Raw genomic sequence first — 72,089 nt, 5'->3', positions numbered from 1 at the left:
TGAAAAAGAGCCTATTTAAAAGCAAGCTTTACATTGTAAAAGGTGCATGCAGTAAATAACACCCAGGCAACATCTCATGCCAAAGATCACAGTGCTCCAAATCTTTCTGTGGGTGACTCAGAACAGAAAGATAGTAGCAGGAGCTCATCTCGTAGTTTATACTGAAATACACAAAAATTTCTAGGCCAGTCCCAGGTTTGCTGAAGGCACATGGATAATGTAAGTAGGCTGAAGTCACCAACCTTGGCATGAGCCACTCACTGTACCTCAGAGAAGCTCGCTTCTTGCCTTTAGTTCTGCTGAGTGAATTCATGCCAGCTTAGAGCACCACTGTGAATACTGCTAATAGAGGAGCTCAGTGCAGTAAAAAAAAGTGTTACAGTAATCAGCAGACAGACAGATCAAGAGTCCAGACTTGTAAAATTCGTTTTCGCAATCTGAACATAACATGCATTCTAGCTTTGATTTATTCTGGCTGTGGTTTACTCTGGCATCAGTTTAAGTTGCCATACTAGAGTTCACCAGTCTGCAAAGCAGGCTTTTAAAATGCATCACAGTGATGCAGTGGGCCTTTTCAGGGTTTGTTAAGTTCTCAGCTGCTTGAAGAAAAGTTTGCTGTGTTAATTAAAAGTAGCATCCTCGTATACGTATTACTTGGGATATTTAAAGGGCCCACTCCTTCATGGATTTACTACCACCGCAGGATGGAAGAGAGAACAAAAACAGTTGCAATGACATTCTCAAATAATGAAAATCAGAGTTCAGGAATCTGGTGCCAAGAGCTGGGTGGAACTCATTCACATTCTCAGTCCAATTTTCAGCAGACAAATTGCATCTACTGCAACTGACATTAATGTGTGACATTTTGGCAATATCAAGATAGACAAAAGCTTGTGTGACTGTGGGAATTCTTCTGTATTTTTGCCAGAAAAAGAGATGTGTCAAGGTGAAGATAGTTCAGTAATTACTCACATATAACAGTGAAATAGTGAGAAATTGGTGGCACAGCCAGTAACTCAGTATATACCCCCATACAAAACATTTTCATCCACTGCTGCCTAAAAATATTCTTAGCAGTCTTAGGCTTAGGTCCTCTGAGAGTAGTTTCTTCATTCCTTTCCTATAACCAGAGCAAAAACAATATGGTGGGTGTAGTCATTACTCTGAATTTCCTGTCTTTAACCTTTGATTTCTCACGTATCTACACATGAATTTCTACACAGACTTGTATTTATATGTTTCTACATAGAATATGTAGAACTAGTCCAGAGCTAGAGATTAAGTGCAGTGTTTCTCCATTCTTGATATTCTCTATCCTGAAAGCTGTGAAAAGGGCAGCAGGAAGAGTTCCAATATAAATATAGTGTCAGAAAAACATGTTAGGATTTTAAATACATAACAACAACAACAAAAAAACCCGTGTATAGCAACCCCTGGAAAGACTGTCTTAGCACCAAAGGTAAGGAAATATCTACAGCTTTTATTCAGTCATACCACCAGTTTTTCAAGAAAAATTTCCAATATCCTTTCAGAGGAAATGCTGCTGCAGAAATATTAGAATGAATCATTGAACTGTAATTGTGGCATCATAACTAAAATCTGTGTAGACAGAATGGAGACATAGCTTAAATCCTGAGAGATTAAGTTAGCCGTGATTAATATCATCATACGAACAAGTATCTTTGGAAAGTAGCACAAGAAGCTATTGATATTCTGGATTAGTGTTAAGAATTAGAAAGTGAAGCCAGACTTTAACAGAGATAGGCTCCAATCTCTGCTCACTGAGATGTGGTGTGGAACTGATACAGACACTCCATTTGTCTTCACTAAGTGAAAGAGTACATGTCCTGGTGAGAATTCACTACTTATTGTAACAAGTTCACAGAATGATGGGGTTTTTTTATTCTTTGAGAGCTGATAATTTTCATAAACTTACCAGAATTAATTCTAAAGCCACGTAATTCTTAAAAGTGAAAGGGACAGATCACATAGCAAGGAAAGCAGAGTAAGACACAAAAGGAGAATCCTGAAAATTACTTGAATACAGTTCAGTGTACTCTAACAGAACAATTAAATGGAAGATAGAAAATAATAAAAAGGCTCACAGTAAGCACAACCTTCATTTTCTAGAAAGGAAAGTCAAATATTTAGTTTAATGAATATGCAATAATCACAGAATCACAGAATTGTAGGGGTTGGAAGGGACCTCCAGAGCTCATCGAGTCCAACCCCCTGCCAAAGCAGGTTCCCTACACCAGGTCGCACAGGTCGGCATCCAGGCAGGTCTTGAACATCTCCAGAGCAGGAGACTCCCCCACCTCCCTGGGCAGCCTGTTCCAGTGCTCCGTCACCTCACTGTAAAGAAGTTCTTGCGCACGTTTGTGCGGAACTTCCTATGCTGCAGTTTCCGGCCTTTTCCCCTTGTCCTGTCTCCACTCACCACTGAAAAGAGTCCGGCCTCGCCATTCTGCCCCCCACACCTTAGATATTTATAGACCTGGATCAGGTCCCCAATAGCATGTTTTTAGCCATAACAAAGACAAAGGTAAATCATAAATATCAGAAAAATGTAGCACTTTGATGAGGAAAAAGAAGAGCGTTTCATTGCAGACATTTACTATACCTGGACAAACCAGTTTCTTTGAGGCTCAGAATCTGGATAAGTTTTAGGTGCACCAGGGTTTTTTCTACATTGCTGCAGAGGGAGCAGAAGGGAGCCTTGTGCTAGGAGTAATGACATGAGAATACCAAGATGTTGGAACGGATCAGGAAATGAGAGAAGTCTTCCTGAACAATGATAAAACAGAAAAATATCTGTTGTCCTGTACTTTTTCAGCCTTCGAGCATATTAGAGATTGAACAGGAGAGGTTTTGTTCTACATTTTCCTAAACCTGATTGTCACGGAGTTGACCAGATCAATCTATGTCTGTGACAGGGGTGACAGGCCTCTGCGCTCCCCCCCCCACCCCAGTCCCACAAAAATGGGAAGGAAGGAAGGGAGGAAAAGAGCAGCGGCAACAATCTATGGAGGAAAACTTATTTTACTATAATATTGGAATACAAGATAACACAATATATACAATTTAATTGAAATTGAGATTAATAAATCAGACAAGATGAGAGAGAGAGAGAGAGAGAGTTCCCGGAACCGAGTCAAACCTGAAAGGCTTGGAACGGCTAGGAAAGCACCCTCCAGCACCCACTGCAAGGCAGCAAGAGAGCGCCCCCCCCACCCGGAAGGGCCAGATCCCGTGACTTCTGTGACGTACAGGGATAGGTACCTGGGATTGGGGCACTGACACTTTAATGCCCCATACACTACATGATGTTTTGATGTGGAATACTGAAACCCAGAAACAAAAAACAAAACAAAAACAAAAACATAGAACCATGACACTGGTTCAAAGTAACTTCTTTAAGTATTTAAAAATAAGACAGAGGTGTCTAACAATTCATAGACTGTTCTGTGCAGGCAATCTATTTTTCTCCATAGTGTTGGCTTCTAGTGGGGATTCTGCAATCAAATGTATAAGGTGGGTGTTTTCCCCATTTGATATAACAGATTCTTTATCATGCAGTCCATTCATTGGTGTTTGAATTTGAAGTAAGCAGTGAATGTCTGGCAGAACTGTATATTAATATGAAGTAGTACGAGGTTTTAAGACTTTGCAAAACTGAGGCAGAGGGAATGGGTGTTTAAAGAATCAGAACATAAACATTTCACGCATTACATCAAGTCTTTCAATTTAGAACTCGTGAACATCCACAGGAGTTGCTGAGCTAAAACTGGTATTAACTGAGCAAACAGAACTGCGTACAGACAGCAGATATAACACTGAGGTCTTGAGGCAAATTCAAATATAGAACCAGTAAGAAGCTCCACTTCTGAGAAATTATGATATGACCAGACAGACAAACATGACAATGGCACAAGATGAGACAGATAAAAAAATTATAAGTTATGAATAAAGGTAAGATTTTTTTTCCTGATTTTTTGTTTGAATGAGATATTAGGATATTTCACATAAGACTGGCATAGCCAAGACTGTATACTCTAGCATCTAATGTTGAAGAAATCAGACTGCAGAGCTCTAGTACAAACACAGGCACTACTGGTGAGTCAAAAAGTTTTAGGTATGGGCAGTATAGCTAGAAGGAAGACTAGGCTGAGAATAAATAGGATTTAATAGGACTTAGTAAGTTTTTCCATATACATTATTTTCCTTTAGCAATGAGATAAAGAAATAAAACACAGCTTTGACAATAAAGTGGGTGTCAGCCTCTTCCGCATATTTAGTGACAAGGATTAGAGGGAATGTCCTCAAGCTGCAACAGGGGAGATTCAGGTTGGACATTAGGAAAGGTTTCTTCTCTGAAAGAGTGGTCAGGCACTGGAATGGGCTGTGCATGGAGGTGGTGGAGTCACCGACCCTGGAGGTGTTCAAGAAACATTTAAATGTTGTACTGAGGGCATGGTTTAGTGGGAAATATTGGTGGTAGGTGGATGTTTGGACTGGGTGACCTTGGAGTCTTTTCAACCTTGTTGATTCTATGCGTGCTACTCTGTAAAAGGGTTAAACAAATTTCAGATACTGTTAAACAAAAAGTCTTACACTGATAACAAATAGGATTACTTTTTTTTAACCTTAAAAAAAAGCAGTGTTTCTAAAATAATTCTCTTACAGTGCTTTTGTGAGTTGTACTCTGAAAAAAATGGTCTTAACAAGCTCTCACTCATTCAAACAGCTTATTCTGAGCTTCATTGGCCACAAGGTTGAATCAATCTTCTAATTAAACGCTTGTTTTTATAATTCAGTGACAGATTTCTCAGTAACTGCTGGCAACCAGTTCCTTTCTAGTTTGCTACTTATACCTTGATCAGAGAGAGAATTGATCCACAGCTCCATCAAGACAGACTGTGCAAATCGGAATGACTTAAAGTTTAATTGTCCAGGGTCCAGTTCTTCACCTTGAGTGCTTGATGCTACTTCAACACCAGAAAACAGACACAAATGTAGATTTCCTAAGTATGTAGGATACATTCACAAAAAAAGCCTATTATTTTCCACTTACTTCATCAGATGTTCTGTCCTGAGCACAAATAATAAGAAAGCGTGTTACCAATAGCCCTTAAGAGGAGCCAGCCACTTCAAGAACAGCTACTTTCCTTTCATATCCTCCTGACAGTTACTAATGCAAGGGCCAATGGTACAAGAGGCATAACTGCTAATTCAATGTGGGTAAATTATTACCTACATTGAGGTGCATTTTAGCTTTCTTTATCTGAAAGAGAGGAAAAAACTGTGCAAATAACTACTTCTCTGGGACTGATTTATGAATGGAATATAAAGGGACATAAGGTGCAAGGTGTTCTGTTTAGAAAAGAACCACTTCAAAAAGTATTGTTTTGCTGCTATATAGATTGTTTAGATCCTTGCTTTGCCCACATCTTAAGTACAGAGTGCAGTTCCAGTCTCTGCATCACAAATACAAATTAAAAGAAAGATAAGAAAAGGAAAACTAAACAGTGCAGGAGTTTGGATTTCTAGGAGAGTCAACACGGATGTATGCACTGATATCTCTAAGAGAGCAACTGTGGTTGCTAAAAGCATACAACGACATAAACTGCAGGAAATTAAGAGGCTGGAGTGCTCTCTTTTTTCCACAGTCAGATAGAAAATACTGGACTACATGGACTGTTGGCCTGATCAAGCAGGGCATTTCTTATGTTATTAAGCATTTTGTTGCAGTTGAATTAAACATCAGTGATGATGAGACAGTAGTGTAGGTTTATCACACTTCTTAAAGTTTTGAGACACAATCAAAATATATAGCATTTAAAAATACACAAGAACCTTAAATTCTGTTTTTGGATTTTCTTCTTCCCGGGTCAAAGAATTTGGAAATTCAATACATCAAAAGTAGCTTTGATTATTTGAAGCTGCAAAATCATGTGTTAAAGCAAGTTTCGTACAGCTTTTGCACTGTAACAAGTGAAGATAGGCTAATTTTGTAATAATGTTTAAATTCATAACTGATTATTTATCACTGGTCCTCAGTGATCCTCATGTAGCAACTTTCAGAACTGAACTCTAGAATTCCTTTGAAAAAGTGGCTCTAGATTATACTGCTTCCAGTTTCCAGCAAAGTAAACATATACACTAAACTACCTAAAATAATGACAGCCAGGTACTACTGACAGTAGTTTAATATTTGCTGATGGTCCTTTGTACCATAAGGATTTCAATATTGTTTCCTAGATCATTTCCTACATCTACACTGCTCATGGCTTTTATAATCAATATAACAGTTCTTTGACAGTACAGGGGATTGTTTATTACTTCATCATATAAAAGGAATATATTCCCATCAGCATGAGACCTACTTGGCTTTTTAACTTTGCTAATTTTTTCAATTTCTCAATCCTATCTGTTTTTATGTATCTTTTTTTTAAATTTAGTCTAGCTCCTGGAATGGTGATTGATAAATTTCTTGTGAATTATTCGTCAAAACTAAGGGTGACTGCATCCATAAAGTCAGGTTCTTTTCTTCTTTGTGAGATCAACTTCAGCACAGCACTGAAAATCACACTATCAGCATCTGAAGATGCTGAATGTTATTGTAAGTTAAGAAGGTTCAGGAGCTACACAAGCATTTTGTTTATTTCAGAGTCTGGCAATTTCCATTCATGCTGTTTATGTCACCACATCTATTCTGGAATGAGACTTGTGAAAACAGAAGCTGTCTCCAAAACTGAGTATACTGTCTGATTTCTAGAATTGTGCATGCAGGAAATGAAAAACGCCTCTTCAAAACAGGACTGAAACAATACAGTTCTCACCTATACTTACTATCACCTATACTTACTATCGGAAGCTGCTCTCTTTCTGAATCTGGTGGTAAGGTGATGCTATCACAGCAGCTCATTTTGTGCACAAAGCACTTTAGTGATACAAATAGAAGTAGGTAGCAGGGAGAGAAAATTACACTAGAAGCAGATTGCCAGAGCAACATCAGGTGCCCTTGGGACCAATGAAGCATAAGTCTAACTTTATAAAGAGAGACAGCTAAACTATCACATTGCCTTCCCTCTTTGGTCAAACAGCACCACCACATACACTTCTGGTGTTTTCACAGCTGCCATAGATAAAGGGTAACTATCTAGCCCTCTTTTCCCACTCCTGCTAAAACAAAAGGGAAATAGCACAACAGTTGCTGATCACTGAATCATCAAAATGGATCTTTTTCCTTGCCAGCTATTAACTTGTTCTAAGAGCTGAGCAAGTCAGAATTTAGTATGAGTCAAGGGAAGGTTTCTGAGAAGTATTTGAGCCTACTTTCAGTTAAACACTTGCCAAAATATCTGTCTTGTAAATGCTGGTGTTAATCCTAGTGAAGGCAAACAATTTAAGTAGCATTGCTTAATTTTTTCAGATGTTTGAAGATTCTTTCACACTGAGACAACTTTTGAGACAGAAATCTGTAAATGTTAGTCCTATGTATACAAAAGATTTCAAATGACTCTTCTAGACTACCCTGTTTTACAGAAAATAGAGGGTAAAAGCTACATTCTTGTAATCAGAAATAACTCTATTTAGACAGCCACTAGATCATCCTCTAAGAGGATGAATAGTTAGAGTTTAGCCTTACTCATTTTATACTGAAATATTTTGGTCCACTTAACAGTGACTAGGCTGATTTGTTCAGAAATAGCATCATGTAGAGTACTATAAAGCTGCACCACAAAACAGACCAGGGTACCAAGGCACATTTATCCCTGCCCACAAAGTTATCATACAGGCTTTTCAAAAAAGGCAAGGTGACACAAGAAGAACAGAATAGCCATTAAATCATTACAGAGCAATTTCTATCCATGTCCCACATCACGAGGAGATATGAGACATTTCAGCCATACAGGCAAAGAACCAGGCAAACAGGAAATATAGTACACATATACATAAAATTCTGTATTTGTCCAGCTAGCTTATAAACTGGCTAACAACTCAAAAAAAAATTGGTCAGTAGAACTGTGGCAGTTCTATTTTTCTGTACTGTTGTGTTTTGTTTTCTTTTTCTAAACTTTTGTAGTTGAGAACAACTCCAGAAACTGTGGTTTAAAGTGAGTGACAGCTACAGCTGCTTGAGTGGCTGTGGATTTGGCATCCTGGCTGGCAATAAGTTATCCTGCTCCTGTTGTCCTATTCTCTACTGCACTGGGGCAAAGACAGGCCAAACAGTGCAATGAGTTGTTTGGAACTAGAGTGGATAAAGCAATTCAAACCCCAGAAGTATGAACCTGCTGTAGGCTTCAGAAAAAGCATCCATAAGGATGCACACCATCCCCTACTCTTTTTTCTTCCTTGTCAAACTGTTTCACCTCAGTCTTAACCTCTATTAAGTCTACTGGATGTTTGAATGTCTCTGCAACATCTGATTTTTCAGATAAGTTCACGTTTTGTAGTTAAAAAATTGCAGAAAAAACACAGGCAGCATATGAATGGAAGCTTTCTAAACAGTCATTACTCACACAAGCAGCTGCTATATGTAAAAATGCATCTCTGGTCCAGATTTCTTTATGACTCATACAACAGGGTTATATAATTTGTTGCCAATCTTAGAAATGAACTGTGACATTTTTTAAGAAGAGACCTATTTCCATCTTTACATAAAGAATTACTTAGAATGGAAGGCACACACACAAAAAAAAATCCTCTCAGAGCTAGTTCAGTCTAGTGCTTATGAAATACATAAATTGCATTTTAGAAATAATCCTGTCTGCTACATGGGCTCCAGACAGACTCAGAGAGCACAGTTCTCAAGACACTTAAAAGTTACCTCGACTGAAGCAAAGAAGGAAGCTAAAAGGAAACATGAAGATATATACAAAAGCCACCAAAAGTCCTTCCCAAGGACTGTATGTTTTCATTAGTGCATTGAAATGGCATTGTGGTTTTGTGAATATCTGCCCAGTCTGTGCCTTACAGACCAATGTCAGTGGTGGTAGTGGTGGTGCTGCTGCTTCTGGCTGCCTTACACATCCTATTGCTGAGGACTTTGTGCTTTTATGCTGCCTTCCCCAACATCACTGCTAGGAACAGAACTGTCTGTTCTCCACTAAATGATTTTCAGAGCATTCATAAATGATGCAATTGCATTGCTGCTTTTTAAAGGCAGTTCTCAGCTCTGTCTTGCTGGAAGGTAGAATAAAAGCTTAACACTTAATGAAGTATGTCCTGGTCTGTTTCTAGTCACATCTCTATTGCAACAAATCACTTTTAGGTCCATTCTACCATAGGTTGGGCCCCTTTCCAACTAGCAACACTGGATTCAAAGGGTGTTGGGTAAGCACACATTGAAATGCAGCAGAGAATAAGGCATAGCAAGATGGGGAGACCACAGAGTGAAACAGGCGAAGGTGAAAAGTACATTGCAATTAAATAACAATTAATAGCTTAAGTGCACATCTTTATGCTGTATTCTCAGTGCACAAATGTACTGCACATTAACCACTATGTTCAATACACGTTGTGAATTTACTTGCTTTGAAGGAAAGCTGAAATGCTGGCTAGAAAAAGAGAACCTTTTCAATACAAGTTCTGCTTCAATTTATCACAAGTTATCGATAACAATTTCCTGAGAGCTGTAGCATGTAGGATAGCAGGTACAACATAAAGGCCAGATCCAAATCTTGCTATGTGCTAAAAGGAAGGGACCTGGCCTAACACAGGATTTCCAAATTCCCACTTTGCTTTTTTTTTTTTTTTTTAAAAGAAAAACTGATTATTCTCCAGAACTTCTATGTTCTGTTTCTAGATAATGTGAAATGAACAACACACCCTAACTTCAGAATAAAACATAAGATTTCCCTGATCAAACACTTAAGAGAACTGCACAGCAATCAAATCCAAGTGCTCATTCTTAACTGCAGCTTCGTGCGCATCAGATTCAAAACACTGCTTCCTTCATGCCTTTTTCTTCTGGGAAGATCACACAATAACTTTTCTTCTTTCTTCTTCTGTTCACATCACTGATATTTCCATCTCAGAGGAAAACACTGGGCTTGTTTTGCACTGCTACCAAGGATTTTCCTCTCAAGGATATCAGCATTCCATGAGCATTAGCAAATCCAGCAACTGTCTCGATAGCACTGTAGTTCTGCATACATTTTTGCTCATTTTTAAAATCGGGGAAGCTAACCAACCAGAACAAGGCCACTAGCCTCTCACTGCACTGAAGAATTCTCAATTTTGAGTTTTACTTGTTCTCAGAGCTTTTAGCTAAGAAAAATACTTTAATGTATTGCCTCTCAAATTAGCCATGACTCCATAAAGCAAATAGTTTTAAACATTTTTAACATTTCCCACTGTAGGAATGTTTTAAAATAATGGGGAAAATATTCTCTTCCAATATAACCACACAGTGCTTTTCCAGTATGCAAGTACCCACTTCTACTACAGACAATAGCTTAAGTAAATGAATATTACAATAACCACAGTAGCTCATGCAGTTATTAAACTGTAATAGTAGAGAAGAACTGCTTCAATTTCACATTTTTTATATAATTTTCTCCAGTATTGGTTGCAGATCAGATGGAGTTCAAACCTGGAGTGAAAACAGATCTGCAAACACTAGAAAGACATCTTATACTGATAATTCATTTGGAGAATTTTCCTCAGGAGCAGTTCCATATTCTGTTATAACATCTTAATAGAAACGGATGTGCCAGACATCAAATATAATCTGCACACTTGCTGTAGGCAGTTCCATTTACAAGGCTCTGAGAAATTTATTACAAGACACCATTTGCTCTAAACTTTGCCTCAGTGTCACTGACTATATGGGGGAACAAGAAGTCTTGCTTTGTATATTTGACATGACTTTGGAGAAAAGAGTAAAGAAGAAATATCAGTGCAGAGATAGGAAAGCTTTTATTGGCATAGCACATAGAAAAATACAACCTGCCTCTTTGCTCTTGTCAGGAGACTGGAACAAGAGCTATTGCCAACCTCTGTACAGTCAATAAGTTTTCACTCTCTAGCAGCATGAACATGCATTTTTTCTTCTAAGAGTGTTGCAAGAATATCATGTGGATAAGGAACAGTGCAGAGTCCAAAGGGCTCCAGAAGAGAAAGTCATTGATATTGACAAGAACAACATACATTGAAAACATCTTTGAAAGGAAAAGGATTTTGCTTATTAGGGCAAAACGAAGGAATAGAACTGTTGTCAATTCCAGTTCCAGATCATGGAAGCACTCAGCATTGAACCAATTTTCAAATCCAGATGGGTTTATCTAACAAGAAATGTTGAGAAAGGAGGCCTAGGCTTAGCTGTCCACACATCTGAGCTTTTTATAAATGCAGGACCTCTTAAAAACTGTAATTCTTCTCTTGTATAAGATACAGTAAAATCTTTGATACAGTAAAGTAAAACATCAACTGGTTGGATTCTCAGCACAACATCAAACCCTCAGTATTGTGGTTTGGTTTTTGTTTTGCTTTTAATAGACTGTAAGAATTATAAAGAAATGGTTATGATGGACACTTAGCTATATAGTAACTTTGTAATTTCATACACTAGGGTCCATACAGCAGCAAGAACCCTTCAGTAATACCAGATAAGCACATATAAAGTCATATTCAGCAGAATCAATCTTGTGGTAGACTGCTAAGCCAGCCCGAAATATGACATAAGCATTTTTTATGAGTTGCCAAATGTATATTTCATATTCAAAGGCCAAAATTCTTCCAAAGGTTGCTTGACCAAGACAATAGGGCCACTATCTTAGCAGTGTCCTTTACCTGCAGCTTAACAATTCATCTTAACTTGAAGTTTAGTATTTCTGAAGACTAACATTTCTACAGGGAAATAAGTGTGATTCATAATAAAGAAACAAAAACAAATCACAGATTATATGTATGTGACTGCTCCAGGATGATAAAGATATAAAACATATGTTCTTAGATGTCTTATTCTTTTCAGAAATCTTTATGGAAATGACTGAATAGCCTAGGAATGGAAGCTTCATATTTATGATTACTGACATCTGGGTTTGTAAACTTAACAGTCTTCTTGCTTGTGCAATGTTCTCTATTCTTGCTTTAATGTCAACAGTCATTTTTCTTACTTATAAAGGGAAGAAACGGCTGTTCAGCACCTTTGGCCATTTATAACAGGAAGGAGTGATTTGTTAGAAAGCTTCAGATATCAGTCTGTAATCCACCTTTGGAGCATTCATGCAGTTCTTTACAGTTTCTAAAGCATACACATTCTGAAAGCTCAACAGTCCCGAGCACTGCTCTAACTTCATGCCATGAAAGGCTGTAACTTGGAAAAATCTTACTAACCCTGTTATATCCAAAAGAAAAGATGAAAGGAGGAAGCTACAGAGCATAAAAATCAGAACACTTACTCAAAAAAGCAAACTTTTTTGCCCTCACAGTTGAGACTGCATTCCTTTTATAAATGTTGGGTGTGACATTGAGTGTCCTAAGCTGTCCTGGGAAATACTGGCATTCCCTGATCTGCCTGCTCAGAGCCCTGACCAGCACCCAAAGGTGTTGCTGACTGAGATCAGAATACTTGAATGAAGTTTCTTCTCTGCTTGACACTACATTAAACAAGCAGGAGCCTGCCTGGTGTTCCCTATCTTCCTGCCTCTGCAGCATTTCTTGCCTTGGCTAATTTATCTATGGGAGAATAGGCTCCACAAATCAACACTTGATCTTCACATTCAGTTGGCCCTGAACAGACAACAGCACAGCAACAGCTCTATACTTCTGCAGAGCTTTTCAGCACTACAGCACATGAGAGAAGAGAAGTACAAAGACATCTCTTTACACTTCACAGAATTTTCTAGGTGGGGGTGGCAAGGTTCCATTTATGCTGGGGAGGAGAAAGATAAAAACCATTTCCAGTTTGGGATGCTCAAGGTATATAATACTCTTGAATGCAGACCGCTGACCATAATAATTTCCTACTGTTTCTTCACTCTTTAATGCTCTATAGACTTCAATACAAGAAAAAACAGTGACAAAGTAAACACAAAACCAATCTCACCCATATTAAAGTGAATTTACCTACAGATTCAGACATCTTTGTATGAATACCCCTTGCTGTCATCCACTCTGCCTTATTCCTGAGTGTACTTCTACAAACAAGCCTCCTGCTTGGATATGGAAGAGTATATGACTCCATTTACCTCACAACTGGCTGCACTGTCTTGCATGCTAATCATGCAGTATCAAAAACAGTGTAAAAAATTCACCATCAATTACCAAAGCGTTGAATTTTTTGCTCAATTTTCTGATCAGTTGCCTGTAAATTTTCTGAGCCACAGTCAAACAACTTCATCTGTTAGGGAGAAGAAAACAACATCATGAAATCCCTCACGTAATTCTCCCTCCTCCACAAGGCCAGGACCACAGGCATTCAGAATCAGAATAGGCCATCTACTTTCTGGCTTTCAAGACACACATCTAAACTTCCCCTCACCTCTTTAACAACCACCTCACTGATGACACTTGACTACTAGAGGCATCGTTACCTGGAACCTATAGAACAAGGCTGATCAAAATGAAACATCCCCTCTGCCCTGAAAAATAAACAGCAAAACCACACCTGCAGAGGATGGCACCATGCTATTTACCAAGTCTACTGGATTATAAGTAGGGAAAAAAGGATATGTACATGAAACAGTCTGGATCAAGTGGATAAATACTGTAGTTTCACTTCTCAGAAGAAATTACCATTGTTGGTAAAGACATTTAGGAGATAGAATGTTCAGGTCCCATTTAGAGTTCAAGGAACTTGTGTCACATTGAGGCCTGCAGAGTGTTTAATTCAGGCAGGTATTCCCTTCATACACATTTATGTATGTGTGTACATAATGCATGTATGTATTTGTTATGTTTGTATTTATCACTACCAATTTTCATTCTGAATGCTGATGTCTGACAACTAAAACAAGAACTGGAAATTGAAATTGTAAACAAATACTGCCTGTAAAGCTAGTTTGAACACTGACATTTTCTCTCTAAATCTACACTCCGCTTTTTATAAAACAAAGTTTGAACATTGAAGTGTTTACTTACTGTGTTTGTGACACTGGATGGAAACATAACCAATGATTTGGCAGTTTGCTCTAAAGCTAAATGCACTCTCTTTTATGAAAGGAAGAGACGATTATGCTGGAAGAAGCCTGATATTTATTCTGCTTTTAATTGATGTCTCCATTATTTGAACTCTCAAAAAGACCACAAAAGCAAACATAACAGTACATGTTTCTGACTTTTCTAATCTCCTCTTGTCTAAGCTGATTTATTGATTTCAGATGAAGGTTAGCCAGCATCAAACTCTTAACTGATTATATTAACTCCAAATTTGAGAAGTCATTTGGCATATTTGAAATCTGTGGTGTTTAGTGCCAGCTAAAGATCACTGAAGTCAATTAAGACAAAGCCCTACAGAGACTGCAGCCTAAATCCCAATACTAAGGTTCTCAAACTAGCCAGAATAGATTTACTTACCCAGTCTTGTGAAACAAATGTATCATTTGGTCTCCATAAAAAGTTATTTTTCTTTTCCTACACTTGCTGCTGCCTAGTTGCCTTCTGTCAACATCCTGGTACACTCTTAGTTAAGGCATTATATAGCAGTGTTGTTTAAATATATAAGCAGCATAATGTTCAGGCAAAAAAAAAAAAAAAAAAAAAATTGTTTCTCCTAAGAAAATAGGAGAAAAAATCATCTGTAATTTCAAGTTATTATTTTATTTCTGTCCGGAACTAGGCTGAGATTGAAAACTAATTTCCACAGCAACTTAATCTGATATAACAAAAAATCTTACATGCATTTCTGATATATTAGCAGCAGCAGATAGTGCTGGAAAATTATATGGGAGCTTCAAGATATACTTGTCATCTGATTTTGAAAGGCTAGGTCCTCCTTTTTAAAAAACATCTCACTAATAAATAATAGCAGAAGAATACAGAAAGAACAGAAGAGGACTGTAACAGGTAGTTATAAGTATTCGCTGTGACACACCAAGAGCACTTTGTTCCTGTGTGCTGTTTTCCAAAAGAAACACGAGAAGTGAGCTCGTCATCATTCACTGGTAATCCAAAAGTTTTGCTGATTTACCTTCTACAGTTTTTCATTTTGTTTATGGGCTTAAATTCCACATCCATTGGAGATTTTTTTTTCCCCCAGCAAAATCATAAGGACATCTATGGATCTCCAGTCCTACCTGACATCTGGTTACAGGGGAAAAAAAAAAAGTGTCTTGAGCATGCTCCAGGGTAAAATTTTTCAAGGCAACTCATAGAATTAGGAAATCGAAATCTCATCTGCTCATACTAAATACAGGTGAAATTGGAGGTCACATTTCTAACACTTAAAGGTTCCGATTTCAAGATTCCTCTCACTTTCCACTGCCCGCCCCAGACAATGTAAATGTATCACTGCAATTGGTGTCAGTTATTGGTGTCTCCTGCACATCCTAGAATGACTGTTTCTTGTATATGCCACATACGTTTCTTCCTTTAATTCTCACTAGCATATTTTGAACTGCTTTCCACAAATACATTTCAGAAGTGGTTTGGACAGGCTCTTTATGAGGGCTACATCAATAACTCTTCTATAGAATCATAGCCTAGGGAAGCTAGATCATAACAGATGTTGCTTGTGAAATTTTTGTCTTAAATTAGAGGCAGTCAACACTCAATGTCATAAATACTTGTTACTTACCAAACTGAGAGAACAATATATTATTAAGTACATATTTACCTTAAGGAAGCAGTAGATACCGTAAATTTAGATCCAACTCATTATAGTTTACTCATCTGGAAGCAACTGTTTCAAAACAGACAGCAATTTTTTTCTCCAAACACTATGATTTCAGGTTTTATAACAAGAATTTCCAGTACCTAAGTTGCTGTTCATTGTAATACAGCAGTACTACCTGTTTTTAAAATTCAATTATCATGCACTGTTGTATTTTCACCTGCTACTCACTCAAGGGACTATTAGTATCGGATACACCCTATGACTGGCTCCATGCCATCTCTTCTAGAACTTAATGCTGAAAAATGAAACAGTGGATTCTTCACAGCTTTAGTCTTCACCCTAACATTCATTCCAAACACAGAAGAAAAAGTTGCAAAGAGGCGGCTCCTTCCACTCTCTCTGTTAACTATGAACAGTTACTGCAGTATGGCTGTCCCTTTCTTTCTCTATAAAGACAGATTGTGACTAGTAACAAGCTTGATTCTGCTCCCTATCAAAAATAATTCAAAACATCTACCCTAACAGAAGAGATAAGCCTGAAAATACACAGCAAACCTTCCACCAGACTCCACCTTTCGTAAAAACGCAGCCGCATATCTCAGAACTTCAACCTTGCACTCTAGCCTGGACAAACCACAGTAACAGATGAGGAAACAAACTTCCAGTACTGAGAACCTGAAGAACAACAGGAAAAAAAGTCAGTACTGTATAGCACAGCTGGATTCAGGAACATCTGAATTTGGAGATACCTGAGGCATTACATAGCCAGACTTGGCTCTGTGAACACATAACAGATTGCTGCTTTGCTCACATGGGAAACTAAAATCAATATATAACTAGATGAATATTTTGGGAAAGAATAAAGAATGTACTAGCCAGAAATTGTTATGTAAGCTATGGAGATTCAAATATTTTTAACAGATAGAAAATTTTACAGTACAATTAAAACAACATCTCTGGAATGTAGGTCACTAGTGATGCTAGGCATGGAACTTCTACAAATTCAAGGGAAAATACAGCTTGACAGAAAGATGTTTCATCACAAAATTGAAATCAGTGAGACAGTTTATGTTAGAAAAATTAAGATGTAGTTCTTTGTACCACTGTTACTAACAGTGTAACTTCCAAAGAATTTTTCAAAACAATCTCCATCGGATCTCAACTATGCCACGCCACCACTGCTGCTTCCAAAGGGTTGATAAGATCAAATTAATCCAAGCTGCAACTTCACCAAGGCACAGGAATTTACAAGGTATCCTCAAGGTTCATTGTACATAAATTTACAAAGATGTGCAAAAGCTTTTCCAGAGCACAAAGAACTAAGGAAAGATAACTCATTAAACTGCATTGTTTCTGATGTGTGAATAAGTTAATGAAGTGAGTTTATGCTAAACAGAAGAATTAATCACTCTGGGAAAAGTTATTAGAACATTTTATTCAGAGCTATGATATACCCCCAGAACTCAGATGAGCCTCTGTGCCTAAACACCCCAGAGCAGGTGGAGATCTCATTTGATTGACTTAAGCTGCTATTAATTAGTCATCATAATAGTGTGAATGTTTCTAAAGTTTAACTAAATCAGTGTTGTATAGTCTTGAATAAAACAGATTAACTTGTAGGTTTCTACTTTTCCACTGTTAAACACTTTTAAATTGGCATTACTCACACCACAGGTTGGTTCACTCCATTTCTTCTTAGTGCCTTTTCTAGCCAAAGGTACCATTCCCACAGTTCGTTCTTAGAATGAGGGGAAAAGGCAATTACAGTCTTTATCAGCCTTAAAAAAAAAAAAAAAAAAAAAAAAAAAAACAGTTTCTCCCATTTCCAAAGGCTACCAGATGACTCTGGAACATGACAAGCTGTATCCATAGCCTACAGAAAATGGCCAAAGAATTCATACATCGAAAATAAAATTTGAAACCATGTTTTCCTTATTGAGATAAACAACAGTGTTCAACATCCTGCAGTCATAGCAGCAGCTTACCTAACAGTCTTCTTGTTAGTTACAGCTGTTACATTGCAAAAATTGAGGCTGTAAATGAGCACTGTCTCATATGTATAACATTCAGAGTACAATTCAGAAAATGAGAACTATTCTTCCTATACTTGATTGGTTCATTAGCAGTAAAGAAGCTCAACTCCCTAATGTATATCAGAGTCAGCAGATTCTTTGTCTAGACTTAGACAAGCCAGAGTAACATCTCCGTATGGAAATTAAGCCACATTTATCAACTGAGAGAAGCAAGGTGGCTGACTTCCTAGGCAACTGCCTGTGGCCTGAATGCACCCCTGTAGTCTTTATGCTCACTTAAGGTGGCTGGATTTGCTCAAATGTCCAAATTAGTCTGCTTACATGAAATCCTAAAGGCCAAGAAACCACAAAGACCAACATATACTGCTGTAAGTCTTACTCTCCATTTATATCCAGTCTTAAAAAAAAAAAAACAAGCTCACACACTCATTGAGGTGCAGTTATTAGCTACAACTGACAACAGCTTCAAGTTTCCTGCTTTTGCTTAATCCAGTTGTGCAAAACCCACACAGCCAAATGTTCACCTTTTCTAAATAAGCCAGTCATTCATCTGCCTTTCAATGAAAAAATTACCAGGAGATTCTCTTCCAGTGACTTAAAGAGCAAGAGAATTCCTGAAATCTTTAGAAACTTTTCACATCAGGAAACATACATGATTCATGGCATATTTTGTTTACCCATCACTCTTAAAGGAAGCTAAAGATAGAAACCTAGGCTTTAGAGTTTATCTGAAACAGAACTGCATGATGGATTTACATATGAGAGATCCACCTGAGAACTGAGCGTATTCAATATCTTAATATTCTACTCTGGACTTCAGGTGCTGTAAAAGTCATATCAGGCTCACTTTCTCTCAACCTCATTTTACTCATGGTCTCTGGTCACTCTGCTAATATTGACCTTTAGCTTGAATATTTGTTACTCTTCTGACATATCTGTAGGCAACAATCACATCTTGTCTCAGCCTTTATTTATCCAGCTTAAAAAAACCACATATTCTGATTGTTTTCTGATATGAGGCCTTCATGGCACAGATAACCTGAGTGATTCTTCTGTAAAACTGATGTTTGAACACACCTCTCATGAAAACTGACAGCCTAAGTCACAACAAGTATTCTCTGCAGCTCCCACAGAGTCCATAAAATTAACTACTTTTTTCCCCCTCTTTTATGTATATGGATGTTCCCAACTCTAACAGCCAGTTTTCAACAAATAGGACCTATGCTTCCTCCAACAGGCATCTCAGGTACTGAAATGACAATGATACAAGGAAACGAATACCAGACCTGTCATCCTGCCTTCTATTCTTGTTTTTACACACACCATTTTTGTGCTCTTCCTTATTTTCACTCTATCTCCTTATTTCTATTATTATATTAAGATAAAGCTGCTCCTCTCTTCTTGTTTCCCTATTATTCATCTCTGACCTCTTCTACTGTATCTTCTGGGTATTTCCAAAAAGCCTGTGTAAGCTGCAGACCAGGTAAATGCATGAGCAACAGACATAGAAATGCATGTGTTTTCAAGGAACAAGAAAAATAAAGTGGTGTTTTTTCACCACAGCCTCCATGCTTGCTTAATCGAGCAGAAGATTATTTCTAACACTATCAACAACCTGTCCAATGCCTCTAGGTTAAACATGACCTGTCTCATTATATTACATTATTTGCAAAATAATGTTGATTTTGTATTTTTAAATACAAATCGATAGAAAAATATAAACCAAATCAGAGCATTTGCTTAATTTCTGAATGTAGACAGCTTTTTGATAGGACAGAGGTCCTCCAAATATGCACTACACATTGTTAGACAAATTCACTTCTGTTGTATCAAGAGAGAAATACAAACATCCTCATCTTATTTATTTCCAGAACGATTACAGTTCATGAGCTGGAATAAATTACTTGTAATATCCTTGCTATGATTCCAGACCTGCAAATAATCACCCAACTCCTAGCAAAAAAATCTATGCCTGTCATTTATGAGGACATTTATCACGGAATTCTGAGCTGCAAAAGTCAGAAAAAGAAGTTTTTTATAGGTCAGCCCTAAGATTTTGGTGGTTGTGTCTCAAGCTCTTTTCCCATTATTCCAAGTGTTTCTGAACTTATTAGATGAAAGATTTACAACCATCATCTCCCCCTATTTTGAACAGTCTGTGGAAGCAATCTAGAAAAAACACCAGATAAAAACAGTTTTTAAAGTAAAAAAAATCATTTCTTAACCTAAGATACCATGTGTTAAAAAAATCGAGCCACTGTCTTTCCAGAGGCTTACTCTATAACTAAATTTGACCCTCCTGTCAAGTCTTCATTAGCTGTAACAAAGTAGTCCAACTCCTCATTACCTGTAATAAGCACTAGGTCAAGCCTCACAGGCATATAGGGAAATTAACCGTTTGTTTAACGAGTAATATTTCATCCAACCAAAAACGTTGAACCCAATTTTTATTTTTTTTTAAGAAAGCACTTTATAAAAATGCAAACGAAAATGAAAACAGTAAATCTTAGTCACTCACTTCTTTTCCAAAGCACAAAAGCTGTAATTTTAAGTCCCCTCCCCAGTTTGTGAAAGTAGCTCATTGTTTTGCATATTGTAACACAGTTGCTGCTAAATCCTAGAGGTATATTCCACTTACTGAGCTTATAAAACCTCATCTGAGGCTGCAGCTGAACCGGCAGTATCAACAACCTTCAATCATTCACACTTCTGTTCCTGCCACCAATTTCCTAATTCTTCTTAATTAAAGCCTGCTATTCAGCATTTCACCACACATGACCACCTACAGTCCCTCATTAAAGTATTTCCCATATTTCCCTTTTTTCTTTGATCTAGGGACTTTTGTACTCTAAGGCTTTTACAATATTACTGCTGCAAGCTTTGGAAACAGCAAGTTGGAAGCTTCCTTCTTCTGTAGTGACATCCATGACAAAGAATGTGACAGTTCAAATGTGAAAATTCCTTCACGTGGTATTTCCCCAATGTTTAATCCCATAGAAACTCCAATCTCAACATCTGCGGTACTTTTTCAATTACAGACACCTTGTGACTTTGTGCTAACTCTGGTCCTGAAACAGAGTTAGGGGTACAAGCCCTGAAAAACTGTTCCTTTCATAGATATACTCCTTTTCTACTTCCAACTCAGAAGTGTGAAGATTGCCTTAAACACATCAAGTCAGTTTCCTCCAAGTTACTAGGCAGTAGTTCAGGGCCAACAAGCTGATGACAAAAAGTGTGCAGCATGAGCCCTCATGAGAACATGGCTGGCTCTCTCTAGTACCTGGTTATCCCACCTTAGTTTGCCACAAAAAATCAAGGGGAAAAAAAAATACAAGCAACCATGTATCAGGAAAGATGGGTGAGTTTTTTTTCTGTTGCCTTTTTTTTTTTAAGCTCAGAAGGGCATCAGTGAAACAGCAGCCAGTTTTTTTTTTTTTATTTGAAGACTACAGGAAGAAAAGTGCAGAGTATGGTATATGGATGACATCTACCAAAAAATTAAGAGCTGAAAATGTAGAAATATGCTCTTAAATTTTGACACAGTGTTTTCCCTCCTAAGTAAAACTCATATTGAGTCCTATTATATGCCTTAGTTATTTCCAGCAGACTGGAAAATGAAGTCTAAAGCCCAACAGAAAGCTCTTCTCCCAATTTCAGAAGAATCAAGAGGTAAGAATGACAGGGCTTTGGAGATGTTGCTCAAATTTTGCAATAAAATTATGAAAAAATAAAATATTATAAAGACTGAAGATCTTTTGAAAACGAGATCTCGTGAAATTTGAATACTTTTATTAGTGTAACTAGGATCTCATAAGTGATTCCATGTGACAGTTCCTCATGAACTTACCTCTCTTGACTGGGATAAAAGGTGAAATGCACTGTAAGAATCCATAACCACAGACCATTGCAGATGCAGTCCTGACAGAAAATTCAGCCTAGTAAGGAGAATAGAACAAAAATTATTATTAAAGACAGCTCTCGAGAAATTATACAACATTATTTGGAATCAGAGTGCTTCAGACTACTAATAAAAAACAGAAAATTTTCCAGTTGGGGAATTTTTAATGTTTCAGTGGAATACCATCAAGTTTCTATAGAAAGATATTTTTAAAAAACTTACAAAGCTTCTAATAATGCAGATCAAATGTTTCAATAGCTCTATTTATGTTTACCACTCTAAACATTCATAAAAATCAAGTTACAACTTCTCATTTGTCACAGCATACTCTATGAGCTGTGTTAGATGTCAGTTAGTTATGAGCTGAGTTAGATGAAGTTCATGGCTCCCAGATTAGGAGCTCACCTATACAGAGATGGAACAAAGAAGGGTCTTTATCAAGCTCTCTTCATATTTTAACATTCTTTCAAGTTCACAGGAACATGTGCTCATGGGATGGCAGAAAAACCATTTTCTCTTTCCTCTTAAGCTACTGAGGGAATTGGTAAGAAAAAAATGGACTTGAGACCTCAAAATAAGCATTTTGCATCTTCATCTCTTATGCTGCATTTAATGCAATCACTGGTAGCATTTTCAAGTACTCTTAAGTAAATGTAACAGTTCTAATTAAGCCAAATATATTTACTTTTGCTTGTGTGACACCTTTGGCCAAGCTGCACATGATCCCTTGTCAAGTTTTGAGTCAATACTTAGGGCTCATACTTATGTATGTATACTGTAGGTTGCTATGTGTCTTATCTGTGTTTTTTGAGACACTTGATTTTCAGTGAGTTATTTCAACTCCCACTGATCTGTTTACTAGTTTCAAAAAGATACCATGTGAAATACCAATGCAGAAACTAAACTCACCCCCCTACTTTTGTTTCAGCTCACCCTAACTACTGCCCCCCCAACACCACATCTCTTACTTCTCCAGGCCTCCTTCCACCCAGCCTCCTCCTCAACTATCAACACTTTTCCTAAGCTTTGCACTACATTTCTGCTTTACTTGTGTCTCCCGCAGCAGCTCATCTTGTCATGAGTTTTTTTTTCCTACAGTTACAAAATAACTGCTTCAGAATGCATGCTGCTTGGTTGTGTTTTTTTTTTTTTTAACTGCACTTTATACTGATATGCTGCACAAAAACATACTACTATTAACATATACTACACTAAAACTAATAACCCTTTGTTTCGTTTACAACAAATGTGAGTATAAAACTGGTCACTAAAAAAGAGTATAGGAAATGACTATCACCGTATCTACAGTAGAAAGAAAAAAACAGAAAGTATGATTATGTCAAAGGAGTAAAAACCAGATACTTTGTACTACATAATTCAGAAAACATCACAAGAAACAGCAGGCCCACAGAGGGTCACTTGAAACCAAGAAACATATGACCCACTTACAAGAAAATGAAAGGCAAAATCTAGAGATACAAACTCACCCTGCCTGCCTGTGGCACTCTGTAAAGCACACGTGCAGGAAGTGTTTTCCAACATAAGAACGTACCACGTGTCAGTCATTAAGATAAAAGTCCTTAAAGGGTAAATAGTGCACATTACTACCTAAGGTAAAATGATCAATTTGGAAGTAAGTGGCAAAAGATGAATTTTTACAAAGAAGTAGAAATACATATTGAAGAAAAAAGCTTGCACTCATTGTTCAGGCAGTGCTACATTCACGCTGTAAAAGAATGTAACTCCTGCCAGACACTCGCTGGCTTTCAGACTCTTAGGCTCGCAAAACATTACTTCAGAAAGCAGTTTTGTATGTGACATTAAGAATCCTGCTGGGGCATTACTTCTATCACACGGGACCACAGTGTTTCTAACCCCGAGTAACTCACTGTACTCACTTCACAAAAAGCCCTGGGAAGTTTCTGACTGCCTTTTTGACAGGAACCGTCCATATGGCAGCCGAGGTTACGAGCCCCAAGACAAGAAAGGAGCAGAACAAGAAAGCCCAGCTGTGCACCCTGCTGGCAGTGCCGCAGCCGCCTGCACTTCGAGCGCTTGCAGATATGCCCATCTCTCCTCGTTTTCTGGTGCTGCACAGCCCCCCCTCCCTTCCGAAGCAGGGGGCATCAGAGCAACCACAAATAGCTCCCAGAGGAGCAATCCTATTAGAAAGCCGAAAACAGAAAGTTCTCGAAAGAGCTCACAGCACAGAGACACAGGGTGGCTGCAGAAAACACAAAGCACCGCATCGGCTCAGCACCACAGGTTATATTACCTCAGAAACACCCCTAACGGCCCCCGCGCCCCTCTTATATAAGGAATGGCGGTGACGTCACACTCCTCCAGCCAATAAAAACCTCTGTTTACCCTAAAACTCATTGCATATTTATGCGGAAGCTCTTTCCATGCCCTGTGCTGCCGTAGCAGCTCGGCGCGAAGGGCGGAGCAAGCGGCCCTGCCACGCCCCGGTTGCGCGGCCGTCTCCAGCCGCAGGAAGCCGCGGGGCCGCGGTGCGTCTTCGTACGGAGCCTGCCCGGAGCCGGCGGGGCGTGGGGCGGAAGCGCCCGGTACCGCTCCCTGCCGCCCGGGTGTAGGCGACGAGGATGAGCCAGAGAGACACCCTGGTGCATCTCTTCGCCGGCGGGTAGGTGAAGCCGCCCCCCCGCGCCGGGGGAGCGAGCAGGGCGTCTGCGGCAGCCTCGGCACCGGGCCCGGCGGCGGAGCGGGCCGCTCGCTCCGTCCCCGCGTGGCTGCGTCGAGCCGCGTCGCGCCGGGTTGGGGCGCGGAGCCCGCCGTGAGGGCACTGAGGCGAGGCGCCCAGGCCGCGTTGAGGCCCGTCCGGCGCGCAGCTTCCCTCCCGCTGCCCTCGGGCCCTTCCGGGCCTCCCCGGGCCGGGGCTGCGCGGCCGGGCCCCGATGGGACACCGGCACAGCCGGCCCTCGCGCTGCGGCGATGAGGTGCGTGCAGGCCGGGCCGTCCGGGGGTTGGGCTGCAGCGAGATCGGCGCCGGCTGCACGTGAGCCCTGGCGGAGCTGCGGCGAGGCTGCACTCGCAGACTGCCCGCTTCCTCCAGAAGTTTCTTCTTCGTTCGGTATTTCCTTGGAGAAATAAATTGAACTTTCCGTGCGTGGGGCTGTCCCGGTGTCAGTGAGGTTACCTGAAGGTACCCGTCTTCCCAGCAGTCTACAGACAGGCTGGTAACTTCAGGATCAAGCATTGCTTGCTTGTGTTTCAACTGCTTTTAGATGAGCCTTTTAGATGAGGGGCTCCGTGTCAACTTGTAGCCTACAGCATCTGTGCACGAAGATAAAAGAAATTGGAGAGAAGAGCACAGTTAAAGGTAAACACGTGGTCCTTGTAGCCCTGCTCGGGTTGGGGTTAACTCTCAGGTAACTGTAGGTGTGTTATAAAGCTTTGTAGTGCCCAGTTACAGTGCCTGTGTTTCCTTCAGGGGTGGACTGGGATCAGTACCTGTCTTAAAAGAAAAAAGGAGAGTCTGTTTCCTGTAGCAATAGGCATGTATTTGGGCAGTGAGTGTGGCTGTATGGAAGTAGGGGAAGAGAACAAAGAACATAATGTGTGTCTGAGTGAGCTTGAAGCTTGGGTTTCCATTTGTGTTACTCCTTTACAAAATGGTGCCTGTGACTGGAGTGTTTGAGGTGGAAGACTGCACTGTTTTTTGTGAGCAGATCTGGGTAACTTGGCTATGTGTGAGCACACACACCTTCCTGGCTTCCAGTATTATACAGTTTAGTACTTACGCAGGTTCTCTCCCCCTGCAACTTCTGGCTGAGAGGAGGGGGGTTATACGTTAACAGACCTGAAATGTGGTGCTCTGTATTTTTCTTCAGAATTCACATCCTCATAAACATACAAAAAACCAGTAGCTTGAACTACTTTCTGCAAAAGGCAGATTAGTAAGGAACAGTGCATGATGACTGAGGCAGCGTTCCAACCTGTAATCTTAAGACTGAAGTGAAGATTGCTGAGCTCAGCGAAGTTGTTCTTTTTTTTTACGGAAAGTCTGATCTGCAGGTAGCTGGCAGCCAGTTGGGTCAAGGGTAATATTGTGAGGGAAAGGCTGACTTTTCTTCATGTGGCAGCCACATGTTTTCTGTAATCACAGGTCAGCAAAACAGCGTATATTTGGTCACATTTAGCAGCAGGAAAGTTATTTGGGTCATCACATGACTTCTTTCTAGTGTGGTAGACTATAGATCTCTTGAACTATCTGTAGTCTTCAGTGAAACTTAAAAATGAAGGAAATTTTGTTTTCTTTTAGTTTTCGCTAGGAATTGTTTGAAAACAACATGATTGTCTCAATCTGCTGACTATTTTGCTAAAAAACCCAAAAAATTTTGTTAAACACCAAGTCTTTAATTCCCATTTTCTTTGGGAGTAAGTGATGACATTGCTGTTTCTGTAATGTAGGTGGGGCTATTCTGGGATTTTTCTGTAGCTGCCTAACTTGTTTCATGCGAATTCAACACCAGCTGTCAAACTGCACTACTTCTGGGGAATTACCAGTTCATACAGGAAGTTGAAGCTTCATTTCTAATAATCCCTCCTCCATCCTTCTTTTCCCCTGTCTCTGCGTCCTTATTGCTTTCCAAAATGCTTGAGCAATGTTACTGTTAGTTTCATTTCTGAGAATGCCATCTGTTTCTGCTTCATAACTACATACCTACTGTAAAGATGACCAGTATTTTCCAAATAGTACTTCTATGTCTAAAAATAATTCAGTACTCATTTTGAGGATCAGTTCTAGCAGCATCAATAAATTGAAGTGGTGAAATTTTATTCCATCAGAACATGGGAACTTGCCCAGGGCCTTCTTTCCTCAGCAAAAGGCAGGACCATCTGGGGTTGGAGATGGATGGCTGCTTTTCTGAGTTCAGGGCTGGACAGTCATAGGTTTACTTCTGAAATTTCTTTATTTCTGTTGCTTCTTCAGAAAATTGGGCAGTTTTCTGATTTATTTTGTGATTAATTATAGGGAGGAGTCTCTATTTGTCTTGATAAAATTTTAGATTGAATCACTCGAGTTCTTACCGAATCTTTGCAGTGTAGAAACAGTCAAAATTTAAATAATATATTTAAGATAAAGTCTAAGTAGTTTAGAAAAATCAGGTACTACACAGGTGAAATAACTTTTTTTCAGTTCAAGAAGATAGTAACTGAGCAGGTAGAGTGGTGATAAGGATTTCTCCTGCCTTTCAGAAGTAGTCAGCTGAGCTGTAATGGAGTTACCAGGCCACCCAGTAACCTTTTTCCTTGAAGTATTTTCACTCCTGGCCTGACCCTGAATGTCTTTCAGAACAGTTCTTCCTGTTGTAAGGCACAGGGCAAGGTTAGTAACTTCCTGCCCTGACTTGAGCTTATTTTTGTGTTCAGATACTTTTCTGTGGGGTGGGTAAAGGGGGGGTAAGCAATTTCTACCTAAAGGTAGCTTGGGTTTTGCTCCCTGAGGTGACGGAATTGCATAAAAATGGCTGTTTCAAAAATTGTGAAGCTGATGTGTTTCTCACATTTTCCTGTAAGTTGATTGATGTTTTCAGCTGTTCTTTACTTGATATGGAAGTCATGTTATATTTATCTGCCCTGGCTCCTAATTGAATCTGCACTTTGTGTTAGTGTTTGTTTTGGATAATGGAAGCCAGTGATGCTTTTCCATTTGTTATTTTTTCCAATTTTCATTTGTAGGTTTCGGTATGTCAGCACATTAGGGGAACTTCATTATTACGCTCAATTAGAAACAGCAATTTGATTATTACTTTTAGTTAATGGATGTTAACTTAAAACTCACTTTTTAAACCTTGGCAAAAAGTATTAGCAGTGAATAAAGGAGCTGGGGCTTCTAGCCGGCAGTGCTCCTAGCCAGTACAGTAAGGCTAAAGATAGAAAGGTAAATAATGTACAAGTTTAGCAGAATAATAGCAGGAGAGTCATGACACCCATGTGCTAATGAGGTGCATTCTTGTTGTTTCTGAAAACTGTACTTAGTTAAAGCCTTAAATTGTCTTGAAGGTGGGATATGTGAGCTTAATATCTGGATCTGTACGTTATCTGTGGATACGAAAATCAGCTACAACTGTGCTGTAAGGCAGGGCTGTGAAAATGCTGATACTGCTGAATTTATTCTAAGTGAGAAAGACATCAGGAGCTCTGTCTGTAGGTGGCTTGTTTGTTTTCAACAGTTTTGCACTCACTTTCCTTACTGTGTCATCTGTCAGTCAGTACTTGTCTGGAACTTTCATTTTCATACAGGAAAGAGAAGCAGCTGGTAAAATAAGTGAATGAATGTAGGTGCAAGATAACAGGGTCAGGGGTTATCTTGGAGTCTGAGGCTGTGGTTACAAACACTGTGAAAGGTGAATTTGAGGTCAGGCCTACCTGGCTGCATCTTGTTTGTATAGAATACATAATTATCTAAAAGAATAGAAGTTTGGGATTCTTAAATAGGTGTAGTTATAAGTATAGATGAGCTGAAAGGCAATGGGAATGTTTGTAGGAGCATTTGTAGTCAGTCTAGTATCTGAAGTGTTGAGATCCTCATCTGTAACAGACCTGTCTCTGCTTTTACTGCAGGGTTTAAAGCAACAGCAGAAGGTATGCAACAGTTCTGGACAAGGTGGTGATTCCTAAACAGATATCCTCAACCAGGTGACAAAAAGGTCACCTGTCCAGCTGTCTCTGGAAATAAAACCTGGGATTTGAATGCGGAATGGGATTAGATTTTGAAGCATGTGCACATTTATTTCTTTGCGTATTCCCACAAATAATACAGGCAGATTTGGAATGAAGGACTGAGTCTGTGTCCGGGTCAGCAAATGCCTTGCTTTGCAGCCAGGAGAAGAATAAATCTGATTATTTTCTAAGTGTTGAGAAATGTTTTTTTCTGAACTCTGCAACTCCCTGACTTGTGTTAAGCTACAAATTGGGAAGGAAAAGAAAAGAAGCCCCTAGAAAGCTGGAGCTCACGGCTGTCTGCTTTTGGAGTGCCAGTCTGGAGCTCAAAGCAGTAGCCATCTCTGTATTCCTGGGACTGTGTTAAGTTAACAAGGCCAGAAGCATATTTCTACATAAAATACTGCAATGGCAGAACAGGAGGCATGTTTCTGAATAGTCAGTTATTTTTTTACAGGTCACATTGTTACTGAATTGTCACTTGATTTAACTACAAGCTGTTTATTTTAAGTGGCAATCTGAGATCTTGAAAACTGGGAGAGAGATTTTGAATCCAGACTATCAATAACTAGTGGAAGATGTGCAAGATGTGACCAAGTTCTGCTAAGACATCTTAAACTGCTTAATGAAAAAAACCAACACATCAGTAAGAGGTAGTGCCGAGAGCTGATTATTTGAAATCATGACCTGAATGGCAGGTAAAGGGTGCCCAGCTCTTAAAAGGAGGCAAGTGTTTGGCTGCTTCTCTTACAGTGTGTGTAAATTTGAACAGGCTGCCAGCTGCCCTTACAGCAGGCGGTTATCACGGAGCATCACTTGCTGTAAGCACACTTGGACAAGGAACAAGCACTGTGAAGTTTTGTGTCTGTCCCATTCCCTAGCTGTCTGTTATTCCATTGCTGAGGGAAGTCTAACCAGTGCTCTTGCAGCCAGGCACCGATCCCTTGTGGCGATCTGGAGTGGTGCAAGGGAGCGTGCAAAATGCAGCCTCCCGGATGGTGTTAATCTTCAACTTCAGAAAAATTTTCCCGTGTGGAGTAGTGGTGGAGCTGGCAGCATTAAAGGCTCCAAATGCCGAGCCCTGTTGATCAATGGTGCCGACTTCTCACCTGCTCATTTCTTCCCCATTCCATAGTGTTTATGTCATTACATACTGTGCACTTTCTTGCTGTTGCTTGAAAGTAAGTCCTCATGTAACCTGCGCAAATCAAATGCAGAAAGATCTTAAGTGGAAGCAGATACTGAGGGATCAGAAACAGGGGGGTTGCAAGAAATGAAAAAAACCTTGAAGCTAGCTTCCTACATTGCCTGCACATGCTCATGGCCATGCAGCACTTGCTGCTGTTGAGTTGCATGAAATACGGCAGCTTGTTGTCTGTCTTGAAGATGGGCTGTTGCTGTAATTGTTCCGGCAAGCTGTCTTGAGTCTAGTCTGTGTCTTATTTTAAAAATGTATTTGTAGCTTAATGTTAGAAGAGTAGGCAAGTAAAATGCTCGCTCAGAGATGCACTCTGAAAGCTGTATCAGTATTACTGCTTCTGTACAGTGCACTGGGAAACTGGCTACCATCTTCGTGTGCTGATGCTTTATTTCAAGCTGACAAACTTTTATTCTCTCAATTCAAATGTGTAAGAGGGTAAATTTCAATTTAATGTTGGAGTTAGAGCTGGGAAAAGGTGCTTCCAGGCTCTAGCAATAGGCTATCTCTAGATTGCTAATTTAAACAGCATTAGTTGAGCATACTGAATGCTATTGTTAGGTACTCAGTTCAGTTCTTACAAACAGATTAGCATGTTAGGATGCAGTGCTGTACTGCCATTTCTTTTATTATTTACAGCAGAAAACAGCTATACATGATGGACTCTAAAAGTGATACTTGACAGACTCTTCACAGAGATCTAGGAAATCTTGAGTTCTGGGTATTACTGCTAATTTGTACTGAATTCTCCTTTCATTTTGGAAGACTTTAATAGCATTTAAAAAATGCTATTAAATAAACCTTGAGGCTTTTAAAAAAACTTCCAATGGAATAGAATGTTTTTCTCAGTGCTTGCCAAGATCAATTACCAGTTCTACTTCTTGCTTGAGAGAAAAGAGTGCTGAGCCCTTCGAATGTAATACAGATTACATTTGTGTGGTTGCTAGTAGTGGTGTTGGTAGCATTGAGCAGTTTAAATTGGTTGGTTTTGGGGGTAGGTGCATAAAATGTCCTGGTTATTTTAAGAATGCTGTTTGGTGAAGTTGAGAGAATGCTGGTCTCTGAAAAGGTTCAAGCCAAGCTCTTTTTTTTGTAACAGTTGTGTCAAAGAATTCGGAGTTATCTTTGGAATGAGAATTTGTGGGTTTGATATTCTTCTCTCAGAGGTTGTATATTGTCATGGTTAAACAGGAATGTACATATTAATAATTAGCTTATGAGCAAGCACCTGAGAAATCCTCTGAACAAAGCTGCTGAACAGCAGCGTGTTCTTGGCTGTACTCTGCTGTAGCAGAAAGGGGAGAACTTTGCTAGTGTAAGTCACGCACATTTGTTTGGCTTTCTTACAGAAACGAGGGGCAGACTTTTATCTTCCCAGATTCAGCTCTACAGCATTCAGTACTTGGGATCCAGTGTCTCATGCTGTGTAATGGGCAGAGCTCAAAAAATACTCAGTGAAGCATTACTTTGATGGTACCATGCACAAAATGCAAAGGGAGATTGTTGGTTCTAATTTAATAAATTGCCACAGTACAGTTTTTACTAGCTTTCCTAAGAGCGATGAGCATAGCTCTGTGTGCGCGCTGCACAAATTATGCTCTACTCTTAAGGATTTTTGGCATCTCCTTTGTGACCAGGAACTCATTGAACATTCAAAAAAAAAAGTTAACATTTACTACAGGCAGTTAAACATTTGAAATGCTGAGCGACTTTCCAGAATGGATTTAAAAGCATGTGCTGAAGACAGTGCACCTTCACCACGTGGGGAAACTTTCTATTTGCCTGTTAAAATTTTCACTAAATGTCAATAGTTTGCTTGTCTTCAAGGACAAGTCATTACACCATTATCATGCATATACTGTTATTTCTTCACTGTTTGCTGTTCATCTCTGCTCGGTGTAACATTACTGTGTTCTTTGTTCTCTTTGCAGTTTAGAAAATAGTGACCTCGTTTCTCTTTGCAGGTGTGGAGGTACTGTTGGTGCAATACTGACATGTCCACTGGAAGTTGTGAAAACACGGTTGCAGTCTTCTTCTGTGACTCTGTACATCTCTGAAGTTCATCTCAACACTGTGAATGGTGCTAGTGTGAATCGAGTAACTAGAGTTTCTCCTGGACCTCTCCATTGTTTGAAGTGAGTGTACATGTTTCTAGCTATTTGATTTGGTTTTAGGGCCAGAGGTGGAGGTGTGCTAGACAAATGGATAAATCTGTGTAAAAGATGGACTTCTGTGTCTGTCATCTCACTTTTACATTTCCTGTATTTTGCTATTTAACTATAAATTTCACATTCTAGCTTTCCAAGTGTCTTTCATTTTTGAGTCTGTACCTTGAATTATTCAGAGCATGTGTATCTTGTGGAATTCACAACCCCAGCCTACATCCCCAAAACCCACTGGGAGCACTCTTAACACTTAAAATTAGAACAGTTTAGTTGCAAGGGACCTAAAAAGATCACCCAGTCCAATTGTCTGACCACTTCAAGGCTAAACAAAAGTTGAAGTATGTTATTGAAGGCACTTAAACACTGACGGGCATGGAACATCAGTCACCTCTCTAGGAAGCCTCTTCCAATGTTTGGCCATCCTCACAGTGAAGTTTCTCCTACATCCAGTCTGATCTTACCGTGTCACAGCTCTTAATCACTCCCAGTGCATTCTCAGCATCAGAGCATGGTGCCTCTCTGCTTCCCCTGCTCAGGGAGTTGCAGAGAGCAGTGAGGTCACCTTTAGGCCTCCTTGCCTCTAGACTGGACAACCCCAGACTCTTCTCACAGGATGCACCTTCCAGCCCTGTTACCAGCTTTGTTGCTCTCCTCTGGATGTTTTCAATTCTTAACCTCCTTTTCATACTGTGGAGCCCGGATCTGTACACAGTATTCAAGGCAAAGCCTCTCCAATGCTTGTGGTGAGAGAATTGCATCTTTTTAATGCATTGTAATGTATTGAATGCATTCTTTTGGTGTATTTAATGCACTCCAAAACGTAGCTTGCCCTCTTGGCTGTCAGGGCTTATGTAGAGCCTGCTGTCAGCCATCAGCCCCAGATCCTTTCTGCTGGTCTGCTCTCCAGTCACTTGTTTACCAGTTTATAGCTGTTTCTGGCATTGCTCTTCCCGGGTGCAGAAGCCCGCGTTCTCCTCTGTTTAATTTCATACTACTGATTGTCCAACTCTCCAGTCTATGTGGATCCCTTACAGAGAAGTCCAGTTAGGTGCTGGATTTGTTAATACAAGATTTTAACTTGGTTTGTGTCCAGATCATGAATGTTGGTGAAAACAGAGACTAGAAGCCACTTTGGTGTTTTCTAGTAGACACGTGCCTAGTGACATTTCTTAGAGCTAGTAAGAGTTAAGTATGTTCTGATTTTGCTGTGGCCTGGGGCATTTTAATTGCATGGCACCTCTTTGAACAGAGAGGAAAACTCACTGAGAGCAGACTTGCAGAGAACAGTTTGAGGGTCCTGATGGAGGAAAAAAAAAAAAAGGGCTTGACATGAACCAGCAGTGTGTGCTTGCAACCCAGAAAGCCAACAGCATCCTGGGCTGCATCAAAGGAGAGGTGACCAACAGAATGAGGGACATGATTGTCCCCGTCTGTTCTGCCCTCATGAGGTCCCCTCTGGTGTACTGTGTCCAGGCTTGGGGCCCAGTGTAAGGAAGGTGAAAAGCTGTTGGAGTGGGTCCAGGGGATGGCCATAAGGATGACCAGGGGCTGGAGTGCTTCTCCTGGGAAGACAGGCTGAGAGAGCTGGGTTTTTTTCAGCTTGGAGAAAAGGCCCCAGGAAGACCTCCTTGCAACCTTCCAGTACTTCAGGGTAGCTAACAGGAGAGAGGGAAACTTTTTACATGGTTTGATAGTGACAGGACAAGGGGGAATGGTTTTAAACTAAAAGCAGGGAGATTTAGGAAGAAATTGTTTACTTGGCAAGAGGTGAGGCCTGGGAACAAGTTGCCCAAAACAGTGGTGGATGCCCCATCCCTGACAGTGTTCAAGGCCAGGTTGGATAGGCTCTTGGGCAGCCTAATCTGGTAGTCAGCAACCCTGTCCACGGCAGGGTGCTTGGAAAGAAATGATCCTTAAGGTCCCTTCCAATCCAAGTCATTTAATGATTCTATGACTGCATTTCTTCCCCTTCTCGTGAGTGCTTATTTCGTGAAGTAGCAGCAGAAGAGGTCTCTGTCCACAGTCCTACTGCTAGTCTGATCACAGGTAGAGTTCACTTTGGGGGACTCAGCTAGCCAGTCATGGGAAGGTAGCTTTAGAATTTGGGTATAAGAGGATAGTTCTCATCCAGGAAGGGTCTGTTATTGCTCCTTGCATTAGAAAGACTTAGTTAAACTTCAGACCGGCTACTGCTATCCAGAATAATTTGGTGAAATAATTTGTAGGCAGTCTCTTTTGGCAATTGCTGTGTAAGATTTAGGGTTTATCTGGTTAGAAGATGGTGCTTAAATAGAGCTTGTACCCAAATAGCTGCTTGCACGGAAAATTTGTTTTAATGTTTTCAGACTTGCAGGGTCAGGATTTGGTTGTCTTTTCTCATACTAACTTGAGTGCAGTGCTCCAAGTCTTGTGCATGAGCTTACAGTCCTCGTCTGAAAGTAGGATGAATTGTGCAAGTGAAGTCAGAATTTCAGTTTAACTGACTGTTGTGGAATCATTTCACCTAAACAGTCAACAGTGGTGAGATATCAGAGGCATCTGTGCCAGGAAAATAAACTCAGATGAGCCAGTGCAGGTGACTGTATTCTCTGGCAACAGAAGTGAATTCTCTTATTCCTAAATATCCGTTGGGTGTATATCATATTGCTGATGCCTTTTGTGTCTAACTTCGCTGAGTTTAAACCAGAGGTCTTGATGATAGAAATCTGATCAGCCTTGCATTGCAAATTACTCACATGATATTTGCAGGTCAACTGGGGCTGAATGAAACATTACTGCTGCTCTCCCAGTCGCAGATTTGCCATTTACTGCTTTTGATAAACAGTACAGACTTTGAGATCTGATACTTAATTCAAAAAGTTTGTCATTTTCAGAGTAGACTGTAACTCCTCCAGCTGATGCCTGTGAATGCAGAAGAGCATCAGTAACTGTCGCCTTTGTAGTCTTGCCTGCTTCCTCAAGTCAAAGGAAATTCTTCTGTGACTTCTGTTATTTGTTGCTTTGAGAAGTCTTGGGATGCTGTAGATCCAGAAGAAAAAAAATGGGAGACTTATAAGTTTTGCAAAAGCACTGAGGTTTCTGCTGCTTTATACACATTCATATATGTGCATGCCTACATATAATATGTGCAGTGCTTTATGTTGTAGGTGATTAATGTTAAAGTATGAGTGCTTTGGGAACACAGGTTGCATGTTCAGTTCAGTTTTGCTATAATCTGATACTGTGACTGTGCTGAACTCTGTGCTAAGAATTTTTCCGATAGTTCCTTCTGTGTAAGTATTAGAATGGTTTCGGGATGGCAGATATGCTGAAGTAAAGAGGATTTCTGAAGCACTTTTGGATGTATTCAGTACACTGATTCTGTGAAGTGACTCAGTGACCTCAGTAACTATTATGGATATGAAGCTAAATTATTGCTGGGCACATTATATGCCAGCATTCCTGATAGTCACGATGACTTCTTTATATTGATACAACAGTTCAGAACCACTATTTTATTTTGATTACTGAGAATAAACTTATTAAACTTTTGGTTTGATTTGATGGCAGAGCTGTTGTGAAATACACAATTTCCACTTCAGGAAATCAGAATGATTCCGGAATCTCTTTCTATGCTACAGATAGCTTTCATCTATCAGTTAGGTTTCACTGAAATTGATTTGTGGATATCCTCTGTACCAAAAAATCTTGCTGCAGTTTTCAGCTTGGTCTCTCTTTAAGAAACCACAGTTAGGTGGGATGGGTATTCCAAGTGTTTCTGTTAGTAATTCCTCCTCTGAGATCTATCAACTGACTTTCTGTATTCCCTGTTTCTCTGCAAGTCTTACAAAGACAGGAGGTCACATGGAGTTCTGCCATCCAAGCAATCTTTCCAGAATTATATTTATAGTGAATCTGGTTCCTATGAGATTAGGACAGTACAAGAGGCTTCTTGCTTGTGAGAGGAGGTGAGAATTGTCTTCAGTAGTGATTTGAGAAGACCCACCAGCTCCATGGCTGGCAACATTGCTTGGGTTGGGACACGCAGGCAGTGGTTCAGAACTGTTCAACTGTTGCTGTTGGATGGAGGATTGAAAGCCTCCAAGCCTCAAGGAAGGGCCACTTCTCATATTGGATGTTTCCATTTCCTTTTATTACAGGGGACATCAAAGTCAAAATAATCTCTATCTTGTAGAAAGAGTAAAGCAAAGAATGCGTTTTTGGTTGAAAACTTAGTAACTGAGTACCTTCTGTCTTAAGTGATTACTAATAATTTTTTACCCAGTCAATAGAAAGAAGATGTTGAGTACCTCAGTCACAGAAAGAGCTGTATTGTGGTGCAGAAGTGACACAGGCACCTGCAGCTTTGTGAACTTGCATACCAGTGTAGGAAGAAGCCCTGTAGGGAAACATGAAGGACTGGAGGGGTGAGGGAGTGTGTACTGCTAGAGGTCACATGTATTGTAGCTTGAATCTCGCAACAAAGGTCTCACAGATCAAAATCATGAAAATGGGACAGACGGGGTTCTCTAACATGTTGATGTGGGCCCTGCATGGGAACAGAGAAGGCAGTGCTTCTTATCTGAAAGTCTGCTTCCCTCGACAGATGACAGGTGACTTACTGTACTTGATCTTGTAGAATCAAACCAGGGCAGTACATGCAAAATCATACTGAGGTTTCTGTCTTTATGAGAAGGGTAAGTGGGAGCTTGTAAAATATATGCTTGGCTGGGCATGATTTTTGCAACAGAGTGAACACTCTCAGGAGGCTTACAGCTGTTCCTGTAACTGAATCTTTATAACTCCCTTCCTCCGTGCTCTGCCCTTTTTACCCCCAAAAGTTCTCAAAATCTGAGAGCTAAGGAGTATGAAAGGAATATAGGACAGAATCTCTCTAAAGCCATTTCTCCCTAATGCCATCTAAAAGAGCCTACAGAAATGTGACCACTTCAGTGCTCATTATTTTCTCACTAATAAAAGAACACTTAAGCATATTAACAATGAGTAGCATCATAGGTAGAATCTGATCTTTGAGAAAAGTCTGTGTAGACTTCTGCCTTCAGTTCTTTGGTTTTTATGGTACGTTAAGCAATAATGAAATGTTATGCTGATTCTGGGAAATGTGGTCATCACTGCATTGTCAAAGCTATACACAAAGATCAAAGCTTAAAATGATGATGCCATGTTGACTCTGGTCAATGCATTCATTAAATTTGATATGAATATTAAAATATTGTTGCTTTTGTTTTCTAGGATGATCTTGCAAAAGGAAGGTCCTCGTTCTCTGTTTAGAGGGCTGGGTCCTAACTTAGTAGGCGTTGCTCCTTCCAGGTAAATACAGATATTCAAAGTGGAATAATTTCAGTGAAATTTTGGTTGCTGTGTATTTTTCAAGAGATTGAGGGCTTATTTCCAGTGAGTTATTGCAGTCTAAATACTTACTAGTAATTATCCTTTTGTTCCTGGGATAGATGGTATCTGAAAATACTGAACAACTCACGCTTTGCTGCTCCAGACCCACATTCCTGCACCGGGTGTCTCAGCATTTCCTAATGCCTTGTTCTGTATGCTATTCCTTACTCTTGAGTTTCTACCAGTTAAAAAGGAATATGTTTAAGGAGTTGCATTTGTAAACAGAAGTTTGTACCTTATGCATAGAGTTAGCCTTCAGTTAATCCATCATTTGGAAAGTAATTGTATGACCATAGGCAAAACACTTGCTCTTTTTTCTACATGAATTCTGGTGAAGCACAGACTGCTGGCCTTCTAAAATGTGAATAAAGATAAGAATGAGTATGGTGAAACTTAACACCCGTCACAGATTAAGCAGATGCAGCAGCAGGCTGAACTCCAAAGGGCAGAAGGGCAGTTTCAGAGAATAAAGCAGGTCAGAATGTAAACCTGGTCTAAGTGGCAGTGGTATTACTGCTGTCAGTTATTCTGCATTGGTTGAAATGCTACCCTAGTAGCTACCCTACTATTAGTGTCAGGCAGTGTGAGGTGTAGATTATGCCCAAGTTTGTATTGATCCTTGCATACAAGTATTAGCCACAGTTCATTGAAAACCGGAATAATCTAAGGAGGAATATGTAAGCAAAGATTTGTAAGACTATTACGGTTGCTTAATCCCGAGTGAAGCTGGTCTTCTTTTGGCCCATTTTCATTCTTTTCTATTCTGTTTTTAAGATGAAATATTTTTTGCATCAGGAATATATAGTCATAATGATTTTATTCTTCCCTTGACTTTGTACCGTGCTTCTGTTGTTTTCTTTTTATCTGAACAGAAGATATTATTTCCCATCTCCTGCACACTGATTTTGGGAAGTATCTTAACTATTGTGGTTCAGTTTCCTTGCTTGCTTTTGGAAAATGTTATTAAGCTGGGTTTTCTATTCATCATTGCTTTGTCTTCTATTTGAATCAGATGAGGTGGTGTTTTGTAGATTCTCTGTATGAATAAGAGAAAAGCATCATCCAGCAGTTGGAATACTTTAATTTCGGCTGATTTTTTTGAAATATTTTGAATAGTTTAGGTATTTTCTGGTCACTAACTTAGCACTGGTGTTCGGAGAAGCTGAAGTGATTGTAGCTTTGTATTCTTGATACCTATGGGATACCAATATGTAATATGTAATGTTGCAGCATTCTGAATGTAATTTCTTCAAAAATGAAAGGAAGATCTTGTCTCTTAATCTGCTGTCATTGGGCAGTTAGCATCTGAAGACTTTGCCAAATACAATATTATGTGTATCTCTGAACTAGGAACCACTAACAAAAAATATAGATAGCAGGTGAGGGAAAACGAAAGTGAGAGAAGGCTAGAATAATTAATTTCCCCATTTGTAATCTAGATAGTTTCTGTGCTGAAGAGTGGACTTGATGATAGTCTAGCTGGATCTGAATGTTCAGCACTGTGGCTGTCTCTGGTTCCAACAGATGCCTTTCCTAGGAAGTTCTCTCACCTCCTGTCCCTTTAATCTCCCCTGTTGTGTTCTGTGTTCATCTGTAACAAAACAGTGTGTAGTTGTAGCTTCCTTCTTTAGAACCTGCAGCTTCATTCTCTCTATGCTACTAAAACCATGGGGATGCACACCATGTGTGGACTGCAGTCTTGTGCTTGCAGTTCTCACTTTTTCCTTCTACAAAATAATTTTTACATCTTATTTATTGAACTATAAAGGCTCACTGATCTCTTCATTATTGTTTAGGGCTAGTAATTTCTTGGACAATTTAGCATTTGCTGCTTTTTTTTCCTCCCTTAATCAGCTTTTGTTTTCTTTTTGCAAGAGACTTAAAAGATCCATTACAACAGTCATTATTACGTAGCATCAAATTCCATTTTGAAGTGACTACCCTCAATGAGGAATAGCCTCAATTGCTAAGAACTTACTAGGGAATTTCTTTTCAATAATTTCTGTTTGCATCTAGCTAGCTTGCTTTCTTCGGTGTTCATGCTAAAATGTCCTCTTGGTGTAATGCCTTATAAACAGGCACATCCCTGTTCCCCTCCAGACTGTTTTCATCCACTACTTCATTTCAATTAAGCACTAAGTGGATTTAACAGCAGCTCTTTGTTTAAATAAGCTGTAGAGAAGCATGTTTTATAACATATCCAGTATACTTAACTGGGTCCAGATTCCATTTTAGAAATTACATCCATTAGCAAACACTTTATCATTTCTTGTAATAAAGAAAAACTTGTTTGCACAGCTAATGAGGTTGATGTTCTGTTCGAGAAAACTTGTATTACTTTTTCCTTTTGTAAAGATGCTTGAAAAAACCTGAGTTACAAATTCAAATGTAAGTTTTTTTATGTACTTAAAATCAGCTTTATGGCCTTGATGAATGAAAACAAGTATTCTTATGACTGCATTGACATGATTTTTTGTCTAGCTTTGTTTTGATACCAGCTTGCAGATTTGAATGTAGCACAAGTGCTTTCTGTATAATGTATTGAGGAAAAAAGCAAAGTGCCCATTCTAAATACGAGGCTAGAGAAAGAAAGCTCAGATCCCATGTTTACAGCTGCTGAAGCATTTTAAATATAAATATTTATAACCTGAAGTTATTAAATCTGCTCTGTTTGGTTTTTAAAATAAACAACCAAACAAAAAGCCCTATTCTTCTCAGATTGTAATGCTGAAAACAGTTATGTCATTAGAACAAAGTTGGGCTGTTACAGAAATACTGAGCAGTATACCTTCAGGTCTGTTATTTTGCTTTCCTGGCTGTAGATTTCTTACTGTCACACAAGCCACTGCTGCATTTTCAATTATGCATCCTTCCCCTCAGTGTTCTCATTTTGTCATTCCTAAAATAGTCCCATTGCTTTGCAGGAATTATTCCTTGAGCAGTTTTTCCTTACTGCCTGTAAGGGCATCAACACATAAAACAGCATAACTCACATCTTGTTCTACTTTTAGAGCGATATATTTTGCTGCTTACTCAAACTGCAAGGAAAAGTTGAACAATATTTTCAATCCAGATTCTACCCAGGTACACATGATTTCAGCTGGTGTGGCAGGTAAGGATCTGTAACTTTATAGCTTCTTCATTCTACAGTCCTAGTGACAAATGAGAGTTGGTTGTAAATGTGTGGGGGAAAAAAAGCAGAAAATGTTTGGTGGCTGAATGACTTTTGGTAGCTGTTACCTGTTTTGGCCCCTTGTTATAAAAGGCACTTGGAGAAATATGCACAAGAGACATTGCACTTAGTGTTAATGAAAATCTTTAAACTGTGTGAATAATCTTTACAAGGAAAACTTGCATGTCTGCTTCCTCACCTGTAAATTGTGACACAACTGAATGCTTTAAATACAGTAGTTATCTGTTCTGCAAACTATAAACAGCACTGCGTGCATTGAACTTTGGCTAAATAATTCTTAATCTATTTTTTATGCTCATGTTTTCTGTTGCAGCTTTATATGTCTGACCTATTTTTGTCTTTCTGAAATATGCCTACAGATTTGTATAACTATATGTAACAGTTGTCCATCTTCCCTCCCCCAAACATCCTTTGCTCAAACACTGATCTATGTGAAGTTTATTCAACCACTACAGTGCCATAGTAGAGCAGACTTCCATCATATTCATATATTTTCTCTGAAAATGAATTCCTTTAATCTACCATGTAACTTCAGTGCATTTTAGCAATTGGCAGTGCTTCTTGCTACTTAACTTACATGTTTTGTGCTTTGGGATTGTTAATGAGGAATTAAAGGTTCTGATAACAGACTTCACCTGAAAAAATCGAGCTCACAATTTGCCTGTTGTTGCCTGTGTTTTCTGTACAGAAACAAATTTTAAGAAGTTTTTCTGCATGGGTCATAGATAGTCAAGGATGAATTCTGCAGTATTATTATATATAGGCTTTTGAATTTTCTAATTCATGCCAAATTTCACAGTCAATAGGCTGCCCAGGATGTTGACAAAAAGATGATCAGAATGGCTTCTGTTTAATACTTGCTAATGATCTACTACAAAGAAATTGTTATATACAGTAGTAAATTCAAGTGACGTTAGCTTGTTAGTTAAATAATACGCTAATGCTTAGCTCCATCATATGAGAAGTGTAGTGGCAGTATTTAACCTTCTAAGTTACAGACATGAGGACAGCCGTTTATATTAAACAGGCAAAATAGGGTTCTCAAATGATAGAGTATTTCTTCCCACCTACCAGTATGTGTTTTATTTGTAGGTGAGTAGCATGAAGCGGGAGGAGTTTCATGAAAAGTTGATCCTCATCAGCTAATCACTTCAGAAATCCTAATTATATGATTATTTTTTCTTGTCTTCAGCTGTTTGTTAAGAGAATAAAGCAAAAATTGAATTCTAAAGGGGGAAAATGTATGGATGCTAGGGAGGGAGGAAAAGTTTATTCTCAGTTGAAGATCATACTGTAAAACTCATGCATTACTACAAACAATGAGGAATTGATTTGCTGTACCTTTGAACTTACTGTCCTCTATCCATAATGGAAAGAACTTTTGTGGAGTTGTGGTGTAATGACTTTCCCAAGGACTTGAGACACAGATTTTCAAGCAGTTCTGTATGTGCCTGTTGACTTGCTTCCCTTTCAGAAGATTGTGTTTTGCACTTGCACTTAAGACTGCTGCTAAATGTAGGCTGAGGTAAATGTATTTTAGCCCAAACTTCCATTTGCTTTTTTTTGCAGTCACTTTATTATTGAATATTTATGTGGCTGTTATCTTTCTCACACTTACCTAGTTCTGCAGTTGTTCTTAAATTATATACCTAATGAAACTGAATGCCCAGTTCAGGTTCATGCTGCAGGTCACATTTCTTTTGTAAATTTTAAGCATTCTTTGGAAGACCTGCAGAAGAAGGTTCTTTTACAAAGAATTTCTTTGCACTCAGTACAACTGCTATTTTGATAAATGTGTGAAGGACTGTACTTATAAACAGTGTGTTAACTGGGTTTTTTTTTTGGGAACATGCTAACCTTGTTTTTGTAATTCTGATATATTTCAGACAATGCACTTAAAGCACCTGTTAAGTTTTACCAGCAAGGTTTGTATTGCTATGTGATGCAAATCATCTCAAGGAAATGGCAAAAGAACAGGGGCAAAATCAAATGAGACCTCCTAACTGCTTGACTTAAAGAGGTTAACAGAAGTTTGCTGTAATATGCTCGGGAACCTAAAATTGCAGAATTGTCAAGCTGGATAAACACTACAACTAGCAAAAATAATCAGCATTAATTTTTCTTTTGCAGCTGCCATTGGTTTCAGTAAGGAAATGAGTGCCTCAGTCTTAATTAAGAGGTTTTTGATGCGTAATGAGTATGAGGTGGTGTTTGCACTTACAAAACTTTTCTTATAGGTTGAAAAATACAGTGATGCAAACATGCAGTTTTTTAAAAAAATCTGTAAGTTATCCATAGCTTTATTTCATTAATATGTTATATCAAAGCACTGTAAGCAGTGAACTTCACTAAAGTTGAAATACTGTTTACTTGTGTTGATGTTAATATGTAAATATCCCACACTAGACTGACGTTATTGCAAAGCAGATTACTTCATACACATGGCATTTTTGGAAGCAAGAAACTGAGGTACAGTATTTTAGACCTCCTTGGTTTTAGGCTTGATTCTTCCTTCCCAAGATGAAGCATAGATTGTTGGTTTTACTTACACTTCAGTATATTTGCTTTTTTTCTGAGGAGGATGAATTATGCTACATATCAGTAACTGATGCCTTATGCAATTAGAAAATGGTTTTCTTTTCCTGTGTGCTAGCTTCTACAATATAATTTGCATCACCTTCATCTCTAAAATACCAATGTATCCCCACAAAGTATTAGATTACTTTTTGCTTACCACCTGACGTATTACATGATTCTTACTGAAAGCTCAGACAGTGAGTGGAGCTGCAGCATACATACAAGAATGAGTGTTTGCTGTATGAAGATAGTTTCTCTGTACATTCCAAAGTTAGGCTAAATTTTCAGATTCACTGTGAATTCTGCCTTCTCATTTCACTTGCTCAGCATCTTTTATCCCAGCAGAGAACAAAAACTTAAGAACTGAATGGGATACTTGATTCCTGTATGGCTTTCTGATTTGCTTTTTAATGATTAATAGCATCATTCAGGCAATATTGTTGCAAATCTACTTCAAAACTACTTTGCCTGAAGTACTATTGCTGTTCTTTTTGTAACTCTACTAGCAAACAAACCCAATCAATGCTAGTGTAGATATATTTTTTTTTGTTTGGGACTGCTTTCTTTCTTAGTGTAGATAAAATGTAAGTTTTTGGTGTACACAGTTAACTAAATGCCAAGTAAATTGTGTATTTAAGTCGCTGATTATTGACACTAGAAACTTTGATTTCATAAGGCATCCACCTTTTTCAGTCCTGAGGCAGGCCTACTTTTTTTTTTGAGTGAGATATTTGGAAGGGTGTGGGAAAGGAGGAGGGTTCACTTAGCCATCTCGTACATAGGTAAGTATATGGAGATGTAAAATTGAACTGCTGCAAATGAGCAGAAATTTCAGTACTCAGTGCATTTTATGCAACTATTTTATTATCTGTGGCCTGTTCTGATTATTTTTCTTTCTTTTTTTCCTAAACTTTTACCTGAAAAAGTTAGAATCTCAAAATAATTCACAAACCCTTCCAATGGGATTCGATTTGTACACATGTGTCTGATGAGGTCACTGCTTGTTGTTATGATACAGAAAAGCCTGTGTCTATTTTAGGCATTTACTGTACATTTCTCCCGTGAAAAGAGTGAGATCGTGTCATCTCATGCTCCCCACCCGCAGGTCACTTCCTGCAGAAATATGGACTAACTTAAACCTCGTGAGTACTGAACTGAGCGTCTCTTGCAGCCTCTAGTGTAAGAACCACACGTTGGGTTTGTAATATCTATTAAATAAACAAATTAAGGGGAATTCACTTTCATTACCTTGAATACACATTGTGTGCATTGTGCAAAGACAACACTTCTCCTGAACTCTGTTGAATTAATTTTTTCTGTGCGGTTCAGGGAAAGGTGGAAAATACCTTTCACTGATAGCTGCTACTTTTACTTAGCTCTGTTGGCTAATTCAGTGTCCCTTACTGGGTTAAACAAGGCTTTTTTATTTTTCGAGTGTCCCAGAGCTGCCTTTAAAATGCTGCAGCTGATATTTGTTGTCACATTATTTTGAAGGCCTCCTTTTTTCTTTTCCTTTTTAATATGTCTACAGTGTCTCTTCTGTCTTTCTGTTTTCTCTTTCGGTTTGCTTTTATTTTACTATTTTGGATTTCTGATTCAGCATTCCATATTCACGTGCGTCTGTATCAATTACATTGGCTTATAGATTTAAAAATATATATAACTTCTGAAATATGATGCATAAGTAGGAATACCTGGGATCTTACCTGTCATTAGCTGGATAGCTCAAAAAGTCGATTGAGATAGTGTTTTCAATTTGAGACTTGGATAGGAATTCGCAGAACTAAAACGTAGAAGTACAGGAGTTTCTGGTACTGCCAGATTGATCTGCGTTTGTAATGCAATCTTAATCTCTTGAGGATATACCATGTTGATAAAGTTAAAGTGCTTTACTGTACGTCAACATTGAATACTTCTTAAGCATCCAAAAAAAAAAAAAAAAAAAAAAAAAAAAGGAAAAAATGAGAGCTGCTTAGCAGTTGCTGGGAATCCTTCACCTTCATTTTTTAAGTGATACTTATGATATAGGCTTTCTGTATATGTAAAGAAAAGCTTATCTTATCAAAGATCCCGAAATTCTGGATATTTATATTTTGGAGCCTCTTCCTTGAGGGCAGCATCACTTAACTCTTTATTTTTCTTCTACTGGTTGTATTTTTACTACGTTACTTCTAAGAATTGAGTTTTGTGGTTGTTTCATGTTGAAACCTGAGTTGCTGAAGGCTCTTTGATTTGAAAGCTTTGATAGAGCTCTCGTGCTGCTTGGGCTTGTGGCAGCCCTGGGGATAAAACAGCTTTTGCTAGAAGTCCGAGCCTACAGTTAGCAGTGCTGTTCTTAAATAATGTATACAGCAACCCAAGGAAAGCATGTTTGGACAGAGTTGGCTGTGTCCTGTGCCAGCTACCATTCACTGGCAGTTTCCAGGATACTCCTTTCAGCCTGCCTTGAAGAATGAAGCTGCTGCTCTGGGCAAATGCTGTCACTCAGATATTGCCTCTGATCTCATCTTTGTTTCCTGTTACAAATAAAGCATCTTTAGAGACCGGGGCTGAATAGGAAAGAGAAAGTACTGAGCTAATAGTACTGCAAAACACAGTTTAACATTAATGAAATTCCAGAGAGTGTACCTGAGATAAATAGGAATGCAGAAATATTTTGGTCTTGTTCAACTTATTAAACATCTCAAATTAAGAAGGGATTTTGGAATGGATCTTAGCTTTAAGAGAAGCCTTTTCCTGGAATACGTGTGTGGTAGGGGACGTTAGTTATTTTTCCCACCTTATTTCAAAGAGTCTGTTTCAGTCATTTTCATTTCTAGTATCCAACAGGAACTGTACCTGTGGAAGAACTCTGATTTGAGATAGGAACATGAAAATACAAAGTGTACATTTAGTTCAGTTTGGGGTCAAGTGCTGCTGGAATCAGCGGAATTCCTATGCCATAATGTGGCAGACAGGTCAGAAAGGCTGGTTGAACTGCAGAATGTTTTTTTGCAGATGTTATGTTTTTAAGTCATCCAGTGCTGTTAGATAGGTCCCTGAGGGCTTGAAGTTTTCACATAATTATTTGAAGTGCATGAAATGCAGGTATAAAACACTTCTGGCTTGTTAGGATTTCATCCTATGAAAGGTTATATGTTATCTTGACAGAGAAAAACTAAGTAGTGTGTCAAAAAAGCATCAGCCAAAAGCCTGTATGATCTATGCAGTGAGTTCACAGGAAGTTTAGTTTTAGTTTAGTCAATTTAAAAATATATTTAATCACTGAAATTGCTGAGGTTCTTGCTGTTTTGGCACAGAAATGTAACTCAATTTTAGTAGCTTCTAAACCCCATAGTTTGTCCTTAAAACTGTAACTGAAATTCCTAATTGATCTATTGAAGAGTTTGGGGGGCAGGAGCAGAACAAACCTTAAAAACAGTTAAGATCCCTTGGCATTTCTCGGAGTATTGCAGTAATTTGTGTGCAGTGTAAACATAGATTGTGATTAAACAGAAGTAACTGGTATGCAAGCAGTTCTACTAAATATATATAATTATGTAAGCTGTTAACGATCTCCATAAACAAGCCTATTGATACCCTGTTACTTGTATAAGCATTTTGTACCAGGTATGCACTGAACAAGATAACTCTTTGTTGCTTTCCCACAACCCCAGTCCATTCCCTTGCAGAAGGGCAGCATGTCTTTGTAGTGATATGCAAGTGATGTGTGCCACTTAGCAAGCAGCCGTCTAAATTTATCATCTCTTGCCTGGCCATGTTCCAGTCCTTCCCTTTTCCTTCTCTCTTCCGCAGACATGTCACCTCATTAATGGTGCACGTGTGGTATTACAACTCTAGATGGTTTGTTTGTTTTTTTTCAGAGCTGCCTTTCCCTTTGCTCTTTTTCTCTCCACGGTTGCGCAGAAGTAAGAGTGCTTCTTACTTCTTTTGTTTTTTTTTTTCCTTTTCTCTCTCTTTTTTTTTATTTTGTCTTTTTTCTTTTTTTTTCTTTAGTGGACTGAAAATCAAAGCTTTAACCCGTAGCCCTGATGCAAGCCCAAATAGTCGCTGTCTGTCTGGATAGTTAGAAGTCATACTATTTACTTTAACAACTTAAACACTCATATGCTTGTAAAAGTATTTCTGGCAATCAACAATCTGCTTTGAATGCAAAATGCAAAATAAGACATTAGCTCTTAAATTTAACTTCTCATAGTTCACTATAAAAGGTCTCTTAACTTACAGTAATACATGCCTTTTAACTGCACTGAACATACTATTCATTCAGTTTGCATGCTTTTAAACTCGGATTGTATTTCAGACAGCAAGTTAAATTGACACAATGCTTTATATCAAATTGCTGTTGCTGTATCTGCAGTGTGTTCTTACTAAAATGTTTTCCAAGTTAATTGGCTAATATTAGACTACCTTTGATGTTCTAAGGTGTCAAAGAAGGGTTGGTATAATTACATAGGCATAGAAGTATACACAGTTGGGCTTATTTTACATGGGGAATCTCTTGCTAAGAGTAAATTTTAAAATCATTATGTAAAATTTTAAAAAAGCCAGATGTTTTTTGGCTTTATGGATTCATAAAATATCAGTGAAAGGTTACAATGGGTACTTCCCGAAAATCAGTATAGTCCGAGTTTTTGCATCCGACCTTACCATGTGTGTTTCAAACAGCTGCAGCTGCTTTTATGATACGGTCACATCTAACTCTTCCATTTTTAAATATTAGGTTTTACTGCGATCACAATGACCAATCCCATTTGGCTAGTAAAGACACGACTGCAGCTTGATGCAAGGTGAGAATCTACAAATTGGAACTGGAAATATTTCTGTTGTGATAATACTGTGCTTAGATGCTGGGGATCTTTTCTGCTATTCAGAATGGGTTGACTCTTTCAATATCCACAATTTTGAATTGGAAAGTTGGCGCTGATCAAGTTACAATTACGAGTTACACGATCATTTTTCTCTATTAGTCTGTTCTGTGCTGTGCTTGAGGCACTTCAGTAAACTGGCCAGCCAATTAGGAATGAATTATGAGGTAATCAATCTGATTAAAATATTATTCTTCCAGCCTCATGCTTACGTTTTCCTTCAGTAACACGTTTTCTTTCTGCTGAGGCTTCTCTCAAAAGTCCCACTGATCCTGTTAAGAAAATATTTGGGGCTTTGAAGCGATGTTGAGGCTCTCACATCACAACAACTAGCGCACAAGAAAGTTGTGGCTTGGGATATTGTTGGAGCTGAAGACGTAGATCCGGCTGCTTTCCTTGCCAGTTGTTCTTCAACTCTGCTTTCCCATCCCATCAGCAAATCAGAGCCAGCAGCATTACCTGCTGTGAAATATTTGCCACCTTGCTCAGCCAAGTTCAGATTCACATTTGCGTATACTTGTGCCCACTCTTTCTTAAAGTTGGGCTTGGTACTTTGCTGCTGTCTGGTACTGCAGTTTCAGACCATCAGGGTTTAAATACTGCCATCTAGTGATGTATCATTTTATTTTCATACATCTGTCTTGGACAGTATCCATATGATTCATAATAATGTCTTAGAAGGTTGTTTGCTGTTCTGTTCTGTGCAAGTTGCTCATTCAGGAGACCTCTGCTGGTGGAATTTGTATGCTGCAAGTGCGTGCACTGCGTGCTGCACTGAAGCATGTGTTATGTATCATCATAAGGACTTTGCAGAGTTGTGTACAATCATAAATCTTTCCATGTGCACAGTTCAATTCAACGTGTCAGATAAAGTGAGAGTTAGATTTATTTACCCAAATTGATACTGTCTAGTATAACTTAACTTGGGTTTATAGTTTTTGTTTTGACATATGAAAATTAGAAGCAAGAGGCTAAGGATGAAGATTTTATTGTCCTTCAAGTGTAGTATGCATATCACAAAGACTGATGAGTATATGCCTTGACATCAGCTGTGGCTTACTTGAATCAGATAAAGACTGCCTGTGTTCTTTGGTTGGTAGACCCTCTTTAGATATCTCAGTTGTTTGCTGATAGCTGTGGTGCTGTGAGGGCTGCTGTTTGAATCATAGCTGCTCTCCACTCTTTTCATGTTCGAGTGCCTCAAAATCATGTAATTCCTAAAGGCTTTACTGCAAAACCTGCGCTTCTAGAACAGGATGTAATTGCCATGCTGTAGAATCTGCTTATTTGAAGCATATTTTAAGGGAAAATCCTTTCGTTATGCAGAAGAAAATCATCAGATTTTTCACAAATCCCTGACTTGTACAGTTCATTTGGAAGCCTGTTTTTTCAGGCAATTTCACTCTTTGTTCTGTAAGATTGTGGGAAGCATGGAGTTATTCATCTGTATGACATTTTTCTTTAATTATACTATATGAAGTTTGGATTGGATTCACTGTAATGTTTTACTTGTGTTCACTTCCAAATTGAGAGTCTTCACTTAAATGTCAAAATTGGAATCTCAACATTGGTGTGAGTTATTTCCTGAATCATCTTGTCACTCAGAATACCTGCTTAATTATTTTCTAATCTCAAGTTGCACTGGTTTGATATCTGTCTGGTTCTTTTCTTCTTAGGAACCGTGGAGAAAAACGAATGAGTGCTTTTGAATGTATCCGAAAAGTTTATCGATCAGATGGTGTTAAAGGCTTTTACAGAGGAATGTCGGCATCCTATGCAGGCATATCTGAGACTGTTATTCATTTTGTTATTTATGAGAGCATTAAGAGAAAACTGCTGGAGCATAAGACTGCTTCTGCCATGGACAATGAGGACGAATCGGCAAAAGAAGCTTCGGACTTTGTTGGAATGATGATGGCTGCTGCCACTTCTAAAACTTGTGCAACATCAATAGCATATCCCCATGGTAAGAGGGACTCGTGTAGTTGAGAGCCTGACTCAGTGTGATCAAATTGTGTCCTTCAAGTGAATTGTAGCTGACTTTGACTCACTTGCTCAAGAACAATTTTTGGCTAATGCTATTCACGGCACATTCAGTGAGTCCACATGAGTGTAATATTTGGGAACAAAAATAATTTTAAATGGAATTATACAGTGGCTGTTTTTTGTCGATGTTTATTTTTCCCAGGGATTTGCCAGGGTTTGGCTGAAGTGCTTAGGGAGATGGAAATTTTTAACTTGGAATCTGTATACCCAGGAATTTCGTGTAACTCTATGAGGGACTGTGGTGGTTTACCACCAGTAAGTAGCTAAGCACCAATGCACTGCTTTCTTACTCTCCCTCCTCAGAAAGATGGGGAGAAAATATAATGGAATAAGCTCACAGGTTGAGATAAGGCCAAATAAACCCAATACAGAGAGAACAACTTTCTGGCTCATAAGAAAATAGGCAGCCTAGTGTGGTTTTTGGTTGCACTTGATTTTCCAGCAGGGTAGTTATGTATACATTGTTTTATTGATGTATTGAATATTTAATTTGTGACCATTTCCAAGCTGAAAAATACAAACTGTCCTCTTCTGGATTTTGACAAGCAAACTCCTTTAGCTGTATATTCAGCAGTGCGTAAGTATTTAGTTTGTCCCTTACACATAGCTGGTTAACTTCTGTTTGTCTTTTTTTTTTTTTTTTAAGAGCTTCGCTGATATTGAGAACCTGAAATGGGGGAATGGTTGGCTTTTTGAATGTGAAATGGCTGGTTGGTTACTGGGAAAGATAATATCACAAACATAACCCCATCTGGTTTCCTTTATACAGAAGTTGTACGAACAAGGCTAAGAGAAGAGGGAACAAAATACAGATCTTTCTTCCAGACATTATCTTTGCTTGTGCGAGAAGAAGGGTATGGATCCCTCTACCGAGGTTTAACTACACATCTGGTCAGACAGATTCCAAACACAGCTATCATGATGTCAACCTATGAGGTCGTAGTCTACTTACTGGATGGATAGCAGCGTGACAAGTGTTTCTAAAGGAAGGCAGAAGACTGAAAGACTGGAGTGGACTACTGAATGCCAGATGCGGTGGGCAGAAGGAAAGTTGTATCAGGAACATGCAGATATGGACAGAAAAGAAAGTTGATTGTAGGCAACTATGATAATTTTGCTGCCTTATTGTATGGTCTCTTAGCAATGTGACAAGTAGAAGCTGCCCCTTAGGGAATGCCTTTATGCATTTCTTTATTCAAAACTACTACTTTGTTTCCATCTGTTAATCTATAGACAAGGCTATTCAGTCATCTTCAGAGACTTAATGCGTGAGGGAAGGGTCATGGAACTTTTTGGGCAGCCTTATTCCCATCTTGTAATGGTTGCTCTCAACCACATCCTTTTTGTTCTGTTCTACTGCACAGTAACATGTTGGAAGAATGAGGAGGATAATACTTCCATACTTTTCCATATCTGAAATTTTCATTCAGTTGTTCTGAATGTTCATACAGAGACTGAGGTAGTCAGTGTGTAAAGCTTTCCATGTTGCTACCTCAAGAAATAGGATATGACACAGGGACCCAAAATTGAATCACTTCTTCACTACAAACAGTGATACTTGTGTTGCATTTTTTCTTTTTAAATTTGAACAGTGTTCTAGATTGGTGAGAGAGAATCTGATTATTGAACTCTTCAGGTTATCAATTTCTTGATATTGGTGTATGTAGATTTTTAGTTCTTCTGCATCACTGTTTTTTCGTTCTGAAGTTTTCCCCCCTTTTTAAAAAAGAGAGGCCTATGACACCTTCCTGTATCATCAGTTTTCTTTGCTAGTCTGTCAAGTTGCTCACACAGCTGCTGGAGAGCTTGCTGAATGCTACTTCATAGCTTCTCCAAAGGATGCTCAGTTACAAGATATCTTTAACTAGCCCAGCCTACTGTTTGTGAAGACGGGATTAATTCAGAGTTTCTTGCTACTGCAGAGCAGGATGTTTTTATCCTAAGATTTCGGACAGAGCTTGACCTAGCTTATGGTATCTACACTTGAGTACAGGGGAAGATCCTGCATCACAATGGTTGGAAGGACTGGAAAGTAGAAAAAGTTGGAGCTGTGATAAGTTTCTTCAGTGCAGACAACCTCTGTACAGAATGATGGAGAAGTAAATTATTTTTTTTGTAAGCATATCCCTTAATAATTGCTGTATCATTTTTTTCCAGTTTGAGCCGGTGTTCAGAACAGCAGTTGACATGTAACCTTATCTGCCAGTTCTGAACATTCAGGCACTGTTTTTTGTTGCTTTATAAGCCAGCTGCAAAAATGTGTTGCGTTCAGCAACAAGGCTTAGATAGTTAATTCTGACATAGCTTACAGTATTGTCCAAAATCATACAATTGATCATACAATCAAAAACAACTTTAACGTCATGAGAACTTGTGCAGGTTTCCAGACAAATCTTTAATGTGCACCTTGAGTATCTGTCTGTCTACATCCGTGATCCTAATGAGGAAGATGACCATTACAAAACTGGGGGCAATAGCTTTCTACATATGAATGCTGCTACACTGGTATGACAGAACTGTGCTATTGACTCCTCCAGTGTGGTACTTCAGTGTACTTAAACTCTGCATTGTGTGCAATGGCTTTCTTATCAATGACTCCTTATGCACTTTGTGGCCTTCTGGCTTGTGAGTTTTCTTTCCCACTCTGGTTATCTGTAGTCAAACTGTGTTCAGTACATGCAGTTTGGTTTTAAACAAAGCATGTGGTTTGATTTCCATATAACTGCAGGATAAAGCATTTTCTGCTGTAGACCTGTAGGATCTCTGTTGCAGTAGTTCTGTAGGCTGTACATAAAAGCTTGAAGCTTACAGAACAATTGGTCTGGCTTTTTCTTGTTCACTTTATTTTGAACCATGTAATGTTTTCCCCACTGTCAAAATATTTGAGTACTCCAAGTAAATGTACTAATTTCTTTTTCCTCTAAGAGCCACTTACAGTGCACACACAGTGACCTCACAGTGGAATCTTGTCTGTATTGTTGTTTTTGTCCTTGGGCAATGTTGTCTTACCTTTTAAAGGCAAATACTGTGGTCTGTGATGTACCCACAGAGGTGAATTTGATGGTTTTAAACAACTGAGGGGAGTGCTGAAATGTATGTTCTAAAATTGGCCTCTCTAGGATAAATCCAGAGTATTATTTGTGGCTCTGAGTTTCAAAGATTTACTGTGATACCATTATCCAGACAACTAAGTGCAGAACTAACTACTTTAATGTTTGATCTATAAAAAGTGGATTACCCATCAGCTATCTTGAGTTGGCTGATCAGAGCCAAACATAAAATTGGCATGACAATTTTCAGCTTGGATGTTTGTGAATACAGTTAACATTTGCTTTAGTCCAGGCTTTGTGCGGGTTACTCTCCTGTGGTTTTTACTGGATGCAGTCTCCCTTGATCAGATGTACATCTCTTCCAGCAGCTCTCTGGGTACCCTGTGTACCTTCTGGGTGAGATCAGTCCACTTGGAGTTGCTTTTAAAATAAAAATTGAAGCAAAGAATGCTAAAAGGACAATTAAATATGGGTGATAATAGCTGAAAATAGACAATCAGCTTGAAGTTCCACCTTGTCAGTGGGGGTTGAAGTAATGTTTTAGCCTTCAGGGGTGATCTTTTTATTTTGTCTTATTTAAGGAAACAAAACTTAAGCCCAGTTTCTTGGATTTTTGTTAAACTACCGATACCTGTAAAGTTACCTCTGAAATATTTCCCAAAGATCTTTAAATTATTTATATTGTTTGCCTGATATTTTTTACAAAAAGAAAAAAAAAAAAGAAAAGCAAAGGGAATAAGAACATGCTACATTAGTAATATCCTTAACTACAGAACTGAAAGGAGTGTGTTTAAACTTTCTTGTAATTTAAATGGTCATCTTAGTTTATGTTTGAATGTAGTGTATTTATTTCACCTTTTTCCCTGCCAAAGATGCAAAGGTTTTGGAGGTCAGAGACAAGTCTCAGTAATTAGTTTCTCTCCATAGATTTCCTTTGTTGTGATAGGCCCCTTAAAGCTACTGCAAGCTACTGATTTTGATTTGGGACACTGAGACCGCAGTGTGCAGAGCTTGCCAAAAGGTGGCACTGCAGCATGCATTGATCGGAGGGAAGAAGGGGCTTCTCTGCCAAGCTGCGTGTGACGGTGTGTGTGCAGCTTGTTGTTGGGTTTCTCCAGCATATTGAGGGGTGATGTGGCAAGGGTGGCCTGAGATTGAGAAAATTTGACCTCAGTGAGTGCAGTCATGTCTCACTGCCCCTCTGTTACCCCTTCTGTCTCTGTAGTGCTGTGCTAACAGGTGAGTTGTGGTGTGTTGCAGCGGGCTGAACCCAGCACTTAAACTGACCAATAGATCTGCTAGCATTTGTTCTTTTAGGTAGATTTACACTAGAGTTTTATGGAGTTGTTTGGTTATTTTGAGTGAATCATCAGCCTGTTCACTTCAATGTGGACATTGCACCTGTTTAGTTCCCTGTTTACATAATGCACTCCATATATTTTCTTTGTAATTGAGATGCTTGTTAATGACATTTTCTGTTATGTTTTTGTTCCTATGATTACATTTGTAACATTCCTCAGACCTGTAGTATTTTAAAAGAAAACTTCCAGATCCAAAATGTTGGAGAGCCTTTATATATATCGCTTCCTGTTTGAACTGTTCAAATTCAGAAAAAGCTGAACGCTGAAGTGTGCCTAGGTAAATGTGCTCCTTTTTTTTTCAAGTTTGTCTGTAGAAATTTAGTTATGTAAGTTTTCAGTTCTTCTATTTAAGAGAGTCTGCCTACCCTGCATATGTGAACGTAATTATGCCCTGAGAGTCATAGCTAAACACTCACAAAGGATAGTTTGAGGATACTTTCATACTCGTGAGGTTTGCTATTATTCTTGCGTACATTCTTGGCTGTAAACTGTGTACATTTACTCTGTATTTATATTGTTAACTCTTTTGTTTGGATTGCTTTAAACTTCAAAGCAAATTAAAATGATGTGCTTCTATTCAGACGTTGCCTTCTGTGATAAACTGTACTTTGATGTTTCTGATTTTTTATTATTGGTATATACCAGTGCCTGGACAATTGTGATTAAAACAGAGCGATTCATTAGGAGATGACTGTGAATCATTTTTGTCTTTTGCCTTTTTACACTGGCTGGGAATAATGCATTTGTGTTGTACTTGTAACATTCATCCTTTGTTAGAAGTAATATTTGACATAAGTTAGTGGCGTGTGCTCTTACAGTTAAATTCAGATGCTGTTTTTGTCTGTCAGCTGAGGATCAGTAACCAGCCATCAGAAAACATCTAGCACGCAGTACTACTGGCAGAAATGAAGGGTGGTATTTCCTTAAAATGTTCAGACTTGAGATTCAAGGAGTGGATTATAAGTGCTTTTGTAATGAAACGTTATTAGATATCATTTCTTTTTAACTGCAGGTATTTAATATGAAGTCCATTGTCAGAATTAACTCGTAAATCATTCTGCACAAGTATAAGCAGCTTTTGTTTGCAGTTTACGCTGCATTCTGGCCTAACCTTCCCCTGTGTGTTCCGAAACTGAATCCTTAGCAGTCTGTGGTGCAAACTTGATGTCACCAATTCCATTCTTTCAGAAGTATTTCAAAATTCACATTAAAACAGCATGTGTATGATAACTTTCATTTCTTTTTCTTCAGTAGGTGTTAATCTGAATTGAACTACCCTAATCTGCTTTTGAGACTCTTAGCATCGAGGTCATCCAAACTTAGAGGTGATTGGTCTGCTGGAATTACTGCAGGCAACCCATGTGCTTATGCGTGGCACATCTGAAATGAAACCTATCATTGGCATAATGGTAACTGTCTGCATATTGATCTCAAGCTCTCAGAGAAGCAAATTGGCAGGGTGGACTTCAGGTTAAGTGTGTGGGGATTTTTTGACATTCATGTTACTTTACAACCCTTTCTACTTGAGTGGTTGTATTAAGCTTGCCCTGGTCAAAAGGCATATATGTAAAGTAAAGGTATGTGAAATCCTAATTGAGTCATGGCGTGGTGCAGTGCAGAGGTGGTCGGCCATAGATGCAACCTAAAGCACGTGAAGCTTATTAAAGGTCTCTCACAATTAAAGCCCATGAATTCGGTAATACACTTAAAAATTAAAAAAAAAAAATAAATGAAAAAGATACTTCAAAAAAAATACTTCTTAAATCTTCTAGGCATAGTTACCAGCCACTGTGCTTTAGGCTGACTCAATGTGAGTAGTTTCTGTCAAAGGTAGGAAATGCTGAGACAGAAATCTAGTTCTAGTGAACAAAAAAGCAGTGTATTAAACTGGGGAAGATAGACTTGCTTGTTTTAAATTCAGTACTGTATGGAATACTCTTAACAATGATTTCACTAATGCAAGTGTACTTCCTACTGATAGATTTGTGTGAAGTTAAGTAGCTTTTAAAGACAGTCTCCAGGTGGTGAATCTTAGCACTACTTCTGCGGATTTCTACCTAAGGGAGCATTTCATACCTTAACTGTGGTGGTTCAGAAGTTGGTAGCTTTTTCTCATCTCGCTCCTGTGGCAGATGATTAGGATGGGACTGAGGATGCAGCTGCTGAAATTAGTGCCTCTGAAGTGCAAACAAAATTCCAAGCTGTCTATTCTGAGATTTGAGCATCCGTCTAAAATTCTGAAAATAGGCATGTAAAGTGCAAGTCTGGCAGAAAATATTTGAAGAAATTTGATAATTTGGGACTGTTGCTAGATAATTAGTGACTAGATAAGGTACTAGCAATATTGAAGGAAAACAATTACATGAGGAAACTACAGGCATCAGTAGCAAGCAGAGCTCCCAGTACATCCCTCTTCTGCAGAATGTTATACATAAAGGTAAGCGTACAGTAAGAAAGAACTGATGGTTTTGAAATAAGCTAATGATTGCTTGTGACAATGTTTTATTTTATGTGGAAAAAAAAATCAGAAAATACATTCCATATGGATTTTGTGGAAGTATCTCATGTGGATCTACAGAGAAAAAATCTTTGTTATTCCAGCCTGGATAGGATGTTGTCTCAAGGGGAAGTTTGGTAGTGAGAACTGTTGGATTGGTGTGAACAGTACCAAGTATTTGATGAAGTCTCTAGAAAATTTCTGCAACAGCCCGACTTGGTAACTTCTGTCTGTCAGTGCATTGCACAGGAAAAACTTGGCTGTATCGTTATGATTTGTATGTGATCATTTGGAAAGAACTGTCAATATATGGTAAGTGTTGAACACAAGAGGAAAGTGGATTGTTCTGACCAGTAAAATAAGGTTAAATAATAGTATACAATGCATACTAGATCAATTATAAACTATTAATGAGAATTTTTGTTATAGGCTAAGAATGTTACTTCAGCTTGAGAAGATAGAAGAAAAAGACTCCAGGTATAGTCAGATCAGTAGTGACCACTGTTACCTACCTATATTAAATAAAGTTAGAGTTTTAGGATGCTGGAGGAGCATGAGCAGCAATTGTATGTATGAATGTTGAGCTGACCAGCTTGGGGTATTTTGCACAGTACTGGTTCATCACTGCTATGGAAAGGAGAAAGTTAACAGAAATGACTGGGAGAAGCGTGCATATCCTGTCTGAGCATAAAACTGTATCGTAGCCTGATGGAATCTGAAAATGGATGTGGTGACTTTCCTGCCAGCATTCAGTTATAAGACCTACTGCTGCAAAATGAAGAGCTATTTGCTGACTAATTATATCTAACATAATAATCAATGCAAAGCAGTACTAAGCAGAGAGCTGGAAGAAGGTAGGCATCAAGTGCCTGAACAGTATGTTGAAGGGATGTGTGATGTGGTTGTCTACTGATAACACAGACTGCATTTACCAACCTAAATGGTTGCTTCTGTATTTAAATGGGAATTAGGTGCTCTGTTAATGATTGAGTTAGTCTGTGTTTGTGGGGTGTATGTGGCTTTCCAGAAGGATTTGGAGAACAGATGAACTAAGGCCCTTTCTTCCTTCTGTCCTTCCTCTTAGGATCAAGCAAGCCCCAAAACTTTTTTTTCTAACATTCCCTTTGTGCGTCTTCAAGCATTTTATCACTTCTAGCTGAACAATATATTTTTCTGCTGATGTGAATTTTTCCATGTACTTTACCACATGCAGCTTTTCAGCAAATGTTTCATTTTGTTAATGCCTAAGAGATGATGTTATTGCTTACTAAGACATTAGGAAAGAATGCATTGCTTTCTCACTGAGCATGCAAGAAACCAAGGAAATTCCTGGTGTCTGTCTACTTTAGTTGAGCTAGAGTGGGACTGCTAATGTGAAATGTTGTATCTTTGGTACTTTGTTCCTGCTACATTTCATTGCATTGGTTCCAGATCCCTACTGCATTTCAGTGATTTCATACAGGAATGTTCCAAATATTCAGTTAAATATAAAATTAGTTAAAAGTTAAATATAAACCACTGAATTATCACTGTCTGCACTTTTCCCTTTCTCTTAATGCTATCGACCACTGTTTTGACATAGGCTTAATGTTACACAGTACTTCCTTCTGGATTCGTTCAGCTTAGTTCATTGCTATTTCATATAGTTGCTTTCCTCTAGTTTCCATGGGAAAGGATTTTGTAGATCTAAAGTGAATTATGATAATAAAAGTGCTGGACCTCATGAATATGAGATGACTGTTTCTAAAGATGATGTGGGAAAATTTCCGTGTAATCATGCTGTGTTCACTCAGAGTAGGCTTTGAAGGTAAAATCAGGAGAGTGATGTGTAGCAGCAGGTAGGAAAAACAGAAAGGAAATCTGGAACTTCCAAGGTGAAATCTAATTCAGCCTGTGAAAAAATGTATGTAGTGAGGGCAAATTTCTGCATTAAGCAAGGATTTGAGAATAATGAATGTGGAGTGATTGGGGACATTGTAAAAGTTCTAAGGGGTCTTGATGCTGAGAAGCTTGTATTTTCCAAATTACAGGTTAAGAATTTCCCTGGAAAGCATAAAAATCTGCATGACTTGGAGATGACATTTCAAAGCAAAAGTCTTGTCCTCGTTGTAACAAGAAGAAGCATGATGCGTGAATAGAATGGATAGTGAGGTGTGATTGGATTTCTCCTCTTGTTTTAATGATCTGGGGTTACACGTGTAACTTTCAACAAATGTTAAGGATGGTCCCCTTTGCTGGCAGTCACTGTCTTATGGAATAAAACTCAAGTGTGATTTTGCAGAATTTTTCTTCTATTTTGTTGCACCAGATTCTTCCATTGACTGGTCTGTGTGAGGAGAATATAAAAGTGTGAACACTCTTAAGAGCTATTTCTGGTTGCTTGCTGACTTTAGATCCTCAGTAGCATCTTCAGAAGAGTGTCCTGTAGAAATATTTCTGCAGACCCATGTTGCCTGCTTCCAAAGATGAAAGACCAGTTCTTTCAGGGTTATTCAACGTATACTCAGGGTAGGCTTTGGTTGAAATTAGCGGGAGCCTGGTAGATACAGGTACTGAAGGGAGACTGCATCTCTTGAGAGAAAATTCACCTGTTTCTCTGGAATAACCTTTGAAGAGGGAGTGAATGATTGAATAAGGAAATGACTGTTCTTGCTGAGAAAGCCCAGTAGGTGTGAGTCTCTTTCCAGAGATGAGACAACTCTGCAAGGAATTCTGAAAATCACCATGGATTTCCCTAGACATTCCCTGCTTTCAGCTGTATCCAACAGCAAGGTCTTCTGGGGAAAAAATAGAGGCTGGCTTCTTCATCCTCTGGAAAAGGAGAGAGATACTATTGCTAAGTCTGATTGCAGTCTACAAGTACTGTCTCTTGTGTTGGATTCTCACTGATGTATAAATAACTTCTTAACCTCTACCTGCTAAAGGCAGGTAAGAGTAATTTTTTTCTTGTTGGTAGATTTTCATGGTGTATCTTAAGTGCTTTCACTCTGTCATTCCTAGAGATACTTGTTTCCCCTCTGTCTCTTCTGAAACTTAGCTATCAGTACAGGTTTAGAGTTTATATTATCATTGCCTGCCATTAAAACTGTTTCCTGGCTTTCATAGTGATTGAATGACTTGCAAATTGTTGTGGGGAATTCCTGCTGGATCTGTGCTGGTTACATTTATAGGTTTGGGAATATGGTTTGAATTTCTTGCAACAAAAATGATCTATTATCATTCACACGTTTTCCTCAGAGACTAGTTGAGGGAAAATACTGAAAAATAACGAGCACTCAGCTATGCTTGTGGGGTGGTCCAGTATTATTCTCTAATTCACTCAGGCAATGGACAGACATTTAAAGCTCTTTCTTTGCTATACTAAAATTCACAAAACCAGTATAATAATATTGACCTTTCCCCATTAGAGGAAAGGATATCAGCCATAGTCCCTGTTATTATGGAGGAGGCTGTTGCCAAGTCTTTATAGCTGGGATATAAACGGAATATTACCTTTTGAGCAATAGTAGCTTAGAGCTGTTGAAACCACACACACTAAAGTATTTTAACCACACAAGGGCAAACCATTTTGAGCTTTCAGGTTCTCTTGCAGATCTCCTGTAGCTCACTTTAGCTAGAACTGTACTCCCATCACCTTCTTTCCGAAGATCAAATAGTTTCCTTATGGCAGGATAGGGATGCTGGAGCAGTCATCAGATACTCTCGGCTATTTCTGTAGGGTTAGTGTTCTGGTAGTTCTGAGAATCTGAACTTTTCACTTAGGAAAAATAGCACCCATTCCTGAAAAGGGATGCAGAATTGATTTGGGAGGGATGGGATTTTTAGAGTTGGCAGATAAGAAAAGCCACTAAAAGGTAAGTAGAAAGCATAAGGTTTTAGCTTAAAAGAAAAGCCCAAAAGACATAACTAGAGCCTCTAAATATCTCAGGAAAGATAAATGGTGGAGAAACTTGGCAATATGTGGTGGCAGTACTTGCCAAGCTTCCTGTTCCTTCCTAAAGCTGAAACAATATTGGGATTCAGAGCTGTACATCCCTTCTGAAATGGTATAGGTGAAGAGATATGTGGTAAAAAATACATACTCCCAGAGAGAGAGAGAGAGAGAGAGAGAGAGATGTGCATCTTAATGCAACTGTATCAAGTCTTTCTGGTTTGCATGTGCTGGAGAACCAGTAGAGGAGCTTTCCCGGTGCCTGGTTTCTCCTTAGCTGTATGTCAGAACGCAGCTTGGAAGGGAGATGAGATAGAGCTGTAGCAATTCCCAGGCCTGTTTGGACGCTCAGTGCAGCTCCTCTTTGCTGAAGTCAGGTACAACAGTAAGCTGGGGAAAGGGGATGGATTCCAGCTGGTAATGAGGAACAAAAACTTTTCTTTCTCGTTCTCCTCCTGTTCTGATTTTGGCTGGGAGAGAGTTATTTTCCTTCTTAGAGGCTTGTATGATATCATGTTTTGGATTTAGGAGAGGAGTAATGTGATAATACACTGTTGTAGTTGTTGCAGAGCAGTGCACACAGGGCTGGCATTTTGCCAGAGACCTCTTGCTGCTATAGATGAACTGTAGGAATGCCCAAGCATTTCACTTTGCAAAGCATCTGGAATTTTTTCTCTGCTTGTATCCAGAAATGCCATAGTGTAGACAGGAACTAGCTTGATCCTGAAATTCCACATTCATTTTTACAGATTCTTTTAGGAGCTTGGTTTAGAACAGGAAGTAGGAAATGAAAATACAAGGAATAACTGCAGCTATCTTTGGTAATATAGACAGTGTTGTTCTGGCTTGTTGCTCCTTTTGCTTTACAAATAAGAAAAAGGTAAGAGCACTCATGAAAGAGAAAAAGAATCTCAGATTCATATTCACTCTCTGTCTTGAAGATTCTTGCCTTTCAGATGTGTGAGACAGGCTGTTCCTGGCTCAGATTTACATTTCCTGCTTCTTTTGTTGTTGTTTGTTTGTTTTTATCATGAATTGTAACTGTAAAGAATTCAGGAGACTTGGAGGAAAGGAAGGAGGAAAATAGAGGTATTTCGTTGGCTGGTTCTTGCCTTTTTTCTCAAATCACTGACTAAATGGGAAACGAGGAGCGCAATCATGGTTTTTCTCCAAAAAAGTGATTTGTCTTTTTTTTTTTTCCCTTCTGTACGTTCTTTGGCTTCCCTTCTCCAAATATTTTTTCTGTCTGTTTTCTACACAACAGCTCCACTTCAGCACTGGAAGTTCAGACTGTCTCTACCAAGAGAAGTAGGTTTATATGCATTTAAATTTCCTTCAATAAAGGAGAGGCCTGGATTTGCCACGCCATTTTCTGTGGCCCAGAAATAGCCTGCCTTGCTTGGGGCTCTTTGAAAGAAACCATCTTGTCCTGCAGATGAGCTCTTTGCTATTGTCTTCCTGACAAATGGTGTTCTCTGAGCCAAAGATCTCTTAAGGTTTGGAGGCTAAGGCTTTGCTCTGTATTTTATCTTACTCAAAGCAGATATGTGTAAATACTCTGAATTTTTGTGTTTTTTAGTTTATATTTGGAATGTGAGATCTTGCACTGCCCATACCAATACTCTGATGATCTGGGACATTTAGGAACTTCACTTAAAGTTCAGTTATTTCTCAGGACAGAAAACCAGCAGAGTAACCAGTTAATTTTTGGGTGCCTAGGTCTTGAGACAGCTAGTTTGCTCTTTAGTTAGGTTTGGCCATTAGTAACGTTCTGTCAAGAAGAGTTTAAGATCTTGGTACTACGTTGTTGTTTTGTTTTGTTTTTTCACACAAAGAAAAATGATATTGTAACACCCCAGGTGAAGACAAGCTCAGTTCTATTTTGCCAGAGCTCTCTACAATAATGTATTAACAATGTACTGATGGAACTTAAAATGCTAGCATGAAACAGAAGGAAATACAGAAAATAAACAAGGAGGTTATAGTAAGAATGATAAATGTGCTTTTATCTTACATAGGCCTTCATTTATTCTCTTCTTAGCATTATGTATTGATTTTTGTGACAGAAATTGCTGCAGCTTGCAGAGGTGCAAGTACATCTTTCCACCTTTATAAAATTACTGGGCAACCCCAAAGAGAAAAGCCTCAAACTACCGATGGTCAAAAAAAAATTAAAATATTGTTGTAGTTGAAGAACGCAACTAACACAGCTTTTGACATAACTGTCAACTCTCCTGGGAGCCCAAATTGCATGAGAGCCTTACTGAAAACTCACTGAGGTCAGCATTGGCTGCTTGACTCTGTAATATTTTTCTCTTGCAAAATGGTCACCATGAGGTGACTGTGACATGAAGTGACTTAAGCTCTGTCAGCTAAAGCCTTTTGTTAAGTTGTGTTGAGGGGATTTGTATTAAGATATGGGTACTGTTTTCCTGACATTGAGGAGTCCTAGTCATGGAAAATCTGTGAAGCCCTAGAAATGCTCCTTTCAAGAGGAATGTGTCAGATGCTTTATAAGCACCCACTGTCAATGCAGAATGTTTTAGGTTTCTAATAATAGATGCAAATTGATTTTTCTGCAGACTCCTATGTTGGGTAAATGGTGTAGTTAGACATTCTTTATTTTAGCTTCCACTTGGTTAATTTTTCAAAGACTTAGGAGACTTAGTGGGAAGAAAAGCATTTCCACCTGTAATATCTGATATTATTTGGTTTCTTAATCTGAAGTGTTTAAGTGGTTCACTGTGGAAAAAGCAGTGTAACTCCAGGAGACCAAGAGGGACTAATGAAAAGATGGCTATTTTTGTAAGAGGTCATTTTGAACTTTTGACTCTGAAACTGAGGCTTGTTCCTGACCTTGGGATTTCTGGTCCCTGGCCTCATGGTGATCAAGAATATTGAAACAGAGCTGTATAAAACTACCAATTTTCACTTAATATGAAAACTGATAGTTTTGCAAGTATGTAAAAATTTGATCCAGTGTACAGTTTGCTCTTTCTGCCAGGCAACACTCTTACTGCTGGTGTAAATGAATGAAGTTCTCCCTCTGGGCAAAACGGTAAATTTGTTCAGGCGTCAATATATCTTTTCATGGAGAAATTTTATCCTCCTTTTATCAGAAGCAGCTTTTTATACAAAAGCATGGTTTTCTGCACTATTTTTCTAGTCATAAGAATTTTTGTGCGGAAACAGTAGTATGATCTTATGGGAATTGCATACCAAGTAAATTCCAGTTGTTCTCTAAGCACCATTTCCACGCACTGACACGTGCCTCCACTTCCACTTTTCCAGGTTACTAGAAAGTCAGAAAGACAGTGTTAACAGAAGCAAAATTACATAAAAAGGATGTCTAAAAGATTAATTCACTATTTCCTTATTTACAGGCATTCAGAAATCTCCTAATCTGAGTGTAACTTGTGACAGGAGAAAAACCACAAGATGGTCTCAGGAAAGCGTTTAGAAAGTTAGAGAGTAATAATATCTTATCTTCAGTGTTACCTGCAGCACAGGTAGGGCCACCAAGCAATAAGTAAGGGATGTGTCCTAATGCTTACAAAATTAACACAAGTTCACTTTTATAAACAGTGTCTTTCCTGTTACACAGAACTGCAAGTGTTTGACTTTATTATATTTTCCCAAAGTATGTGAAGCATATGGGGAATTTAGTGTGACTGAGTGTAAAGAGTTTTACATATAAATCAAAGCTCAAGTTCTTAGAGTAGGATTTTAATTAGTTATTGAGCATTTTATAATGGAGGGTTCAGCGTATATTCATTCTTCTGTTTAGATTGATAGTCATAACAGCTTGACTCCCCCTGCTTGGCTTAAAAATAATCAACCAAAAAAGTGTCCCTTAACAGCGAGCTTTGGAATTAACAAATCAAGTGAACTCTCTGCCCTACTTGGTGCTAAATTGATTTTCAGAGCTGTCTGTCTTCAATATCCCTGCTCTCCAGAGGTGAAGGTGCAAAACAGTGAAAAGAGGTAAGTTAATTTAACTGTTCCATATGCAAGCATGTTTCTGACTGGTAATTTTAACTAAACACAGTCAAGCTGTGGAAGTAGAAGTGGAAGTACTTAATGTTACATGCCAAGAAATTAGTCCCGACTAATAACAATGCAAAACCAAAAGGGGATTCTGCTGTGATTAAAACCGGGTCGTTCTTGTGATAGGAATTTGTGATATGTACTACCATTCATAAATCCATCATACCTCATCTTTAGACTAATTAGGTTACTTGTTCTACTGGGAGGTTGCCTTGAAACCTCACTTTCTTGTTTAGAACTTGTGCTCTAATTCAGAGTCCTAACAATAGTCTGTATAAGTCAATGTAACCAGTAGGAGTGCAGACAGCCCTGTGAAGGGTCACTTCTGTCATGTGGTGTTTGTATCTCAGACAAGTGGTTTCCTTAATTTCCTGCTTTTACTTTGCTTTACAGTAGTCTGGGGGAAGATCTTACGTGTGAGAACAGGTTACCTCGTTCCTTGATGTGAATATTAAGAATGCTGTACTTTTAATGAATTATTAAATGATTATTTCTAAAAACAATCAGAATAATGAGTCAGCTATTACATCTTGTAATGAAGTCACACAGCTGGCTCAGCTTTTCTGCATCTTCAGCAATTGGTTCAGATTGACTTCTTGGCTCGTTTTTGCTGTATCTTCTGTCAGAATTGCTGGTTTGCAGCAGTGATGCATACATCTTGTAAGAAGCTTTTCTATTAATATTTGGTACTAAATTTCCTATTGATTATTCAAGAAATGAGAATGTTATTGAAAAGTAACCTTTTCAGAATTTAATTTGCATGCTTTTGTAGGCCTTGTTCTGCAATCCCAACTTGCTTGGGATTTGCTTGTTTATTTGAATATATTTGATTCAGGAACACTGACAGGTGAGGTGCTTGCACTAACCAACTGCTATACAGGACCTTTTTACTTTTTTTGGTGATATGATCTAGGACTGTCCTAAAGTGAGCATCAAACACTGCAGCATATTTTTTAGCTTTTCCTTCCTCACTGCTGTATGCGTCTACAACTGCTTCTGCAGTGTTGGGTAAATCTGTTGTCCTGGCAGTATTGCCCAGTGCCTGACCTTCCAGGCTGCAGTGGTTCTGTTGTTTAGAAGTTACAAGAGCAAGTGCTTCCATTCCTGGCTGGACTTGTGCCATGTACATCAGTGTTTGACTAATAAATCATGTTGTCATCTCTCTAGAAATTAGCCAAATGTGTAAACTGAGATGGATTCAGCTGATCACTGTGATAATAGAAGAACTCGATGACAACCAGTCTGTATTACAAATTTCAACGCTGTTATTGAAAAGCTGGCTTCTACACTCCATTGTTTTCCTGAGAAAGTTCTCCCCTTCCCACTATTTGCTGCTGTGAACTGCATCGTCCGTCAGTCTCAGCTGGAAGGTTATGCAATACTGCTTCCAAGTCTTAGTGGGAAGGCTAGTTTTTTTTTAAATTTTAGAGAAGTTCTCTGATCAGCAGTATTACTTGTAAGGATTTTTACTGTAGAGCCTTCTGAAATGGTTTTAGTTTGTGTCATAATATGAAAAACTACTTTCACCACAATGTAAAACGAAAAGTAGGCTTTTTAAAAATTGCTTCACAGAAATCAAATGGAACTGAAATGAAAATGTAAGTAGATTAAGATAACATGCAAAAAAACCCATATGTGTGCATATATATATCAAGCATGTTGTTCTGAAGGAGAGCTGTAGATTCAGTTTCCATATTACCTTATCACAGGTGGGTTGTCATGCTCTCAGCAGTAATGAAGGGGCATGAACTATAGATTGAAGGAAATGGGGATTTTACTTTCTTGCTCAATTGTCTGAAGTTTTCCATCTCTCTTTTCAGAGTTGGAGGCTGCCAGACTGCTTTACACACAGCCCTGACTGCATCCTGGTCTGGAAGCACCTGGAACAAACTGTTTCACCTGGCCTGGGAGCAGCTGCACAGCCACAGTGCTGTGTTTGGCTCTGCTTCTTCCCAGGCAGTTGGAAGGGATTATTCCCTAGCCTGGTTCTTCTGCTTATTACCATGCTCTGCTGGAGGCAATTTTCATCATTGGTGTGCCAGCGTCTGCATCTACATGAAGTTGCTCTCAAACATAAATCCTTCCCAATAACTATATTGACATAAATGTTTTTGATGGTGAGGATTTTTTAAGTTGCTCTTCTTTTTTCAGGAAACTTTAGGGGGGGTGTGTGTATGCATGTGTTGTCAAGCTGCAGCAACAGCAAGGGACAGGGCAAACAGCTGAAAAGGGTTTTGCAAGAATAGTGTCTCAGTGGTCTAAATAGAGCAGTGTGTCTGACTAGACCTCCTTCTGAGGAATATGGCAGAAGCTGCCACAACTGCAGGGAAGGTATCTTATAGTCATGATTCACTGAATGTATGACATCTTTTTTCTCCTACATAACTAGTCATTAAATACTTGGCTCCTGTTGGAAGTCATCCCGAAAGCCTGGAGCTGGGTGCTTAAATTTCATTTGTCTTTGAAAATCTCCCCTTTCATTTTGCCAGTGCCCAACAGCATGTAAATCCGGAAGGACCCCAGCTCATTTTGAGATACTTAATGGAAGATCAAATTTTATGATGTGAAAACATTATATTTTACAAGCCTGTTTTGCAATGCAAAACTCATAGTGAAATTGAATCAAAGGCTTGGCACTGCTAATTGATTATTTGATGTCCTTTAGCTAATGTTGTTATGCTGCCAAAGATGTGCATTTCTATCTCTTTTCCCCTTTTTCTCATTATGAGGATAAGCTGATAATTTTTTTTAATTTATTTTTGATTTGCACTAAATTTTCTTTTGTGAAGCTAAGTCTTTTTCTCTCTTTTTCTCAGCAAATTTGGAAAATGGCACATTATATCTCTGCAGTTGAATCTAGAAGTAAATGCATTTTGTATCAGATTTGTCATAGTTTTCAAACAAAGGATATTAAAATATTTTTGTTAATACAGTAGAACCTGGGTACCAATATGAATGTATGATTCCTCATCTGTGAGGCTTTGAGTGTGGTGATACAAAGTGAGTATTAGGTTGCTAAAGGTGCCTTTAGTTCGCTGCTTTTGCAAAGCATTTCAAATCCTGTAAGATTGCTCACAAGTAATTTTATCTTTGAAAATTTTCTGTAAAAGATCTTTATGTAGTTCAAACAGGTATCAAGACAAACGCTGGAATTCAGGCACTCGGATATCAGAGTAAAGCAAATAGCCTAAAAATCTAAGTCAGAGCACTCTGCAGTACCAACCCTACTCAACTCAATGTGGTTTTCTGTGTGCAATTGCTAAGTGAAGACTGATTCTCTGTTCATTATAGTTGGTGAGAAACTTGCTGTTGATGTTAGTGTTGGGGAATTGATAGGGTATGACAATTTATAAGGCACTAGCACAAAATAAAGCAGCTAAGTCTCCTTGTTGCAACACCAAAAATTAAGCAGCTTTTAGTACAGGCTTCTTTTTTGGGTACAACTCGTGGATATCCCACCTGGTGCTATGATTTCATTGTCTCTTGGAATCAAAGCAATCAAAGCATATTTCAGTCTGGCTGAGGCTGAGAAGGAAAATCCAGGATGTTACAGTCAGTGTTTTCATTTAGTAAATAGCACGTTCCTTCTGTTCCAGCTGTTTTGGTGATAAAGTATATTTATGGGCAGTATATTTATTTGATCAAACACCATTAACTGCTAGTTTCCTGATGGTCTGTAGTCCCCCACTATCACTTGTGATGGGATCTTGACTGGGGGGTCTGTGACTGACAGGAACCCTATGAGGAGACATGAAAAGCTTGCAAGCCAAGCTACTCTGTGAAAGACTGCGAGAGGCCCCTGCTAGCCGAATTTCCAGCTTTCATTATCACTGCCAACTGGATTTGTCCCGTGAGTCTTACATCCAGGTACTGATAAGCCCCTGTGTTAAGCTTACAGGATCTCAGGAGATCACAGATAAGAACAGTGTGTGAGGCACCAATTTTTTTTGTGCCTCTTGTGCCATATGTTGGTGGCAGCAGAGCACAGCAGTCTACACAACAGAGCTGTAAACAAGGGCAGACTGTCCAGCAGATCTGAGAATTTAAGTTCTCAACAGAACAGGTACTGATCTCTTACGTACTCTTAGTGCAGAGACAGCTTCCAATTACCATCTGAAGTAGTGCCACAGTTCAGCTGAAGCAAACCAGAATTTATTGAAATAGAGCTGTTTCCACAAACACAAAATGTTTATATTTGTTCTATGGAGGTGTAAAGCCAGCAGGAGGTCCCTTTGGTCTAAATTTGAGATCTTCAAACAAGTCTCATGACGAATGCATCTCTAAAAATGTATGAATAATCAATCTGTCAGCTCTTTGGCAGAGCTTTTGCTCCTGTCTCCATAGTGATCTCGACAATCTCAGCAAATGGAACTGATCGGTCAGGGAGGTAATTGAGGCATTAAAATGTTGTACCCCAGGAAATCTCAAATCTGTCATAGTTGTATCCTTATTGGCTGAACTTAATGAAGCAGAAAGACTATTGAAATGAATAGCTTTAAAGCTATTCTGGAAAAGAGAACTAAAGGAGAGTTAGGAGGGGGGGAGAATTGTTAAATAATATGAAAACGGAAGCTGGCAAAGCGATACTGGAAGCACAGATTTAGGTGGAATATTTCAACAAATGGATACGAGAGAGTCCTGTGAGTGCTAGAATTTCACTAAGGATTGAGAAAGAACAATTTCTGAAGACAAGGAGTTGCAGTTGGATCTCATCTGTTTTCATGCATTTTAGTGGTCCAGTGGCAATCTAAAACGTGACAGGAATTTAGCTCGGTCTGATATTCTCTGGTCTAGTGAAAGAAAGAATAGGTTTTCTATTGGTTTCACTGGGTTTTGGATTTCCCTGTTTTATGGCTTCTGAATAATATATATGCACAATATATTTGACTTCACTTTACATAGAATTTGTAAAGCCATGTTCCTAAGAGTGCTTGTAGTCCAATACAGATGCTATTTTGGAATTTGTTACAGCACAGATCGAAGAAAACTAGAGTTATTGACATTTAAACGGTAAATTAACCGTTATGTGGAACTTTGGCCATATATTAAGGACAACCCTTAAGGCTTTGTGCACACTACCTGCTTTGTGCCCTTCTCGGGCCTCAAATAACTGGTGTCGCAATGGTAATTCTGATGCCCTTTGCCCAGACCAGTTGAGTTCTGGCCCCTTAGGGGCAATACAAAAACAGTCATAGCAGACAGGAAGGGAATTTGGGTTTGGTGGCCTGAGTACAGACCTAAACCATTACAGAAGTCTCCTGGCAACAAGGCAAGACTCAGGGTCTTGATCCCTTGTTCTCAGGTCTCTGTATATAACATCCTGGGCCTTCTTCCCAGCTGGAAATAAAACAGGCTTTTTAATACTGAAAAACAATAGAAAATATTCCAAGTGGTGAAAATGTTTAGCTCCTTGCAGAGATGACTGAGCTTATGCATATGTAACTCTTATTTGCCATCTTTTACCTTGGTCCTGCAGGCATCTAAGTATGGGCATCTTGTCAGGAAGGATTCATCATTGCTTGCACTTGGGTTCCTGGTGTCATGGGTTCTTTGCATGCTTTTATCTTAGTGAAACTTGTGGAAGTTGAGGTGGCTTTTACAATTAAGCAGTCACTCACCAATGCTACTGTATCTGCACTCTGCACTGATGTCAGCATTGATGAATAGATGTTCTGATGGAAAACACTGTACGTACAAACTGAGAACAGAGGACAGCAATCTGGTATATGCATAAGATGAGACATTCACTTTGGGTCCTTTCAGGTCATTTGGCATTTACAAACTCTGACATCTTCATCTCTATGACAAATTTTCCATTGCAGTGGACATGTCAGTATCTAATGGAGGCTGGTAAATTGAAAGGCTTCTGTACAGTAGATATTATCCAATCCATGCACCAAGCAGTGAGCGCCCATTTAACCACACTTCCAAAGGCTTAATTAAAACTAAAAATACTTTTTAGGGGATCTGCAATAAAATCATTCTTGAGGCAGGGCTGTTATGTATGCTGTCTCAGGATTCTCCGGATGCAGCTCAGATTCTCTGCTTGTGCTGACAAGAAATAAGGGTGAGTACAATCAAGAACCCAAGGTGCAGATATAGAAATGCGTTTATGAGGTGGTGTCACTCTTGGTAACCTATGTGTTGCTTGGCTTTGTATTCCCCCCTAACACTGTTCCAGTCTCTAGCATCTGTTTTTTTGAGCTGGTACTGTTTCCTGAATGGTGATTAATGAAATAATATCCTCAGCAGTACCACCATATGGCTGAGTGATGCTGTCGCTGTGCTAGAACACATCCTCTGGGTCAATAACTATTCAGAAGTAGCTATGAATATAACAGGGCATTTCCTATCAGTGCGAGTTGCACTCACAACTGTACCCCGCTAAGCTGCTGTGAATATGCTCCCCAGACAGGGGAATCTAAATTTGTAATGAAGAATGGCAATCTATCTTCTGTTCATTTTACTGCATAACTGTGTCCCATCTGCTTGCCTGCCTTCCAACTCAGGGCAGCTACCCTTCCAGGGCAGCACAGTGTGTAGATTGTTTCTGTGCATACTAATTTTTAAGGACAGAAATTTGCGCCTTTAGAGAACTAAGAACAAATTTGAATGTGAGCAGCACAGATAGATTTTTCCACCTCAGACACTTATGGCACTTGCAAATCTTGTTTCTTTCCAGTTGAGAACCAAAAAAGCAGTTAAAAATATTGAGTTATTTAATGAATTCAATTCTTGAATATTTTCTCTAGCTTAGAAATAGGATTCTGGATTTTACTGCTAGTCCTACTTCTTGTTTGCAAACACTTATCTGTACAGGAGAAGCCAGTTTGACAATTGAGAAAGCAAAATGTGCTCTTTAAGTTCAGAAATAGTTGCAGGAATAACTACAAGAATTGTAGATTGCTTGTTTTATTTTAAAATACAGCCTAATGTTAATTATATGCTTTAAAAATAAAAGTCCAAATGACAGTAGAATCTGACAGGAACAGGATCTTAATAGGCACATTAGCTATTGCAAATGTTTGGGGAGGGAGGGCATTTTCTTATGAACTCACAAAATACCCTATAAGCCATACAGCAGATTCATCTCTTCTGGTCTCTTTGCTTCCTCTTCTGCCAGGTGTCTGTGGTGCGGCTCTCAAAGACAGCATAAAACAGAAATAATTGCAAGTTTTGGACCAAAACCCTTTATGTCCTTGACATCTTCTGTTTAATCCCTGTGCTGAAGTATTTGCTTGATATGACAGTCCATGTCTTGGTTCTGTGGTATCAATGCATGCTGTCCTTTTAAGTGAATTTGTCTTCTGATCATGTCATTTTTAATTAATGAGCACAAGAACCTCAGATTGTGTTAGCA

The 72,089-nt window shown here is 38.8% G+C and overlaps 1 protein-coding gene across 2 annotated transcripts; it reads left to right on the top strand.

Annotated features, from left to right (window-relative positions):
* Nucleotides 1–24,321: 24,321 nt before the first annotated feature.
* Nucleotides 24,322–50,806, top strand: SLC25A36 (solute carrier family 25 member 36; the record flags this gene model as incomplete). 2 transcript variants are annotated; one of them, XM_079539674.1, is made up of 7 exons in its annotated part: nt 24,322–24,362; nt 31,568–31,738; nt 37,001–37,078; nt 40,171–40,271; nt 47,653–47,719; nt 49,474–49,763; nt 50,616–50,806. In XM_079539674.1, the coding sequence occupies 7 exons, from the start codon at nt 24,322–24,324 to the stop codon at nt 50,804–50,806; spliced, it is 939 nt and encodes a 312-aa protein (XP_079395800.1). The 2 variants fall into 2 exon arrangements, with proteins under 2 accessions (XP_079395800.1, XP_079395799.1); XM_079539673.1 differs by having other exon boundaries at nt 50,613–50,806.
* Between the last annotated feature and the right edge of the window lie 21,283 nt (nt 50,807–72,089).

Source organism: Tetrao urogallus, assembly GCF_951394365.1.
Source record: "Tetrao urogallus genome assembly, chromosome: 9".
Classification (NCBI taxonomy): domain Eukaryota; kingdom Metazoa; phylum Chordata; class Aves; order Galliformes; family Phasianidae; genus Tetrao; species Tetrao urogallus.
The sequence above is the reverse complement of the archived record's forward strand: the minus strand, read 5'-3'. Positions and strand labels throughout refer to the sequence as shown.